Here is a 62,830-nt window from a genome sequence, read left to right as displayed (position 1 = left end):
CTTATAAGATTTGGGAAACGAGGAAAGCTGAGTCCAAGGTTTATTGGACCGTTCAAAGTTCTTCAAAAGATTGGGAACCAAGCTTACAAGCTCGAATTTCCCGAAGAACTAGACGGTATTCATAACACCTTCCATGTGTGTTATTTGAGGAAATTCACGGGAGAAGTTCCCGACATAATTCCAATCTCAGAGTTAAGAATGGATGAGAATAAGAGGCTAATTGAAGAGGCCGAGGCAATTGTTGACCACAAGACTAATAAGTTACGACGCAAGATGGTCGACCTAGTGCTAGTCCGTTGGAAACATACGAATGGGCCGAATCTCACTTGGGAAACAGAAAGTGACATGATGAGTCGCTATTCGTATCTGTTTGTTAACGCATGATTCCGGGACGGAATCATCCTAAGGGGGAGAGAATTGTAACGCCCGTGTTTCGGGGCTAAGTATTATTAGATGATGTAATAGTATAGGTCAACTATTGTAAATCTTTTTGAAGTAATAAAGATGAAGTATTTGAGTATTATGTGATTTATGTGCTTATATATTTGATTATAAAGAAATAATAAAGGATAAAAATAAGCGTCAAAATTAAAGCGTGAGATAAACCCAATATCTATACATAAAGTTGTAGTGATCGAAACAAGGATTCTGGGTATATAAAGAGCGCCGAAATCCGAGTTATAACGAATAATTTATGACCCGTCGAAGTTTTACGACAAAACCGGCACGACACCGGGAAACGTAAATAGTGAATTTACGATAGAAGACTTTTTAGCCTTAGAAATCAAAACAAAAGTTGTAGTATACGTTAAACCAAGAGTATCCATAAAAAGAACACCCAAATCTGACTTCGTATGATGAAGTTATGATTTTTCGAAGTTTCGGATCAACAGTGCATAGCCCGAAACTCGAATTTTAGATCGAGCGATTTTTGGTCAACGCGACCTAAATGAGAATTGAAGATCTCATTAATAGGATTTCAACGATAAAAAGACAGTCGAAAACGGAGTCTGTATGTAGAAGTTATGAATTCTACACGGTCGTTTAGCAGTGTAATCTTATCATACTGTTAAATTTAAAATTGGTGGATAATTAACCGATGGAGTCTAAACAAACGTTGTAGAGCATGTTCCCACCTACGCGTGGATATAAAGAACGTCAAAAACGGAGCTCGTATGCGAGAGTTACAGGGTTTAGAAGTCGGCAGGGTGCTGCATCGAAATGGGCGAGGTGGCACAATGTAGGCCACCCACGTTCTGCCACCAGAATGGTGACACCTGGCCTGAACTTGAGGAGTAGAAGTACCAACTCGTCGAGTAGATCTGTTTCACAGCCTATAAATGGAGTGTCGGGGGAAGCTCATCTCTCACACCTTCAACCTTCACTTTCTCTCTCTAAACTCTCTGTCTAACTCCCCAAACCCCCCAAAAGCCTAGGAAACTTCCCTAGCACTTGAAGAAAGTCTCGGAGATCCCGGATTCTCCCAGAAAAAGATTTTTTCGGTTTGAAACTCTGCCCGCGTGGAGCCCGGTTTTCAAGCAAACTTCCCGGTTTCGTCAAAGAAGATTATTTTTAGAAGCGAGGTTAAAAAGGAGAAGTAGATACAAGATAGGAGTGAAGGTATTACAAGATAGGATTTGGGTACCTAAGACGGGAGGAGTAAGAGACCTTCTGATGGAAGAAGCTCACAAGACCATGTACTCAATTCATCCCGGTAGTACAAAAATGTATAGGGATCTAAAACCCTATTACTGGTGGCCGACGATGAAGCTCGATGTTGCTAAGTATGTGGCCGAGTGTGTAACATGTGCTAGGGTTAAGGCACAACATCAAAAACCGTATGGGAGTTTAGAACCTTTACCTGTACCCATGGGTAAATGGTAAGACATCATCATGGATTTTGTGACTAAACTGCCCAGAACAAGGAACAGTCACGACATGATTTGGGTGGTTGTTGATCGCTTCACTAATAGTGCGCATTTCATAGCAGCCAACGAGAAATGGTCTATGGATAAACTTATGAATTCTTGCGTGAAGGAAATTGTGAGGCTTCACGGTGTTCCGTTAACGATTGTATCAGACCGTGACAGCCGTTTTACCTCAAGGTTTTGGAGGAGTCTACAAGAGGAATTGGGTACCAAGTTGTGTTTGAGTACAACTTACCATCCGTAAACTGATGGTCAGAGCGAACGAACAATTCAAACGTTGGAGGATATGCTGAGAGCATGTACCCTGGAATTCCAAGGTAACTGGGATGAACACTTACCTCTAGTAGAATTTTCCTATAATAATAGTTTCCACTCGAGCATCAAGATGGCACCTTATCACGCTTTGTATGGAGAAAAGTGTCGAACGCCGTCATGTTGGCTGGAAGCTGGGGAAAAGCAGTTTATGGGGCCTGAAATAGTCTGTCGGACTGCTGAAAAGTTGAAAGTGATTAGGGAAAGGATGTTAGCAGCTCAAGATCGACAAAAGAGTTATGCTGACAAGAAAAGACAACCGATATCATTCGAAGTTGGAGATTCGGTTTTACTTAAAGTCTCGCTGTGGAAGGGACTTATAAGATTTGGTAAAAGGAGAAAATTGAGTCCAAGGTTTATTGGACCGTTTAAAGTTCTTCAGGGGATTGGGAATCAAGCTTACAAGCTAGAATTACCAGAAGAACTAGAAGGTATTCATAACACCTTTCATGTGTGTTATTTGAGAAAGTTCATGGGAGATGTATCCGACATAATTCCAATTTCTGAATTAAGGTTGGATGAAAACAAGAGGTTAATTGAAGAACCAGAGGCAATCGTTGACCGTAAGACTAAGAAGTTGCGATGCAAGATGGTCAATTTAGTGCTTGTGCTATGGAAACATACGAATGGGCCAAATCTCACCTGGGAAACGGAGAGTGACATGATGAGTCACTACCCGCATTTGTTTACTGATGTGTGATTCCGGGGACGGAATTATCCTAAGGGGGAGAGAATTGTAACGCCCGTGTTTCCAGGATAGGCATTAATGATGATGAAATAGTCTAGGTCAACCATTCTAACTCATTTTGAAGAAATGAAAATGAATTATGTGAATATTATGTGAATTATGTGTTTTATGCTTAATTATTAGGATTTAATTAATTAAAAGTAAAAATGAGCGTCGAAAATAAATATTAGATAAAGCCGATATCTATTAAGAAAGTTGTAGTGGTCGTGACAAGGATTCCGGATATATAAAGAATACCGAAATCCGATTTATAACGAAGAAGTTATGACATGTCGAAGTTTCGCGACAAAACCGGCACGGTGCCGAATGACGTAAAAAGTGAGTTTTTGATAAACTACTTTTTAGCCTTAGTGATCTAAACGAAAGTCGTAGTGTTCGTTAAACCGAGAGTATGTATAAAAAGAACGTCCAAATCTGACTTCGTATGAGGAAGTTATGATTTTTCTAAGTTTCAGCTTAGCAGTAGACAGCTAAAAACTCGAATTTTAGATCAAATGATTTTTAGCCGACACAACCTAAACGAGAATCGAAGGTCTCGTCAATAGTAGTACAACGGTAAAAAGACAGACGAAAACGGACGTCAGATGAAGAAGTTATGAATTTTTAACGGATTTCCTGTCCCGGTCTGTTAAAAATAATAATATTAAAATTAAAGTCAAAATTAGCCGACGAAGTCTAAACGAAAGTTGTAGAGCGTAATTTTACCTACGCGTGCATATAAAGAACGTCAAAAACGGAGCCCGTATGCGAAAGTTATGGATTTTAGAAGTTTTGGCTCAAAAATCGAGAAAATCCCAAAATCCGAGAAATTTCGCATGGTGAGACTTCGGCCACGTCACCCTCGTTCATAGCATGCCACGTGTCAGAAATTGCTGAGTCATCCGAGGCCAGCTGGCGAGGCGTGTCGCAACCCTCGCATCCAAAGCGCAGGTCCAATCTGAAGTTGTCGCGTGTCTTCGCGTGTCCGAGCCTCGCACGGGCCACCTGGAGCCTCGCATACGAGCCACCTGGAGCCACCTGCCCTTTGCTGCTGCTGCCACCTGCCTTCGCTGACTCACCCTTCTCGACCGACCCTCGCAATCTCGCCCTATAAATAGGAAGGCTGCGAGCCTTCCCGGGTAAAATGAGATTTTTGCCACTTTTTCATCCAAATTCAATATTTTCAGTATTTCGACTTCCCCCAGAGCCCCGAGATCATTTCCAACACCCGAAACCCGTTCCGAAGTACCCGAAGACCCGAAAAAATTTATCTTTTCGGTTTTGAAGCCCAACCCTCGCAGAGCCCGGTTTCTTAATAAAACTCTCGGTTTTATTAGAAACGATCGTTTTAGGAAACGAAGTGCTGCCCGATTATCATTAAATCAAGTGAGTGTATAGTCACTTTCATCTTACACATAGATATGAAGTATTTTATATAAAATATGTGCTATGTGAATATATATTGCTTAGCTATTTGAGATGGATGATGAATGAATGATTTATACAGGTTTTAAAACTGTATATGTATTTTTATCTACAAATATGTTGGGTAAAACATGGGTAGATGAATTAGATGATGTGTGATGAAATAAAAATTGATGAGAGGTATCGATGTTTAAGATGATCTAGTCATCTATCAGAGTATAGACAATGACCACAGACTACTCTAGATAGTCTAGTGGAACGTTAGCAGACTCGTAATCGGTAGGTATGTTTGAACTACATGTTCATAAGGTGTTCTCGAACTATATGTTCATTAGGTGTTTTTGAACTATGTGTTCATCCGATAGTTCTTCTTTTTGACACTATTACGTGTCGGCGTACGGGAGCGTACGAGAGTACTTTATTAGTATTTTCCCTATACTTTTTATTTTGAAGAGCTTTGGAGTCTTCGTTTCTTTTATGAAGTGATCGGACGAGCTTCATGAGTCAGCGTTTCCGTTTACGATACCGGATAGGGTGAGTCTGGGGGTAACATACCTCACGATATTCAGATCACTGCTAGGCAAAGTTCGATGCTGGATAGGGTGAGTCTGGGGGTAAAATACCTCACGATATTCGGACCACGGCTAGGCATTGATAACTACCCTTGACTTAATTGTCTTGTGGTTCTTTCTTTTACGAACGAAGGTTCGTGGTGAAACTTATTCCATTCCTCTCATTTGATGTCTTTATCGATCCTCATTTGCTGCTAGGGAATTTCCGAAGCAGTTTCGTCAGTTGGTTGTTCATATCGATCCTTTAGGCTAGATCTAGTAAGATCACTGTATAGGATCAATATGTGGGGATCGACGTTTGTTAGTGCTTGTAGTATAAACCTCGGGCAGCGATGGACTTCGTGCCTATTCCTTAGGAATGAGTGATAGATGATTCTTAGGGTAATTCCTTAAGAAATAAAGAAGATAATGGGGTTGGGTAATTGAGTTGATTGTTTGATGTTTAAACATAATAAATTTATTTATTGTGGGTTGAAAACCCTATATGCTCACCAGGATCCCAAGCCTGACCCACTCAGTTTATTTGTATCACAGGTATCGATACGATGTTGCTTTACACTGAGAGATTAAAAAGGAGAATGTAAGTTTTGTTTATGCTTATGTTTTTGTATTGACAATGACATCCCAGTGGTTTAAATTAATAAAATACATTTCTTCAGAAATGATTTGATAACATATTTATCATGTTTTTCTGGGAACAAATTCCGCAACATTTTCAATCAAATGATTACTCTGGTTTTATTTTAAAAAGCATAAACGAAATCGGTCTTTTCTGGCCGTGAAATTGGGAATGTCACAGACATCGTGGGAGCACGCCTTGCCCCCTTTTTTTTCCATCCTTTTCCCCTCCATGTTCCCTTATTTGGCCCTATAAAAGAGGTCATTCTCCACCTATTTGAATGAAAGATCAAAGACTTCAATATTGGACTCTTCTTCTTACATGGATGGTTCTCTCCAATCTAGAGAAACCATCTTCATCTATATATTATGTGACTTGGTCATCGAAGCCTGCTCTTGGGGCAGTTAGGATGATAGTTCCCTAACGATATTTTTCTATGATGGTAGTTAGGAACCAAGTCGGAAACCAACCTACAACTCACATATCCAACCAAGCCATTTTATCTAAATACAACAATAAAACTCAATGATGACTTTTATGTTGCATAAGTTATTTATTTGATTAAAACAATTGTATGGAGGGTTTGCACTTGGTGTCCTTGATATTTGTTTATATTTAAATTCATGTGAATTCTCTTAGTATGTAAGTTCATTGATCATTAATAGATTTGTTGGATCAATTTCTAGATGTTGGAATGCAAAAAGCTGCTAGTATATATATATATATATATATATATATATATATATATATATATATATATATATATATATATATATATATATATATAAAAGAGATTGTTTGTTAGGGCTCATCTTCAAATATTTTTTTTCATCTTCACAGATTAGATTTTTAGATTGGGTATGGATTTGACGGGGTTTAGTGTGCAAACTTATGACTACCAAAGAATATTTTTTTGATGAAAAAAATGGTTATCACTGGTTTTATAAAACTAATTACTCAAGTTGTGTTCAAGTTTAACGCTCGTGTTTCGGGGCTAAGTATTATTAGATGATGTAATAGTCTAGGTCAACTATTGTAAATCTTTTTGAAATAATAAAGATGAAGTTTTGAGTATTATGTGATTTATGTGCTTATATATTTGATTATAAAGAAATAATAAAAGATAAAAATAAGCGTCAAAATTAAAGTGTGAGATAAACCCAATATCTATACATAAAGTTGTAGTGGTCGAAACAAGGACTCTGGGTATATAAAGAGCGCTGAAATCCGAGTTATAACAAATAATTTATGACCCGTCGAAGTTTTACGGCAAAACCGGCACGACACCGGGAAACGTAAATAGTGAATTTACGATAGAAGACTTTTTAGCCTTAGCAATCAAAACAAAAGTTGTAGTATACGTTAAACCAAGAGTATCCATAAAAAAACACCCAAATCTGACTTCGTATGAGGAAGTTATGATTTTTCGAAGTTTCAGATCAACAGTGCACAACCCGAAACTCAAATTTTAGATCGAGCGATTTTTGGTCAACGCGACCTAAATGAGAATTTAAAATCTCATTAATAGTAGTTCAAAAATAAAAAGACAGTCAAAAACGGAGTCCGTATGTAGAAGTTATGAATTCTACACGGTCGTTTAGCAGTGTAATCTTATCATACTGTTAAATTTAAAATTGGTCGATAATTAGCCGATGGATTCTAAATAAAAGTTGTAGAGCATGTTCCCACCTACGCGTGGATATAAAGAACGTCGAAAATGGAGCTCGTATGCAAAAGTTACGAGGTTTAGAAGTCGGCAGGGTGCTGCATCGAAATGGGCGACGTGGCACAATGTAGGCCACCCACGTTCTGCCACCAGAATGGTGACACCTGGCCTGAACTTGACGAGTAGAAGTACCAACTCATCGAGTAGAGCTGTTTCACAGCCTATAAATGGAGTGTCGGGGGAAGCTCATCTCTCACACCTTCAACCTTCACTTTCTCTCTCTAAACGCTCTCTCTAACTCCCCAAACCCCCCAAAAGCCTAGGAAACTTCCCTAGCACTTGAAGAAAGCCTCGGAGATCCCCGAGTCTCCCAGAAAAAAAGTTTTTCAGTTTGAAACTCTGCCCGCATGGAGCCCGGTTTTCAAGCAAACTTCCCGGTTTCGTCAAAGAAGATTATTTTTAGAAGCGAGGTGCTGTCCGGATCACTCTGTATCAGGTGAGTGTATAGTCACTTTCATCTTACACATAGATATGAAGTATTTTATATAAATTATGTGCTATGTGTATATATATGTTATCTGTTTACCTGAGATGTTTGCTGGATGAAAGATCTATACTTCTTTCTTTTAGATCTGCAACTTTTTCCTTAAGATCTACACTTTCTCATCTCAGATCTAAACTTTTTCTTCAGATCTAAACTGTATACTTTGAGATCTATGTTGGATGAAAGATCTGAACTTCTTTCTTTCAGATCTGAAACTTTTTCCTTCAGATCTACACTTTCTCATCTCAGATCTAAATTTTTTCTTCAGATCTAGACCGTATATATATATATATATATATATATATATATATATATATATATATATATATATATATATATATATATATATATATATATATTATGCTTTGAAAGTTATGCTGGATGAAAGATGTAAACATTATTTCTCAGATCTAGACTGTATAAATATTTTATGCTTTGAAAGTTATGTTGGATGAAGGATGTAAATATTGTTTTTCATATCTGGACTGTATATGTATTTATATCTACAAATATGTTGGGTAGAACAATGGGGAGATGAAATAGATGATGTGTGATAAAATGATGAGAGGCCTCGATGTTTACGATGTGTAACACCCGGAAAATTCAAACCAATTTAAACTTTTAAAAACATTTCAAACCATTAAAATCATTACAACTTTGTTTTCAAAATGTATAATATCAGAGTTTTCCCAAAAACATAAACAAATCATGAGGAGTTGTACGATCACGCCTTCGCCTTGCCGCGATCCCTTGATGTACCTGAAACAATAAACTGAAACTGTAAGCCCGAGAGCTTAGTGAGTTCCCCCAAAATACCGATACATTGCACATAACACATATACAAACAACATCATGTACTGGATCCACAGCTTTACAGACTGGATTACCCCCCCTGGGCCCACAGTGTGAGTTTGGTTTGCCTTACGAGCCCACAGCTCACATCCGACTTGCCATCGAGCCCACAGTACGAGTCTCCCTTAGCCCGTAACTGGATTGCTCCCGAGCCCACAGTATGAGTCTCCCTTAGCCCGTAACTGGAATGCTCCTAGGGTTTGTTGGCTACCGCACGGAGCGGTACAACCTCAACCCACCCCACATAACATGTAACATACAATATCACCACTGAGCATGCAACAATCATATAACATAACAGGTAGTCCTACAGGTCTACCTAACTGGCATAACCACTAGCATGCAACACTAACTCATACTCAACATCTAACTCTGCTAGAATAACATATCCAATGGGTCGGCCTTGGTGCCTTAGACCCCTTAGTATAGTGAGGATAACTCACCTCGCAACTGTCTTCTGAAACTAGAAGCTTGACTCCCGGATCACCAACACGAACTCCCCCACCTATAGCGACCATAAAACCCTTTTTCATAAGTTTCCAAATTACCAATATACCCTCAGAAGTTAACTGGTCAACTCTTGGTTAAAGTCAAATTCCACAGTCAGAGTCAACAGTCCATGTTGACCCGACTCGTCGAGTGTAGTTCACTGACTCGTCGAGTCCTTCCTGAACTCGAGAAGTCGTGAAATCCCTGGTTGGCTCGTCGAGTTCCCTATAACTCGCCGAGTCCATGCGTGTCCAAAGGTTCGGGAGAAACCCTAACCGACTCACCGAGTCATTCGACTGACTCGCCGAGTCCAAGGCAATCTTCATCTGACTCGCCGAGTTGTTCATCCAACTCGTCGAGTACATGGCTATCTTCATATGACTCACCAAGTCGTTCATACAACTCGCCGAGTCTCTTCAGTCCTTTATCCATACAGACGATTTTTAAGCCATGCAGCGGCTCCATATTGCAGATCCAAGCTTCTAAGGCATGTTTATCATGTAAAGTTGCAAACTTTACGTGCATACATGGATCTACAGGCTCTTAATGACAAATCCAAGATTATAATGGGGCTTCACACTCAAGGGAGGCTTCATACATGACCAAGCTCGAAACTTTATGAACCTAGAACCCAAGAAGGGTCCAGATCTGAAGTTGCAACTTCAGATCTAGCCCATACACCAAAATAACATCACAGCCAAGCCAAAATAACCCTAAACTTGACCCACATGAGATCTAGAAAGAAATGAGGTAAAGGTGGCGACTTGATACCTTCAAATGATGCTAACTGAGGTAGATTTCTGATCCCTACAAGTTCCTTGCTTCTAGCCACTTGTTTCTCCAAGCTTTCCTCACTAAGATTCACCTTCCAAAACTTAGAACACACAAGATGAAGCACACACACAAATTAGGGTTGGTTTGGTTCTCAAAAGACTGCAAGGGGGATAAAGGGAGGCTGTTGATTCTTTAAATAGGGTGCAAAACCCTGGGATTTAGGGTTTCATCTGCCAACTCCTACTCGTCGAGTCCCTTCTTGGACTCGGCGAGTAGGTCACTAAAACATGCGGACCAACCCGCTGCTACTCGACGAGTAGGGCAACCAACTCGTCGAGTAGACCTTGAAATAAAAGAACTTTATATTAAATCAATACCTGAGAATCGGGGCGTTATAATTCTCCCCCACTTGAACTAGACTTCGTCCTCGAAGTCTGCCACGGTGAACAATTCCGGATAATGCTCCCGCATCTCTACCTCTGGCTCCCACGTCCACTCGGACCCCCTACGATGTTCCCAATGTACCTTCACCAAAGGTATCTCCTTGTTCCTCAGAATCTTCATCTTTCTTTCCAGTATGGCCACAGGCCTCTCAACATAATTCAAGCGCTCATCGACCTGAATATCATCCGATGACACCACTGCCCCCGATCCATAATGCACTTCCGCAACTGTGAAACGTGGAAAGTGTTGTGGATCAGACTAAGCTCCTCCGGTAGCTCTAGCCTGTAAGACACCTTGCCAACCCCGGCCATGATCCTGAATGACCCAATATATCGGGGACCCAATTTTCCCCTCTTCCTGAAGCGGATCACACCCTTCTAGGGCGAGACCTTCAGGAGTACCATATCACCGGCCTGAAACTCTAACTCGGATCTGCACCGGTCGACGTAACTCTTATGCCGACTCTGAGCGGTCTGCAGCTGCTGCCTAATCTACTGAATCTTCTCGGTAGTCTGCAAGACCACCTCCGTCCGACCCATCACCTTGTGTCCGACCTCACCCCAACAAACCGGGGTGCGACATCTCCGCCCGTACAACAGCTCGAAAGGCGGGGCGCCAATGCTGGAATGATAGTTGTTGTTGTAGGGCAAACTCTGCAAGAGGTGGGTGGGAATCCCAGCTCCCACCGAAGTCAATGACACATGCCCTCAACATATCCTCGAGGGTCTGAATGGTCCGCTCGCTCTGGGCGTCTGTCTGGGGGTGAAATGATGTGCTGAAGTGCAACCGTGTGCCCAGTTCCTCATGCAACTTCTGCCAGAAGCGAGAGGTAAATCTAACATCCCGGTCGGAGACAATGGAGACCGAAACCCCATGGCGAGCAATGATCTCGCGGACATATATGTCGGCCAACTTCTCGGCCGACGAACTCTCCCGAATCGCCAAGAAGTGGGCACTCTTGGTCAATCGATCCACGGTGACCCATATAACATCAAATCCCTTCGCCGTCCTCGGCAACTTGGTAATAAAATCCATCGTGATCTGTTCCCATTTCCACATGAGAATCTCTAGAGGCTGCAGCTTACCATGCGGCCTCTGGTGTTCGGCCTTGACCATCCTGCAGGTCAAGCACCTCTCGACATACCAAGCGATTTCTCGCTTCATACATGGCCACCAGTAACTCAAACTCATGTCTCTATACATCTTGGTGGCCCCCGGGTAAATAGAAAAATGAGACTTATGAGCCTCCTCCATGACCGTCTGCCTGACCCCACCAGACATCAGAACCCAGACCCGACCGCATCGGGTCAATAATCCCCGACTATCCTGCACAAACCGGGTATTATCACCCTTGATCCTCTCCAGCTTCCAATTCTCCGGTCGCATGCCCTCGACCTGGGCATCTCTGATCAAACTCACAAGCGGAGAATCCACCGCTATCCTCATGCATACCGCTGGGGTGGAAGGCCCAGCTGACTTGCGGCTCAAAGCATCCACAACCACATTCGCTTTACCAGGATGGTAAATGATCTCGCAGTCGTAGTCCTTGACTACATCCAGCCACCTGCGCTGCCTCATGTTCAGGTTCAACTGATCCATGATATGTCTCAAGCTCTTGTGGTCCGTGTAAATGGTACATCGGACCCCATAAAGGTAATGTCTCCATATCTTGAGGGCGAACACCACCGCCCCCAGCTCCAAGTCATGCGTAGGGTATCTCGCCTCATGCGGCTTCAACTGTCGCGACGCATAAGCTATCACTCGCCCTCTCTGCATGAGGATCGCCCCTAGACTTGTGATGGGTGCATCACAGAACACCACAAAATCCTCAACTCCCTCCGGGAGTGTCAAGACTGGGGCCTCGCACAACCGCTGTCGGAGGGTCTCAAACGCCCTCTGCTGCTTAGGGCCCCACCGGAAATCCACCCCCTTCCTCGTCAGACGAGTGAGGGGTACCGCAATCTTGGAGAAGTCTTGTATGAATCTCTGGTAGTACCCTGCCAATCCCAAAAAGCTCCTGATGACTGAGGGAGATTTCGGAACCTCCCACTGCATAACCGCCTCGATTTTGGCCGGATCAACCAAAATCCCTTTCTGGTTAACTAGATGTCCGAGGAACTGGACCTCTCATAGCCAAAACTCACACTTCGAGAACTTGGCATACAACCGCTCTCGTCTCAGAACCCCCAACAACTCCCGTAGATGCTCCTCATGCTGCTCTCGGGTCTTGGAATACACCAAGATATCGTCTATAAACACTATGACCGAGCGGTCAAGCATCGGTCTGCAGAGCCGATTCATCAGGTCCATGAACACTGCTGGCGTGTTGGTGAGTCCAAACGGCATCACCACGAACTCTTAATGTCCGTAACGAGTTCAGAACACGGTCTTCTCCACGTCCTCCTCTCTGACCCTGACCTGATGATACCCAAACCTCAAGTCTATCTTGGAAAACCAAGATGCGCCCTGCAACTGATCAAAGAGATCGTCTATCCTCAGGAGTGGGTAACGGTTCTTCACCGTTAACTTATTCAACTCCCGGTAATCAATGCACATCCGATGCGAACTGTCCTTCTTCCGGACAAAAAGAATCGGTGCTCCCCATGGAGAACTGCTAGGTCGAATGAACTGCTTGCCCAACAGTTCCTGTAGCTGTGACGACAGCTCCTGCATCTCTGGTGGTGCCAATCGGTACGACGCCTTAGCGATAGGAGCCACACCTGGCACCAGGTCGATCCTGAACTCGACCTGCCTCTCCGGAGGTATCCCTGGCAACTCCTCCGGAAACACATCTGCAAACTCCCTAACCACCGGAACATCGGAAACCGAAATCTGATCCCTGGCTCGCGTATCCAATACGTACGCTAGGTAACCCGCACCCTCGTGCTGAATATATTGTCGAGCCCTGGAGGCTGAACAAAACCCTGATCCCACTCGGGTGCCCTCGCCATATATAATCAACTCTCCCCCACTTGGGGTTCGAACCACTACCCGCTGACCCTCGCAATCAATCATGGCACCGAAACGACTGAGCCAGTCCATCCCCACAATCACGCACACATCCCCCATGGGTATCGGAATCAAGTCTATCGGAAAAGGTACCCCGAAGATCTCCATCTCGCACCCTCGATAGATCGAAGAAGCAGAAACCCCGTGTTCGTTGGCGATAGAAACTCGCAACGGACACTCAAGCTCGCCCACTGGCACTCTGAACTCCCTACTAAATGTCTGAGATACAAAAGACCGACTTGCCCCCGAGTCAAATAAAACCAATACAGGTAAGGAGTTCACTAGGAACGTACCTAATCACAAGTATAACGGATAAGCATACAACAGATATAACCAATGGGAGTAAGGATAGAAACATACCAGCAACCACATCTGGTGCTGCCCTGGCCTCCTCGGCTGTAAGCTGGAAAGCACGACCCTGAGCTTTTGGAGGCTCTGCCCTGACTGGTCTCCCATCCGTGATCCTCAAAGTAGTCGGCGCTGGATCCTGCGCTGGCTTGGCGGCTAGCAACGGACATTTGGCCTTAACGTGGCCAACCTGATCGCAGTGATAACATAACCTCATACCCTGAATTGGGACTGCCTGGCGACAGCCCTTCACGTAATGCCCCTCATTTCCACACCTGTGGCACCCACTACCAGCTCGAAACACACCAGAATGACCCTTGCCACACTTCCCACAAGTGCGGCTCTGCTGACCCCCGGTCCTAGTATCAGCGGTCTTAGACCGCTTCAGCGCCGGCTGAGACTGTGCCGGGGCCTGCCGCTGCTCTCTCAACTGCAGCTCAATATCCAACTCACGCCGTCTGGCAGCCTCCTGCAACTCTAGAAGAGTATCACATCGTTGGGTAGACACAAACTGACGGATATCCGTCTTGAGCATGCTCAGATAACGGGTCATCTGAGCCTGCTCTGAAGCAAACTCCGGGCAAAACATCGCCCTCTCAGTGAACATATGGGTGATCTCCGTCACCGACTCCCCATCCTGTCTCAAACTCAGAAACTCTTGTGCCAAACGTTCCCGCTCAACCCGCAGAATGTAACGGGCGCGGAACATGTCCCTGAACTGCTCCCAAGTAACAACAGCTCTCTGATCATCAGTGTACGACCCAGTTGCAAGTCTCCACCAGTCCTTGGTCCCAGACCTAAGCAGGTTCAGAGCACACCTGACCTTCTGGTCAGTAGGACATGAGCAGGTGAAGAAACACCCCTCCGCATCTGAAATCCATCTCATAGCCTTGATGGGATCCTGCGTCCCATCAAAAGTAGGGGGCTTCGTGTTATCGAAGTCCCTGTATTGAAAGCCTCTACCAACTCCTCCCCCTGTCGCTGATACAGTTGATGCAGCTGCTGTGGCAGCTGTCTCTACAAGGGCTGCATAGCGCTCATCAAAGTACTCCACCATGGCGGTCTTAATCGACACCGAACATCTCCGGCAACTGTGCCCAGAACGCAGCAGCAACCTCATCATGCAGGATCTCTCGAATCCTGGCATCCAACTCCTCTGTACCCATCTGCACCACCGGCTCAGGTGCTGTCGGCCCCTCCTGGCATCTGTCCCCTGATCCTGATCCCGAACCGGATCCAACCACAAAGCGCCTCTTCATCACCATTTTGAAACATACCACAAGATATCAGATAATCCATATAAATAACCGGGAGCCAACTCCCTACTAAACCTAGGGATTGTGACTTACTTGACACGCGTATGGGTCATGTGCTTTCAGTAGTACGGGCCCATACTACCTTCCACACCTACCCATATTTGTCTCAAGCATCACCACAATTCCCTAACTGAATACACAACATGGCGAGCGCTCAATCCTCACTCCTAGAGGAATGCTAAATATCTCATAACTGGCCTCCTGTCCTCACACAACCCACCCATCCATAAAACTTCCACCAACCCTGCAGCACTAGTGTATGCTAGCCATACATAACGCTGGACCCTATAGACTTTCGAATATCCAATCCTAACCTAAGCTCCCAATCAAACAAGAACATAACATAAGGCAAAATCAAACATTCTCAGGCTATAAGATCTTAATTATGTATAACCGTGATGCATACACTAAGCAACTACAGTAATGATGTCAATCTCATATAATGGAAACCCTAGGCTAGCAGGCATCATGTAATCAGGCAATTCTATCATGCAATTCCTGAAGATCCCTAGCCTAGTACTAACATGCTGTTATACATATCTCATAATCAAATAACTTGTATGGTATTTTGGGGTCTACTTACTGGCTTCTGCTGATCGTACACCCTACATCCTCCTTTACTTATTTTGAAAACCTTTTTGAAAAAATCATTATGAAAATCCTTTCCTCGATTTGAGACTGGAGTTACATGAGTGTTCCTCCAATTCCCTCAAACCAAAGCTCTGATACCAACTTGTAACACCCAGAAAATTCAAACCAATTTAAACTTTTAAAAACATTTAAAACCATTAAAATCATTACAACTTTGTTTTCAAAATGTATAATATCAGATTTTTCCCAGAAACATAAACAAATCATGAGGAGCTGTACGATCACGCCTTCGCCTTGCCGCGATCCCCTGATGTACCTGAAACAATAAACTGAAACTGTAAGCCCGAGAGCTTAGTGAGTTCCTCCAAAATACCGATACATTGCACATAACACATATATAAACAACAGCATGTACTGGGTCCACAGCTTTACAGACTGGATTACCCCCTGGGCCTACAGTGTGAGTCTGGTTTGCCTTACGGGCCCACAGCTCACATCTGGCTTGCCATCGAGCCCACAGTACGAGTCTCCCTTAGCCCGTAACTGGATTGCTCCCGAGCCCACAGTACGAGTCTCCCTTAGCCCGTAACTGGAATGCTCCTAGGGTTTGTTGACTACCGCACGGAGCGGTACAACCTCAACCCACCCCACATAACATGTAACATATAATATCACCACTGAGCATGCAACAATCATATAACATAACAGGTAGTCCTACAGATCTACCTAACTGGCATAACCACTAGCATGCAACACTAACTCATACTCAACATCTAACTCTGCTAGAATAACATATCCAATGGGCCGGCCTTGGTGCCTTAGACCCCTTAGTATAGTGAGGATAACTCACCTCGCAACTGTCGTCTGAAACTAAAAGCTCGACTCCCGGATCACCAACACAAACTCCCCCACCTATAGCGACCATAAAACCCTTTTTCATAAGTTTCCAAATTACCAATATACCCTCAGAAGTTAACTGGTCAACTCTTGGTCAAAGTCAAAGTCCACAGTCAGAGTCAACAGTCCATGTTGACCCGACTCGTCGAGTGTAGTTCACCGACTCGTCGAGTCCTTCCTGAACTCGAGAAGTCGTGAAATCCCTGGTTGGCTCGTCGAGTTCCCTATAACTCGCCGAGTCCATACGTGTCCAAAGGTTCGAGAGAAACCCTATCCGACTCACCGAGTCATTCGACTGACTCGCCGAGTCCAAGGCAATCTTCATCTGACTCGCCGAGTTGTTCATCCAACTCGTCGAGTACATGGCTATCTTCATATGACTCGCCGAGTCGTTCATACAACTCGCCGAGTCTCTTCGGTCCTTTATCCATACAGACGATTTTTAAGCCATGTAAGGGCTCCATATTGCAGATCCAAGCTTCTAAGGCATGTTTATCACGTAAAGTTGCAAACTTTACGTGCATACATGGCTCTAAAGGCTCTTAATGACAAATCCAAGATTATAATGGGGCTTCACACTCAAGGGAGGCTTCATACATGACCAAGCTCGAAACTTTATGAACCTAGAACCCAAGAAGGGTCCAGATCTGAAGTTGCAACTTTAGATCTAGCCCATACACCACAATAACATCATATCCAAGCCAAAATAACCCTAAACTTCACCCAAATGAGATCTAGAAAGAAATGAGGTAAAGGTGGCGACTTGATACCTTCAAATGATGCTAACTGAGGTAGATTTCTTATCCCCACAAGTTCCTTGCTTGTAGCCACTTGTTTCTCCAAGCTTTCCTCACTAAGATTCACCTTCCAAAACTTAGAACACACAAGATGAAGCACACACACGAATTAGGGTTGGTTTGGTTCTCAAAACTCTGCAAGGGGGATAAAGGGAGGCTGTTGATCCTTTAAATAGGGTTTAAAACCCTGGGATTTAGGGTTTCATCTGCCAACTCCTACTCGTCGAGTCCCTTCTTGGACTCGGCGAGTAGGTCACTAAAACATGCGGACCAACCCGCTGCTACTCAACGAGTAGGGCAACCAACTCGTCGAGTAGACCTTGAAATAAAAGAACTTTATATTAAATCAATACCTGAGAATCGGGGCGTTACACGATGATTAAGATGATCGAGTCGTCTAGCGGAGTATAGATAACGACCACAGACTTTTCTAGGCAGTCCAGTGGAACGCAAGCAGGCTTGCAACCTGTAGGTGTTTTTTTTGAAGATGTACTCCATCCCCCCATGGTTGCCTTACGGACACATATGGCTGAGGAATCCCCTTAGCAGTAGTGCCCATCCCGATGAAATTCCTTAGGATATGTCCCTTATAATAGATGCTTTAGGGACGTAAAGTGAGGATAACGGGAATGGGTAATCGGGTTAGTGATTTGATGAAAATAAATAATGAACTTATTATTGTGGGTTAAAAACCCTATATGCTCACCAGGCTCCCCAGCCTGACCCACTCAGTTTTCTTGTATTACAAGTAGTGGCAAAATCATAGTTGGATGACTTGACGAGAGATTATGGATTTGAGGCCAGATTGTGTTTTGTGGACTAAGATGTTTATTTCTTTTGGTTTATGCTTATGGTCTGTATCGATGATTGACATCCCGAGTTTTTGTAATATAATGAAAATGCATTTCTCTAAGAAATGCTTTGATAAATTTATATCATATTTTGTTTTGGGAAAAATTCCGCAATACTTTTCTTAAGAAGTTACTCTGATTTTTATTAAAAAACATAAACGAAATCGGTCTTTTCTGGCCGTAAAAATAGGGATGTCACATCAAGTTGCCAACAAACCAAATTTATTGTGTAAAAAGATTACAAACTTAGAATTTATGTACTTTGACATGCTATTACAAGTTTACCAAGTCATTAATATATTAATATGAGAGAAAGAGAATATATATATATATATATATATATATATATATATATATATATATATATATATATATATCACATAATAAGGGGCGAGGAGGCTTAGACTACCCCTATTGGGGGTTTCTAGCGAGCCGCTCGTGACAAAAAATATTAAAAAAATAAGAATTGGACAATCCTTTGTGAACTAGCTCGTGGCCACGCTTCCACTCGTTTGAGGTTGTATAGCAAGTTCATGTGTATGTGTCCAACTTTATTAGAGGGAAATCAATTAATTTTAGACCAAAAGCTAACAAAACTTTATCTTTAATAAAAAATAAAATAAAATATACCAAAATACTTAATTTATTTTTCTTTACAAAATAAGACCAATATATTGATATAGTTTTATAAATATAAAATTTTAATATAAAATAGGTTGGGTTGAGTTGCTAATGGGTGTAAAAAATTAAATTGGATTGGATTGTATAGGTGGAAGACAAATACATTATTTTTTTATAAAAAAAAATTGAATTGAGTTGGGTTGCTAACGGAGATAAACTTATAGATGCCATGAGATTGATTAATGGGTGGTGGGTGGGACCCACATCTATTAAACAATTTCTTTTAATAAGTAAAAATAACAAAATAATTAAAAATAATAAAAAAGGATATATTGGTTTATTTTAAAAAGACTAACGATGCAAGAAAATCAAACAACTGACTCCAAATTAATAATAATAATAATAATAATAAAAATAAAAATAAAATTAAGAACCATGCATACAAACTAACCAAACCACATGACCATTCATGTAATTTACTCAAAATTCTAAACTACATGATTCATGTAATTTACTCAAATTTCTAATTATGTAAAACTTAAATAAAAGTACATGTTAAACTGGAAATAAATTATTGCAAATTAGTAAAAATGCCTATTACGTTGAGTGTTTGAAACTTAAAATTATTTAAAAGACTAACACATAACTTAAATAGAAGTAGATTTACGTGGGAAGTTAACACGTGTAAAATTGGAAAAAAGATTCTAGCAAATTAGAGAGAGAATTAATTATTTGAGTGTATGAAATTTCTAATAATTAAAAAGACTAATAAACAACTTCAATAAAAGTATATTTTCGTGAGAAACTAAGACATCATGAATTGGAAAAGAAATCCTACCAAATTAGTTAAAGAATCAATAATTAATTGAGTGTTGGAAACTTTTAATTAATAAATTACTTATCATAGAATGTTGATGGCTTGGAAGCAAAAAGTGCATTTAAAATTTTGAACAGGTTTAGTTTAGTTTTCATCATTTTAATAAATGATAATAAATTGTTTATAAGAAAATTTAGATTCTCAAATTTATCTTGAATCAAAATTTTTTAAATATAACCTTCATTGAATTGCATTGAATTCTATCTAGCTTGCCAACCATTCATGTCACCAAAAAAAGCTCTCATCCTACAAACTAGATTTGTCATTAGAGCATTTTCAATAAAACATTTTTAAGTGGTTATTATATAGAATCAAATAATCAATCTCATGAAAAAAAAGTATTATCATAGATAATAGGAAGTTTTTGGTCAATATTATCAACTAATTACATATTTATCAATAAGTTTTTGAGTGTTAAGTTTTATAGAGTATCAATCTTCATCTAACAACGTTTTATTTTACTTCTTTACTTATATTGAAACCCTAAACTTTATTATGATTATTATTTTTTAATATTTCCTTTTATTTTAATCAATAAGGTATTATTTTTACTACTGATATTATAATATATAAATGCCAAACATGAATATATCCATCTAACTGCAATATAATACTATGAAAAGACACATCATAAAGTTTAAGGTCAATATAGTAATTTAACACACCCGAGGTGGTTCACCCTTGTAACAAGTTATATATCAGTCCAAATCCCTCTTCTCCGCCATGGAATTGAAATTTAGCGATTTTGTGAATAACTCTTCATGCAAGTGGTGTCTTAATGATTCCATGATCTTCTCTAGGTTTTTCCTTTTTTCTTTTTTCTTTCTTTTTGCATTTCTTACACGATTTTTTAGGAATAAATTTGGATTCTGGATTGTTGGATTCTATATGGTTTTACTGATTTTGCTCTAATTTTATCCCCGTTTAAAGTCATTTGCGATTTGATTGACAAGATTGTTATATGTAGAGTTTATCATGTATAGTTGAGAGATTAATTATGTCAATTTGGAATACTATTGTACTGATGCATGCAACTGATTTGGGTAGTTTTTTTTTTTTTTTTTAATTATTATTATTATTTTTTTAAATTCTGCAGATCGCCTCATAGAAGGATTCGGAGGTTAGAATTTTTTTCGACCGTGATTTCCCTGTTTAAATTGTTGAGGTAAATCCATTACAATTCCACAATCTGTGTCGTGCTGGTGCTGCATGATGGAACCTTGATAGTCCTAAACATAAAAAGGATTCGATCCATGAAGGACTGTTATATACTTTTCATGGTGTAGTCAAAATCATATTTATGTAGATATATTCCTTTTATCTTTTTCTTTTAAGTTTTTTTTTTATCTTTTTTTTTAATTTAATGTACATTGTTAATTGAAGTTTATGTATCTCGCTTTTTTTAGAACTATAGAAAAGTAAATTTGTAATCGGTTGAAGAAGAAGGATTGTATCATCTTCTTGAGTCATTCATGTTTGTAAGACACTTAGTTTCGCATGATTGTATCAACGAATGTTCATCAATTGTCTCTATTTTGTAATCATGCTACTAAACAAGCTAAGGCCCCGTTTGATACGCATCTTTCCAGGTCCAAACAGATCTTTCTGGCTGAATGGACCGGAAAAACTGTTTGATTTGCACAAAAAAAGGGTATTCCCGGTAAGATATGTCTTTCCCAGAAAGCTCCAAAATCATATCTTTCTGACTGAATTGGCTGGAAAGACAATTATGCACCAAACCCGACCTCTTTCTTTCTTTCTTGGATTATTAATTTTGTTTAAATAACTTTTTTTAAATTTATTTTTTATTGAATTATTACTTTTTTTTCATCATTCAGCATAGTCAATCAGATGTACAATCAAACAGCATGGTTTCTTTCCCAGTCAGAAAACTTCCCAGACAGCACTTTACCAGACAGCACTTTCCCAGACAGAAACTATCAAACGGGACCTAAATCCCGATTATTGCGCAATAGTCGCAAAGGCTAATTCAACAAACATTGAATCTTGAGTCTCCATGTTTGTGTTTCCACGTAACTAACTTATGTTGAGTTATTGTTTTTACAAGAATTTATAAAATTAAAACTTGTCATAGTGAAATAATTATAAAAGGGATTTTAATATTTTATGATCAAAATGATGGAATAAGAGAAATATTTATTTTTAAAAGAGTTTATAAAAGCAAAAACATGATAAAGGGTAAAGTAATTATAACTAGCAAAGAACTCGCGGCTACGCCGCTTTTGGGGTAATATGGGGAAAATCGGCAAACTTTAAAAAATACGTGTTGAAAGTGTAAATCACCGCAAATAGGAGAGAAAATCGACAACCCCTAAAATTAGATGTCCAAAGTGTACGACAACCAAAAGAAGGGACACTGGGGGAGAAAATCCTAAAATGTTGTGGCAATAATGTGAAAGTTGCCAAAGTTGAGAAAATATGGTGGCAAAATTCTAAAGGAGGATTTTTGTGTTTTTTATGTCAAAATGTAAAAGTTTTGACTATAAGGACGAAAAGTGTCAATTTCATTAAAGATTTGTGGCAAAAACACCAAAATATAAAACTTTTCACTGCAAGGACGAAAAGTGTCAAAGTTACTAAAGATTTGTGGCAAAACCCTAAAAGCACAAAAACTTAATCAAAACACAAAATTGGAAAAGTTTTCACTTTAAGGACTAAAAGTGTCAAATTCACTAAACATTTGTGGCATAAACCTAAAGACATAAAAGTTACTATTGCTAACTTCCTTTAGATTTAATATATATATAAAATAACATGCATTAACTTTTTTTTATTTTTTTTTTAATTATACAACGAATTGTATAATCAAAATGTGAGATGGAGGTAACAATAAAAGCAAGACTCTCTTCAAAGTCAACGTGTCTTAAATAGGTCAAATATGGTATTTTTAATGGTTAATTAAACATTATAAGTATGCAACTCTCTAATGCTCTTTGTGTTAGGGGTGCATGCTAATTCTTTATTATCCCCTCGACATGTTTTTTAATTATGATTTTGATGTGGAGGTGTGGAAATGCTTTTTGTTGGTTATTTTAGTGTTATAAGATATTTTGTATAATGAGAACTGATATGTGAGTCAAGAGAGTTTATAATATGTGTTATATATAATATGTTCGGTGGGTGCGAAATGAACTCATGATTCTTCTAGTAAATTGGCCTGCGTTTCTGTGCCTAGATTCGTAAGTGTCTATTTGGATTATCTTAGACCGGATTTCTTGTAACCCGAACATAAGGTAAAAATATCAGTTTGGAAAGCGAACCTATGCGGTCCATAGGGAATCTGGATTAATTTCCACTCTAAATCCTTCTAAACCTTAACAAAAAATTGTGCTTGGTTGAGGCTTAAAGGTGTTGCCCCTGTGAGCTTTTTCTTCATTGATTTCGTTTGTATTTGATATGAAGGCTGACAAAAGGAGATGTAAAATCTTTCTTTCTTTAGCTTATGTAGTCTTTGTGGAAAGCTAGGAATGATGTCATTTTCAAAAGGCGTAGTTGCAAAATGAGAATGGAGGATGATATTCAACTTTTGTCTTTCAATATTGGATTAATTATAGAGCTAAATATTTGAGGTTATGTTGGTTTGATTGGTATATTACTCATATTATACTTTGTATTATGTAATTTTCTAACGTCTTGCTAGTTCTCTTTCTGCTAGTTTTAAGTTATTGCCACCATTCAAGGAAAAAAAACTAAAAATGCTAAAAATGATGTATAAATGGTGCAAAACTGCAAATAACAATTTATTTGAATCTAACATCATTTTTCACATCAAAAGAATAGTTTAAATCCTAACTGATTTCACAAATGCTAAAAATGATGTACAATTTATTTGAATCTAACGTTGTTCTCCAGGTCCATCGTATTTGTTGTAGGATTCATTACCGCGATCAGATTTCACAACCTTAATAGTCTTGTCTAAATCCTAACTGATTTTCAGCTCCGGTCTTACAAGAGTTAAACAAGTGTCATGCCTTAGATTTCTCATTTATTAAATAGAGATAACTATATATCAAGAGAAGTCATCCATAAAGGAGAGTAAATATCGTTGACCATTCAATATTAAATCAATACCAATGTGTGTTATAACTCTTGCCAAATTGTTGTCCTCCTTTGGAGCGATTAATATTTGCATGAAATTATTCCACAAGCAACTTATTAATTCAATAAGAAAAATTGTCTATGGTAGAGGCCAATTTGGTGACATTTCTATATTATTGAATCAACTAAGAATAACAATTTTCAAATGACAACATTCAAATTCATTTGATTTTGATAGTTTCATCTTAAAATAAACCCACAAATTTTAACAACATATACATATACGGTGCATTGATGGGTCTCTTTGCCCTTTATGCAAACCATCAGGTTCTAACATTTTTTAAAAGTTTAGAAATGATTTCTTACATTCTAAATCAAAATTGTCTCAGATACCACTCGTTATAACCAGAATTCGAATACATATATTCAAGTTCGTGTTTGTTCTATAAAGTCCTTTTAGTCTTTTGTATACTATAGCATCCTAGTTTCAATCTTTTCGATAAAAATATTGACCCTTATTTTGACATTGTACTTTCAAAATCTATGATTTATCCAATCATAATTAAAATTTATGTATTATTTTGGATGACATTTTTACCATTGGCTAGAATTATTCATAGTAAAATGATGTATTTTTCGGTTGTGGTAAACATTATAATGTTCATTTTGGTTTTTGACTAAAATCGAAAATGAACCAAAAAGTTTGATTATTGATGTTGGAAAAACAAAAGTGTTGTTTTTTCGGTTTCGATTTCCAGTTTTTTAATATTGTATTTAATCTTTTATGTTTCTTTATTTACCATGATGAAATTTAACAAAAAAGAAGTAATATATATAATAAAGTGTAATACAAGATGACATAAATGCATGCCTAGTATTTTTAGTTTTCAATAGAAATCGAAAATACATGTTAATTATTGCAATTTTTAACGTATTTAATCGGTTAAACCCATATATAAAACGATATCGTTTTAGGTATTTTGGTTTGATTCAGTTTTTCCAGACCAAATTGAACCTAAAAATCTAGTTTTCTATAAACCAAAGGTTTTTCATGATAATTCGGAGTATTTAATTTATCGTAGTAGACTTAGATGTTGTTTCTTATTGACTTCATGTATTCAGTACAGATAATAATCAATTCTTATAATAATATCTTCCCCGGATGCTCTATATACCATTTTTTGTCTTATTATACTTTGAATCTTTGATAATAATCAAGAGAATTTCATAATGAAAGTTTTAGAATATGAAATTTGAAAAGATGGTTTTCAACTTCACCAAACAACACAATCAAATTTTAATGTTTGAAAAAAATGATATTTCCTTCGTTTCAAACTTATAGTCCATATTTTTTTTGAGTTGTCCCAAAATAATAATCTACTTCTTAAAATAATTTTTTTTACCAAAATACTCCTCATTATTATTTAACCAACCAAAACATTTAATAATATATTTAATGTAAGACAAATCAAAATATCCTTTTTTTTAAATACTTCCGTGCTTTTCTCAAAAAGTTGAATGTTTGTTTGTTTGCTTTTTTTTCCATATCACAAAATACACTTACATCTCTTGAGGACATCATAAAAGTTGAAGAGTAACCTCATTGCAGACCTACGTGCTCAAAGGTGTTGTTTGTTTTTTCTGAGGCAAAATGTCTGCAGTCTGCGGACCATATCTGTAGACCTCTGTAGTAGAAGATGTGAACCAAACGTCTGCAGTCTGAAAAAAGAAGACTGTTTGTTTTTTAACATCTGCGGGATACTAAAATAAACTGAAATCTAAATAAACTGATTTTTTTAAACTTCAAAGTGTTTTTAATATTTTTATGACTTTGTTATAAATAATTAACAAATCTATATCAATTTTTATGTATTATTGTATAAAAAATAAAAATAAAAATGGTATGAATTAACGTATATATTTGATAAAAACCAACAACTTTGGTTGCAAAGTTATAACTAAACATTATAATTAAGGATCAAAGAATTTGATACATAAATGGATGGAAATAAACTTCGATTTTTTCAATTAAATCTATTAAAAACGTAGCATAAATATTTTCTCGAGAAATTGACGATAGTGTATTAAATAATATTTTACAAAATTTAGCAAAAAAATATAAGAATATATTATGATTTTTTTTCGTATTTATATAAACAACTTCAACGACTATTATTGTAATAAATATTTATTTATAAATTTGTCAAAAATATAATGTTTGTATCGTCGAACGTTTTTTTTTTTTTAAGTTTTGTAATTTTTTTTTCAAATTTTTTATCATTAATAAAGTTGAAAAAAATATAAATTAAAAAAAATGAAAAAAATATAGATATATGTGTTTTTTTAGTCTAGAAGATGTCTGAAGATGTTAGAAGACTCTGGTCCACATCTGCGCCAAGAAGAGGGCGCCCAGACATTTTTAGGTCTGCAGTCTTCAAAAAAACAAACAGTCTGCGAAGGCTAATGTCTGTGCGTGGTCTGCGTGACGCAGACAGAAGAGGCCACGCAGATCTGCAGACAAAAAACAAACACCACCTTTGTTTTTATGTAAACAAAAAGACCATGGCTCTTGACTTTTTTTAACTGTATCTTTTGTTTGTTCCTTCGTTGCATTTCTTTAAACACTTAATGTTTGTTTGTTTTGTTTTGTTTTTTTTTTTTTTTTTGGGTTTTTATTTACTTTCCATATCACAAAAACAAAAGTACAACACTTACAAAGACACCATAACAAAAATACAAATCCTTAATTCCATTGTTTTTTCATAACAAAAATACAAGTAGTTAATTTCATTCAAAAAAACCAAACATCTATCAAATTTTGATCACTATCCTTGTTTCTAAATTAACTAGGCATCCAAATGCAATAGAGTTTCGTCTATCAAATTTGGGACGGAGAAAGTATGATATAAGAGTTTTTATCGAACAAAAGATAGAAACCATGAGAAGGAATAGAAGATTTTTTATATGACTTCAAATCTTGAAACACGTGCATTCAAAAAGGTAAGCATATACCTCAATAAACTTACATCATAAAACACTTGGGAACAGGTTTGAATGACTTGAAATCTTGCTCAAAAACCCAGCAAAAAATTTCAATAGTATCAGTAAAATTCAAGTTCTTGAACAATCCTCCATTGCTAATCATTCCAGAATCATGAAAAAAACTATGTAATTGGTTCAAGTTACACGTATATTTTTGGCATAAAACCAAATTAGTACATTTGGATTTAAATCGATTGAGAGTAGGATTCATGTGCGTAAGAATTGCTATCGCATTCGGGCACATCCTGGAACATACCAGCTGGGAACATCTTCACCTTACCCAAAACATTAAGCAGGAGCGTATCAGAACCCGCATTCATATCTATACGTGAAACACTCATCCACAACAAAAATTCTTCTTCTAGAATACCCGAGATGTCAGAGACCGATCCATAACTCATCTTGCCTTTGATGGGCTTTTTGTATGAGATTTTCTGAAAGCCGAAAGTAACTTGGCAGGGACCTGTGAGCTCAATGGTGAAGGTGCCATCAGTGGAGAGATATAAAAGGATTCAACGGCGTTGGGGAGGATGCCCTTTGGTAGGCCGTATTCCGGGATGATATCATGGATTTCAGTGGCGATGGTGGTGGCGCTGAGGTAGATTGAGATTAGAGTGATGAGTAGTGATCGGTTGATGGACGCCATTGATGAATTGTTGGAGATTAGTTTACAGTCTAGTGAGGATCAGAAGGAGTTTATAAGGAGTCGTCGTTGTTATTTGTATAATAAAAAACCAAAAGGTGATAATTATTAAAATGTAAAAGGAATTGTATAATCATTTGTATAATAAAAAACCAAACCGTGATAGTTATTAAAATGTAAAGGAATAATTGTCTAATCAAAGTGTGAGATGTAGGTTATACAAAAAGGAAAAAGGAAGAATCTTTCCAAAGCCAAAAGTCCAAAACATGGTTTGTTAAGATGGGTAACACATGGTGATCGGTCGGTTTAGGTTTAAGTTAATGGTTAATTAAACACCATTGTAAATCTCTACAACCATCTACCACCACCTAACACCATTTTCATTTACTCTAAAATGATGCAAATAGCAATTCATTTCAATCCTAACACCATTTTTCACATCAAAAGAATACTTGAAATATATTTCTTTCTAATTTAATTATAAATATCTTTTATATTAGGTTTTTTTTTATCACATATTCATGTTACATCTTTGGCAAAAGGTCATGAAAGTTGTTTCAGATCCATCATAGTTGTAGTGGTATTCACCACCACGATCAGATCTTATGATCTTGATAGTCTTGTCTTATTGATTTTCAACTTCGGTCTTAAAAGACTTGAATAAATCTTGTATCTTTGATTTCTTTTTTAACAAATAAAGATAACCATATCAAGAGAAGTCATGTTTAAAATAGATAAAATATCATTCACCATTACCAAATTGTTGTCTTCCTTTGGACCAATTAATATTTACATGAAATTATTCCACAAATTAACACGTTATAGATTCACTAACAAATTTGTCTTATGGAAGAGGTCACTTCGTTGACATTTCTATATCAATTAATCACATAACCAATGAATCATGTAACATCCAAAATTTTCAACCAATTTTTTTCATTTTTTAAAATAAGAGTTATCAGCCAAAAACCATTTTTCAAAAGTAAGATAAAATATTCATTTGTTCAAAACATATCACATCATGTTCAAAAATCAAAGTAACAACAAATCAAAGTCATCATGTAAAATCATACCGATGGAAGTCTCAAGAAATAAATCTCATGATGCAGCCTAGTCAGACCGTGTTCTCCCCCTTCTCAGTAGAACAACTTGAAAAACATTTAAATTTACAGGTAAACACAAAGCTTAGCGAGTTCCCCAATATATCATATATTTTACCATACTCATGTGAATGTTATACTCCAACCATACCCACATCTGATTGATATAATCCAACTATAGTCTTAACTGCTATAGTCCAACCATAGTCTTGTCTGCTCTAGTCCAACTATAGTATTCCATACAACTGTTATAGTCTAACTATATAGTCCTTATACAATTGCTATAGTCCAACTATAGTCTTTCATACAACTGCTACAATCTAACTATAATCTTTCATACAAATGCTATAGTCAAACTATAGTCTTTCATAAAAAATACATCATGTACAAGAAGACATACAATGTCACACATAATATAATGAGAAAACTCACATGATGCTAGCAAGCACAGTCTCACAGGTCTCAAAGGAATAACAGCTAGCACGAACCACTTAAAACCATATATAGGTTGAACCTCAATCAATAACTCATATCCAACAATGTTTGACCAAAATTCTAACTGCTCAAAAGTCAACAGTCAAGGACCTATGCGCGACCCAACACCTGCTCGCGTTGTGATCACTAGGCGACAAAATAGTCGTGATCCAACTCAAATCTCGTAATACGACCTTTCTTTGGTCGTGTCGTTCTCTTCAAGGCAGAACCTTCTTTCTATTGATCACTTAATCCCTTAAGACCAAGACTCATACTCTTAGATCTTAATCAAACAAAGGTCTTAATGGATAAAGTTTTCAACTTTATCCAGATCTTTGGCTCAATCAACCAGAATACTAAACCCTAAATCAAAAGGAGTCTAAAACGGCCAAAACCTTGTGCATGGCTCGAAGAGAGTCCAAACATGCACTCACATGACCCCAAAAATGTCTAGTAACCATCCATAAATAAGTACAATATTCTGGAGTTCTCCAAACTCCAAAACATCAAGAAAAGGACACTAAATGACCAAAAATACATTCAACCCATGGATCTATGCATAAAACAACATAAATCAGGAAACTTTAAACATCGCAAAGCTTGTAATAGGTCTAGAAGGCGAAATCTTCTACTAGAATGACCTTTGCAATGCACCAAAGGCTCACTTCTTCACCGAGAATCACTCAAAATCTCAAGAATACAAGTAAAGAGTGGTGAGAGACTATGATTCCTCATCTGAGAGTGGAGGTTGATGGAGAAAGCAACCCTAGATGTTAGCTCCTTTAGATAGGGTCCAAATCTCGAAAGCAAGGTTTTTGTGCAAATAGCGGTGTTGCCCTGCGACTATCACTTAAGTCGCATCGTGCTTAACAGTTTACCTTCGTGTTGTGAACAAGGCTTGAATGTGTCACGAAGTTGCTTCCCATAAAAACTGTCCTTTCTAGATTACTTGAAATTAAACACCTGCAAATAAAATATAATAAAAAAGTAGGCATTACAAATCAACTACAAGATAAAAATTTCAAATGCAAACATTCAAATTCATTCGATTTTGATAAATTCATCTCAAAAATAAAACCTATGAATTTGAACTTCATGTAATGAAACATCATATACATATATGATGCATTGATGGGTCTCGTCCGCCGTTTATGAAAAACATCAAGTTTAATATTTTTTTAATAATTTAAAAATCATTTCTTACGATCTAAATAAAAATTGATTTTTATTACCATTTGTTATAATCATAATTCAGATACATAGATTCAAGTTTGTGATCATTCTATAAGAACGTCCTTTCATTTTTTGTGTACCATATCATCCTAGTTCCAATCTTTTCTATTAATGAACTGCGCTTTCAATTTTTATCTTATTATGATATTATACTTTAAAAATCAATCCAATCATGGTAAAAATTTGTTTATTATTTAGGGGGTGTTTGGGGTTGCTTTTAGAATGACTTTTGGCTTCTAACTTTTCTAAAAAGTCAAAAAATAAACAAAAGGTGTTTGGGTAATAGAAAAGTCCTTTTGAAAATGACTTTTGCATAGAGGAAAATAAGGGCTTTAAAAAGTCACAAAAACCCGACTTTTTGTGACTTTACATGTAAAAGTTAACACAAAAGTCATTTTGCTAATCCAAACACATTTTAAAGAGCTTCTTTTGCAAAAAGTCATTTTATAAAAAGTTATTCTAAAAAAATGACTTTTGATGTTCAAAAGTAATCTCAAACACCCCTTAGATGTCATTGTCATCATTGGATAGAATTTTTAAGAGTAAAATGATGTATTTCTCATTTATTGTGAACATGATCTCACATCGTTAATAATCATGCCGCAGTGTATCATAACTCTTTGACAAATTGTTGTTTTCCTTTGGACCAATTAATATTTAATCAATTAAACTTATATATAAAACGTAGCTTTAGGCATTTTGATTTAGTTTTTTTCCAGACCAAACTAAACCTAAAAATCCGGTTTTCTAAAAACCAAAGTTTTTTCATAACAATTTGGGTTTTATGTTACAGTCTTTTTCGGTTATATAAAACAGTATTGTTTTAGGCATTTTGGTTTAGTTTTTTTCCAGACCAAACTAAACCTAAAAATCTAGTTTTCTAAAAACCAAAGTTTTTTCATAACAATTTGGGTTTTATGTTACAGTCTTTTTCGATTACGGTTTGGTTACAGTTTTTGTGCACATCCAGTGTAATAATATAATATGAAGAAACAAAAATAGGATGCGATACTGAACAAATCAATGAATCTCCTTCATGCTTAATCATCTGGTAGTAGTTTACGTTGATAGATGATAGAACAAAACATGTATTATAACATCCTACTTTCAATTCTTTTAAATTTAAATAAAATCCTTATTTTTTATTTCATTATTTTTTTGCCTTGAAGGAACACCAGTAGGCTTCAAGATTATTCAAAAGTGGTAATACACCGTTTTGAAACATATTTGCATTGTTTTTTTGAATGGCTGGTTAGTGATTAGAAGTTAGTATCACCAAATTAGTTACATTCGTAAATTCTCATAGTAGAACCCGAGACCTTCGATATGTGTTTCATACCATATTTTGTATTATTATACTTTAATAATTGTTGGTGATTTGTTATCATCAATATTATTTAAGTGTAATGGGATTACTTTGTTGACCAAAAGTGGTCTTGATAAATATTAAACAAGTAAGGAAGGTGTGGAGTACACACTTGTTTAAGTTTGATCAAGTTTCAAAGTACACTGTCATTTAGGGGCGAAGCCCCTAAATGAACGGGGGTCTGGGGCAGTGCCCCTGGGAGCGGGGTCCAAAGGGCGGCAGCCCCTGGCGGGGTCCAAGGGGCAGAACCCCTGGCTGGGGTCGAGCTTCGGTTTGACCCGTGTTAGAAATTGGGGTATTGACCATTGTTTGACCCGTATCCAAACTTCCGTTTTTATGTCAGTTTTTATAATTTTATGACAGTTTTTAACTGTCATATGACACTTTTTAGACAAAGATCATAAAGTTGGTTTTGGTCTCATTTCTGGTACATACGAAACTATCATAAAAACATTCTAAGTTCTTGTCTCGTTTCTCTGAGTCTTATCCGATTAAAGAATATTGGGAGTACCACCCAAATGCTTTAATCTGAAAGTGTTTAACACAATTCACAGAATTCCAAGCCTTTCTATACCCCAATTTCTAACAATAATAATCAAGAATTTCATAATGAAAGTTTTAGAATATGAAATTTGAAAAGAGAGTTTTCAACTTTAACAAATAACATAATCAAATTTCTATGTTTGTAAAAATGATATTATATAATACTTTTTATTGAACAAAAGATAAAACCGTGAGAAGGAATAGAGGATTTTTATCAACCCAAAAGGGAATTTACATAGAAACTAGACATATGAATTGCATCATAAAAACACATAATACTTGTTTGACCAATCTTTTTCAATCAAATCGAAACTTTCAACTCAGATCCACTTCACGTAAAATAGAAAATTACCTTTCGATTTAAATCGATTGAGAGTGGGAGTCTGATTCATGTGCGTAAGCTTCGCTATCACAATCGGGGACATCCTTGAACAAAGCAGTAGGGAATCTCTTCCGCAAACCACCCGTAACATTAAACACGAGCATATCAGAACCCGATTCCATATCCATACCCGAAACACTCATCCACGACAAAGATTCTTTTTCTTCAATGCCAGAGACGACAGAGACTGATCCATTACTCAATCTGCCTCCGATGTTCATGTTGTAGAAGACGATCTGAACGCCGAATGTAACGAAGCAGGGACGTGTGAGCTGAACGGAAAACGTGCCGTCGGTGGGGATGATATAGTAGGGATTGGACGGCGTTGGGGAGGATCCCCTTTGGTAGGCCGTATATGGGCAGGATATCGTGGAATTTCAAGGCGATGGTTGTGGCGCTGAGGTAGATTGAGATCAGAGTGATGAGTAGTGATCGGTTGATGGACGCCATTGATGAATTGTTATTTGTTGGAGTTTAGTTTACAGAGCTTAGAGTCAACTCGAAGGATAATGATGATTAGAACGAGTTTTGGAGTTGCTCTTTTAAATCTAGATGTCACATTTGTATAATCAGAAACCAAAACGTGATAAATTGTAAAGGAATTGTATAATCGATTTGTATAGTAAAAACCAAAACGTGAAAAAGGTAGGAATTGTATAATCTAAGTGTGATTCATAATAAAAAATTGAAACGTGAAAAGTGTACAGGAATTGTATAATCAAAAGTGTGATTCATAATACAAAATTAAAAGGAAAAAGGAAGACTCTTTCCAAAGTCAAAATGTCTTAAATAGGTTAAACATGGTTTTAATTGTTAATTAAAGGGAAAATGATATCATAGCCTTATAAACTTTTGGTTTTTGTTTAAAATGATTATTTAAATTTTTTAGTAGTTTAGGGGCATACAATTCAAGTTTACCCGTTAAAAAAGTCATTTAACCCGTTACGATAGGTATTATGACATGTGAATACTTATTGTTGATAACACTCTGATGATGATGGTTACTGTGTATTTACTATTAGTACTCTTGAATGAAGAAATATATTTTGTATGTGTGTATTCTGGTTTATTTTGTACCAAATTTTTGGTTTATTTGAGTAAACGATTGTGTTGGATTAAGCACGGAATTGTACAAAATGTTAATTGATCAACTAAACGAGTTGGATAAGTTAAGTTAGATTGATGGGATCAGTTAACTTAGGTTAGACATAATATAAAATAACCTAACGTGTCATACTAAGATTATAAATGTATGTCTGAAAATATGTTTATGTTTATTTCATAATGCACAATATGTAAACCGCCACATCCTTATTGTAAATGTCATCCGATTCATACGTTTATATGAAGGTGGAATTGTCCAAAATGTTAATGTGATCCAATTCATATGCACAAAATGTTAAGGTACATGAGTTCACCAACATACATATGATTTGATATAGAAAATTTTCCTAACTGTCGCATCATATTGTAAAGTAAAAACATGATATAAATACACACAAACATACATAAAACTTACTTAATTAAACTAAAGGAGTTAAAAAAAATTGAAACATGTTCATGGGACGATAACAAGTAAAAATACACACAAAGAAATTTAGTTGAGAATTAAACACAAACCATCAAACCTAATCCAACTCCAATGATTTTGTTGAACTATTACATTTCCCATTTTTTCCTTCTACTTTTTTCGGCAACTTCTTAAATATCATTTCTAATCTTTTTTGCATCTTTTGCTTTCCATTCCCTTGATCCTCATTTAACCTACTTGTTTCCTCTTGTGACATTGACTCGACACATTCTTGTTGAGCTTTTTTATATTGTCCCACCTTTTTTCTTTTTGTTAATTTTAATTTGGGGTCTTTCCACTTGATTACAAATCGACTTGTTGTGTCCAACATATTTACATAAACCACAAAGAATTCTTTTGCCTGCTTTTGAGACCCGTCTTCCGATTCTCTATGAAGCATCACTTTTCTTCTTAAGGTCATCTGTTATACCCACCACATACCACATATGTTGTGGGTGTCACATCAGCACCACATTCCCCTACCACTAACATGAGATACCTACCACTAACACACCACTCCACATTATGCATTATAATACATGTTAGGACCATTCGTTTAATTCTTTCTTTATCCCAGAGTCGTGTAGCATATTTCACTACATGTCATGTCTACTTAAGGACTCCAAATGCCCTCTCGATATCCTTTCTCGCTGGTTCCTGTTTTTTTATAAACAACTTTGCCTTTTCACTTCGAGGAACCGAGTATGCCTTCATCAATGTAGAATAATCCGGGTATATCCCATTACCAAGGTAGTAACCATATTTGTACGCGTGCTCGTTCACCGTGAACGTGCCTCTCTTCATGAGCCACATATAATCTCTCAAGCCACATGCGTACAATCTAGACTACTAAGCATACCCGAAAATTCATGCCTCTCTTCATGAGCCACATATAATCTCTCAATATCACGATGAGTAGGTTTGCACAAATATTATTCGTGAAAAACCTCATACACACATGCAGAAAACCAATCTACACATTCAACTACGGTCCTCTCGGATACTTTCAAGTATTCGTCAGATGCATCAAATGCTATACCGTATCCCAAATACCTAAGAGCAGCCGCACATTTTTGTATACTACTAAAACTCATTTCTTCCTCTAGCGTCGGGTTTTTGTTTGAAAAAATCATAACGAGATTCTAAAGCATTACTAATACGTAAAAATATAGCCTTATTCAGATGGAAACGACGTTCGAACGAGTCGTCATTATAAAGACAATTATCGGCAAAGTAATCACGTACCAATAAGTCGTATGTGGCTTGGCGATCACGATTGACGACCGCCCTTGTACGAGCAGCATTCGAACTTTCTTCGTCGTAAATGTGTTGCACAACGTTGAAGAATGTCTCGACGAATTCTACGTCGTCATCCGAGTCAAAAATTTTTAAAAATTACATATGTTTTGTGGAATCCATGTGTATGTGTTTTGTGGTTTTAGAGAATGAAGGTTTTGCGAGAGAATGAAGGTGTGTTTTGGTGAAAATAGAAGGTTTATTTATTTGTGTATTGAATTGAGTTTGAAAAAAAAAGGCCAAATGACCGTTCAACGGTCACAAATCAATAACCAATCGTCGATTCCGTTTACATTCGTCGTCGGGAACACGAAGAACAACGACCATGCCCGACAACGGAATGTCGGGGTGGTGTGCACGAAGTTTTCTCGTGGTATGTATACCGCAAGGCCTAATTGTGGTATGTATACCACAAGGCCTAATTGTGAGCCTTCCTGACATTCTCCTTTTATTGGGCGCAATAGAAGAAAAAAGTTTGTTGTGGGTCATATTGAGCTTCGAATCATACCGCATATAAAATATTTTAAAGAATTCATGTAGAAGGTAGCAAGAAAAAATGGATCCACAGATGCCTTAACATTTCTAGTTGATTTCAACTTTGGTCTTAAAAGACTTGAACAAGTCGCATGACTTTGATAACTCATTTATCAAGTAAATATGAGAGAAGTCATCTTTAAAAGAGATAAAACATGATTGACCATTCCAAGATTAAATAAATGTCACCGTGTATCATAACTCTTGCCAAATTGTTGTCTTCCTTTGGAGCAATTGGTATTGGGATTCCATTAATATTTGCATGAAATTATTCCATAAACACCTTATAAATTCAATAAGAAAAATTGTCTTACGGTAGAGACCGTGACATTTCTATATCAATGAATCAACTACACGATAACAAATTTCAAATGAAAACAATCAAATTCATTTCATTTTGATGTATTCATCTCAAAATAAAAACTCATACTTTTTAACATCATATATATGAAACATCATATACTTATATGATGTATTGATGGGTCTCGTCCACTCTTTATGAAAAAATGAAATCCATCAAGTTTAACATTTATTAAAAATTTCGTAATCGTTTCTTACAATCATCAAAATTGGCTCTAATACCATGATTCAAATGCATTCAAATACATAGATTCAACTTTGTTCTTTTATAACGTCCTTTTTCGTTTTTTTTTTCCTTTTTTTTTTGTGTACCATAACATCCGAGTTCCATTATTTTCTATTAAAGTATTCTACTTTCAATTTTTCCCTTATTATGACATTGTATTTTAAAAATAGATTGAGAAAAAATTATCGTTATCATCGAATAGAATTTTATATAGTAAAATGATGTATTTTCTCAATTGTTGTGAACAGGATTATGTTCGGTTTGGTTTTTGACTAAAAACGAAAATGAACCAAAAACATTTGACTTTTGATGTTGTTAAAAGAAATTATTGATTTTTCGGTTTTGATTTTCCAGTTTTCTAGTTTTTTAATATTATACTAGGTGTGAATCCCGTGTACTACACGGGTTGTTTAAAAAAAATAATATATAAAGATATAAACTTTAAATATTTTTTTAAAGAAAACATTAAATATCAATAAAAAACAACAAAGTATGATTATTTTTTTTTATATAGACCATTTTGCCTAAATTACAATGAACTTAGAAAAAACATGTCAATTTTGAATTTTATATATTGAAGGAAACATATTTAAATTTGAAAATATAGGGAAACAAATTAATGACATATTAATTACTTTCTATAACCTAAAAATTAGATAGTTAATTAAGAAAATCAAAAATTACCACAAAATGACAAGTGAAAATTAATTTCTAAGAATTAACCACAAAATTACATGTGTCCAAATGCATAAGAAATTGACAAGTGGCAAAAAGTTCTTTATTTATTAGGGAGAATTTAATCTTTTGTGTTTTTTCATTTACCATGATAAAATATAACAAAAAAACAAGTAATATACTAAAAAGTAATACAAGATGACGTAAATCCATGTTTATTATTTTAATTTTCAATAAAAACCGAAGATAAATATTAATTATTTCAATTATTTAATTTATTTAATCAATTAAACTCATATAAAACGATATCATTTTAGGTATTTTGGTTGGTTCGGGTTTTTCAGACCAGACAGAACCTAAAAATCCAATTTTCTAAAAACCAAAGGTTTTTAATCACAATTCGGAGCATTTAATTTATTGGAGTACTCTTAGATGTTGTTTCCTATTGACTTGATGAATCAATTAGATCCTTATAATTGTATCTTCTTCCTTTGATGCTTCATACCATTTTGTGTCTTATTATACTTTGATAATAATAATAATAATAAAAATTCATTATGAAAGTTTTAGAATATAAAATTTGAAAAGAGTGTTTTCATCTTTAACTAATAAGACAATCAAAATTTTATGTTTGGAAAAATGAATTGAACAAAAGATAGAACTAGAAACATGAAAAGGAATAGAAGATTTTTATTAATCCAATTGAGAATTTACATAGAAACTAGACATTCAAAAGGAAAATATTTACTATTTAGAACTTACATCATAAAACACTTGGTAACAGATTTGTTTGACTCGAAATCTTGCTCAAAATCCCTGCAAAAAAATTCAATAGTATGAATGAAAATTCAAGTTCTTGAAGAATCCTCCATTGCCAATGTTCATTCATAATCCTTGATAACTGGAGATACGATCAATCATGGGGTCAAGAATAGAGAGGGTGTCTTAAATGCAGTTATTAAAACAACTAAAATCATTAATTAAGTATATTAATCAATGAATTCGTTCAAGTTGCAACATTTAAAATCGTGTCGATGATCTGTATGATTATCGTATAATCAGATAACTAAATCAATATACATCTATATACCAATTAAGTTTAGAATCTGTCATAATTGAAGTCGATCATCTTATGTACAGAAGTAAGAGTATCTTTTTAATCTAGACTAGAGATCCACTTGGCATACAACAGAATTACCTTTGGATTTAAATCGATTGAGAGTAGGATTCGTCATCATCTGCGTAAGCTTTGCTCTTACAATCGGGCACATCCTGGAACATATCAGCTGGCAATTTCTTCGACAAAGCCCCAACATGAAACTCGAGCATATCAGAACCCGAATCCATATCCATACCAGTAACACTTAGCCACAAGAACAATTCTTTGGCTTGAATACCGGAAACATCGGAGACCGATCCGTAGCTCAACTTGCCTTCGATGTTCTTGCTGTAGTAGACAGTTTGATCTTCGAATTTAACGTAGCAGGGACGTTTAAGCTGAACGGTGAAGGCGCCGTCGGTGGGGGAGATATTGTAGGAATCGACGGCGTTAGGTAGGATGCCCTTTGGCAGGCCGTATTCCGGGAGGAGATCGTGGATTTCGGTGGCGATGGCGGTGGCTGTGAGGTGGATTGAGATTAAAGCGATGAGTAGTGATCGGTTGATGGACGCCATTGATGGATTGTTGGAGATTAGTTTACAGAACTCAGAGTCAACTCGAAGGCTAATAATGATTAAAACGAGTTTAGGAATTGCCCTTTTATATCTAGGGTGCTCCTATGTACACGAATAAAATCGTGTAATTGAGCCCTATGTACACGAATAAAATCGTGTAATTGAGCAACAAAGTCTCCGTCCCATCATCTTCCGTCACTTTGAATGAGGATTTTCAATTTCCTTTATGTTTTTTTATTTTACTCCTTTCAACTTAGATGTAAGTTTGAAAAGATATCTTTTTTCTAATTTTTATATTATACTCTAATAGTTAATTATTGATTTGAAATATATATATATATATATATATATATATGTTCTTAATAATGAACTCCTCGTTAAGATCTCGTTAAAATTCCAAATAAAAAGATATATATATATATATATATATATATATATATATATATATATATATATATATATACACGAATTTAGATCTTGGTAGTCGAGTATTCCGTAACGTAATATTCCTGTTTTTCCGGTTGCTGAGCACCACCATCATGTTAGTCGAATTTAGATCTTGTTAGTCGAGTATTCCGTAACGATGGCTACGAATCTAGATCTTGTTAGTCGAGTTTCCGTTAATATTATCTAAATTCGTATATCCATGTCGGAAACCACAGAAACTGGTACACCGTAACGTAAAACTACCTCCTTGATATATATATATATATATATATATATATATATATATATATATATATATATATATATATATATATATATATACCTTTCTAAAATATTTTGTCGTATTAGCAACGCACATTAATCTGTCATTAAAACACCACCATAAATCTTGTTTTATCTGTTAGGCTTTGTTAAAATTGATGAAAAAAAATCCATTCATATTCATTAATATACAGTTTCTATCATCCATAAAGAATTTTTAGCATTATCATATTTTACTTTTTAGGCTTAGTTAAAATTAATATAAAAAAAATAGAATTCATATTCTTTAATTTTATAAATGGACAAATATAAACAATATATATTTGTGAAAAAAAGCTCATTGTGTACAGCTTCATTTAGACGATAAATTTTAGAAAAAACTTGATTTATTAGAATGTAAAGATGACGATTTGGGTTGTAATGTTGAGGTAAATATGTTTAATGCTCATTACGAAAAAAAGTTAAGTTTAGCAAGAATGTTACTAAACTTAATCACGCCGTCAACAACTTCGGTTTGTGAACCTGCTACTCACAAAACTGCTCGTAGGCGCCGCTCCTTACAGAAGAAACTTTTCTGAAAAACTCATATCGGATAGGCATATCATGTACTCATTCCGAGAATTACCAAGACATCTCAAGCAAAGATGGTTCAACATGTTTTCCACTTTGGCTTGGTCTCCAAAACATCTCAACTCATAGAGCGGTTATTATTGCTTTTGTTGGAGGTGATCATTATGTGATAATATATATATATATATATATATATATATATATATATATATATATATATATATATATATATATATAGGTTCAGGTGTTTTAACTAAGTATTGTGTTATTGTATGCATCAATGTGGGCCAATCAAAATTAAATAATAAAATAAATAAATAAGGGTAAGTTAGTCATTTGTTCAATAACTTCCAAAAATAATCCATATAATCATGGTATCTCTCCAGTTTAAATCTCGTTCCCCTCTTTATCTAAAAACCGATTCTGAAAACCCTAAATTGAACAAACCCCTCGTTCCACCGATTCCGAACTAAAAACCTTATAATTTGTAAAATCGGATTTTTAAAATTAATAGAATCTTTGATCCTTTAAAATATGCAAATTTCCTTTATTAAATCTAGGTTAACTGACTAAAATACCCTTCTAGTTAAATTAGATGGTATTTTTCAATTATATTTAATTAAATAATATGTATTAATCACTTTCTTAAAATAAGTAAAATGATTGGCCCACATTTATGCATACAATAACACAATAATTACTTTGAATAGAATAACCTAGGCCAATATATAAATATATATATATATATATATATATATATATATATATATATATATATATATATATATAGGGTGAGGTTCAATAAAGAACCATAATTAACCAAGGAACCAAGGAACCAATCTTTTTTTCAACTTTTACAACTTATTTTTTATCAAAAAAAAAACTAAAAATACAGAAATTCATAACTTTTTATCATTTTTCCAATGATATGAAATTCGATTTTTTTTTTATTTTTTTACGTCAAATTCACAATGTGAATCTTTGAAAATTCACAACGTGAATCCGGATTCACACGGTGAATTCGAAAAATATTTTTCACATTCACAATGTTAATATATGAATTTAGATATTTTTAGATTTTTTTTCGATAAAGAATAAGCTCTAGAAATTGAAAAAAAGATTTGGTTCCTTGAAGAACCAATAATTATGGTTCTCTATTGAATTTTTTCATATATATATATATATATATATATATATATATATATATATATATATATATATATATAAACTAAAGTTTTAAAAAGTATAAGGTTTGATTTGAAAATCAAATATAAATGTAAGGATATTTAATGTAAATTGAAGAGTAACATTTCATGAATTTGCATAACCACGTGACAAATTTAATATAAGACAAATTTAATATAATATACTTAAAAATGGCTAAGTTTAGTAAATGACATTTATCATTCAATCAACTCATTCGTGTATTTGGAATTCAATCAACTCATTCGTGTATTTGGAATTCAATCAACTCATTCGTGTATTTGGAATTGAGTTCGTGCCTTTAGAATTACCCTATATCTAGCTGTCACATTTGAATTTGATAAGGTGGTTATAATGTGACATCTAGCGTAACATTTTTGTATTCTATTTTTTTTTTCTTAATAATTTAATGAGTAAATTACAATTTTGGTCTTTCTGATTGGTACTAGTTTTGTTCAATTTTTTAAAAATTGATATGGATGATTATCCGTGTTTCAAAGAAAACCTTAGCTCCCGTTTGATAGTTTCTGTCTGGAAAAGTGTTGTCTGGTAAAGTGCTGTCTGAGAAAGTTTTCTGATTGGGAAAGAAACCATGCTGTTTGATTGTATATCTGATTGACTGTGCTGAATGATGAAAAAAAATAATAATTCAATAAAAAATAAATTTTAAAAAAGTTATTCAAAAAAAAATTAATAATCCAAGAAAGAAAGAAAGAGACGGGGTTTGGTGCATAATTGTCTTTCCAGCCCATTCAGCCAGAAAGATATGATTTTGGGGCTTTCTAGGAAAGACATATCTTACCGGGAAAGACCATTTTTTTTTTTTGTGCAAATCAAACAGTCTTTCCGGTCCATTTAGCCAGAAAGATCTGTTTGGACCTGGAAAGATGCGTATCAAACGGGGCCTAATTATCCTGTTTTAAAAATGCCTTATCATTATATATGTATTGTAGAGAAGTTTTTCTAATATATATTTATATGATTACACACTCAAATTGTATCATCAAACCATAATACTATAGAACAAACTCTTACATGGGATTACACACATTCATAGAGATTGTATCGTCAAACAATAATATTACAGAACAAACCGTGACTCTTTTTTGCAATAGATTAAACATTAATGATGATTAGTAGGCATTCTTTGCAAAATTACGGATTTTCTTAGGATAACTTCTCCTTCACGATCGGAGATAATTATAAGCTGCTTGCTTTCCTTTTTGTACATTGTCGTTTATCTTAAATACATGGAGTAATGGCAAAAAAATTGGTCTGTTGGAGAATAACCACTACTCGAAATCAACTTAGGGAAATGACTTACTTATGTGTTGATGTATGGAAACACAATCAAACATTGGCGGTTTTAGGGTGGGTCCATGGTGGCACCGGCAACCCCTGACTGTTCCGTACGCAGTGGAAAAAATTTAGAAAATTTTCGCAATTTTTACTTTTTCTACTGTCGTGCAACCTCTGACTTTCCTGTGACACCCTACTGTGAAATCATTCGTCTGCCTCTGCAATCGAATCAAGATAAAAACGATTGACCTACAATCTGAAGGGTCCCAAAAACTAAATAGCAATAACCAAACAAAAACCTAAAGTTATGATCTTCAAACCCTTAAGTAAAGAAAAATACAGGCCCTCACTAGTAATTAACGAGTAGAAATTATGACTCTAGTATGCATGGTTGAAGCTTATAATTAAGGACCCCAACAACTACATAGTAACAACCACACAAAAACTTAAAGTTATGATCTCCATACCCTTAAGTAGACGGAAATAAAGGCCCGCACGAGTAATTAGCGAATAGAATTTATGAATCTAGTGGGCATGGTTGAAGCTTACGTCGGAAACGAGTGAAACATCAACACTGTAGATGAAAATAGTCGCTTGCGAACAAGTATTGAGTTTTGTTTGGTGGGGCCGATGACTTATTTATTAATATAACCCGCGGAGAACAAAATATAATCGTGAAAGTTTAACGGGATGCCATTTATGTCCGAATCAGCATAGTGCGAGTTTGCAAGTTTTTTTCGCAAGATTTTGGTTATTTTCATAGAGTTCAAAAAATTATGGTTGTGTAATGATATTAAAGTTTCCAATATGATATTTTTATAAATAACTCTTTGTTTATTTGTTTATTTTTTTTCTATTTTTTATTTTGAAATTTTAGATTATTTGTCACACTTAAAACTGTGTGCACACCAAATTGAAACCGGTAACCTAAATTCAAAAGCAAATTAAAATCCCGAACTTAAAAATCAAATCAAAATCAATGTGAATTTCATTAAAACAAAGAAAACTATTGTGCACCACTAAATTCAACTAAGTCTTGAAGTTTTTAATAACGACATATGGGTTTCACTAAACCAAAGAAAAAAGGCCGGTTATGGCACAGAAACAATGTACAATATGACTGAGAAGCCAAATACTCCAAAAAAAAAAAGTAATAACACCCGGATTGAGTATCTAAATTACACAAAGAAAACAAGCTATAATATGAATTTGAGAGATGGATTGGGACTTGTGATCCAACCAACTCAACACCAGCAGCATTGAAACCACTAGTATCTGACAGAAGGATCACACAAGATGAGAATAGCATCAACCTAAGTTTTTTTTTTTTTTTTTTTTTTTTTTTTTTTTTTTTTTTTCCGAGAAAGAATATCAGTTAGTGACAAAAATCAAGTAGACGGGGAAAGTTGAAGTTAGGGGCTATGAGAGATAACTAGGACCAAAAATAAGAGGGCCCAAACATTTTTGGGGCCTAGGCAAAAATAAAAATAAATCCCCCTCAAGATAAGATATGAGGTTTTTAATTTTTTTTACTAAGTAGACTATAAAACTATTTCTTTCTATTAAAAATACAATTATATATAAATAACTTCCAACAAATTCAACTTAAACATTCTTATTTTTTTTATTAATGCTTGACATTCAGCCAAGTGAACTAAATGATATTTGTTGTCTTATATATATATATATATATATATATATATATATATATATATATATATATATATATATATATATATACTGTTGATTTTTTTTATAAAAGACAATTATTTCAAGGTAATATACTTTTTCTAAATATATTTATAAAAATGTATACAAAATTTGATTTATGAAATTTTGTTGCCGGTATACTTCATAGAAAGAAAGATTATCAAACGTATGAATTTAGTTATTAAAACATGTGGAAATATATATTACAAAAGCAAAATTCAGTTAAGGAACACACAAAAGCAAATCACAGTGTGGATCGAGCCTGGCTTCTTTACATGGTTATAATTATAAAGCACGCCTACCAACAAGTCTAAAATCTACTTCTACAACCTATTTGTTCATTATAATATATTAATATATATACAATAGTAGTAGACTTAAAATTGGGCCGTAAGCAAACACGGGGTCCTAGGCCGTCCCCCAACTTACATTTCCTATTGGGTCGGGCCTGACAATAGGGTTGAAGTTATAGCTCCACAAACAAATCAAGATTTATGTAGCTCGTTTGATAGCTAACAATAACGGAGGAACATAAGAGCAGACGCACCGACATGAAAGTAACAACATAGCTCGGAGTTTGTGGTTTTTGAGATGAACTTTGGTTATTGTAGGGATGTCGGTTGTGGCAATTAAAGAGGGGACACTACAAGAACACTATCTATGGTGATGATAACCGTATGCCGATGACATGTCGTCGGAATAGGTCATACTAACGACAAGTCATTGGCTCAGAGTGGTCGGCATAGCTTCGTCGCAATAGGTGGAAAATGTGGCCGGGATAGGTACCCCTGTACCGACGATAGGTCGTTGGCACAAATTTCGTCGGGAATGATTTTCGCAAAAAAATAAAGTTTTATTAATAACTTTTACCGACAACATATCGTCCGGAAGGCTAAACCTATATCGACGACATGTCGTCGAGATAGGTTGGCTCTACAGCGGCGATATGTCATTTCCAATGGGTTGTAACCATTTTCAATCAAAAAAGCTATACCGACGACATGTCGTCGGGATAGATCAAAAACATTATTATATTTAAGACATATACCGACGACATTTCTCTGGAGACGAGGATGAGACATAGTAAGGTTTAGACTAACAGAACCGATAAAGATAGTGATGGTGCTTCTTAATGTTTTAAAATCGGTTCGAACAGGCCGATTGAACCGGTCGGACGGAAATCGGGGACGAGTGCGGTTCAAAAACAACCAGTTTTATGCAAATTTCTAGATCGGATCGAACCGAACGGGTTCTTAAAAAACCTAGTTGAATCAGTGTGTTAGAACTAGAACTGGTAAAAAACCGTTTGAATCAGTTTATTGAATTTGGATAGTTGGATTTCACTTAGCCCGTTAAAAAAACAACTCATTAACAGATCAAACTGAAGACTTTGAGCGATCAAGTTATCCAGAGTGTACAAAACTCAAAGGCCAACGCACACCACTGTTAGATGTCAGTTGAACTAGGAACTGGTCATCAAACCGGTTCAACTAAAAAACGGTTTCTAAAACATTTGTGCTACTTTGTCGGGCTTTATTTCAAGTTGTTTTTTTATGAAAATTGTCTATGAAGCTTCTAAATGACAATATATATTATAAAATATATATAAAAAATAATAATAAGGTTAAAATGACCTTCCTATCGGTGGTTAACGAAGAAAACAATCAAAAAGACCAACATGATGGATTTTGAAACGATGGGGACTACTGTATCATTTTTTAAAACTTCGACCAAAAATATTAAAATACATATAAGGGTCAACCATAGAGACCAAAACTGTAACTTATAAGTAATTTTCAAGGCTCTAAAAAGCTCGTCATGACTCCGCCATGGCGCGCCAAAGGCTTGTGTCTGCCGTCAAGCTTTACCAAAACAGCGTCTTAACTCATGTATGTGTATAAAATAGAATATTAGTTGAAAATACATATAAAAATATTAATTATATAAAAAATTGTCATCTTAAGTCACGCCTTACAAACGACGTGGCTCGCCAATGCTCGGAAAAGTTTGTGGCATGACATTGCCGCCAAGTCACGTCTTACGTTATTTGGAACCTTGGTAATTTTTTGAGCAAAATGTAAATATAGTGCAGAAAAAATAAGGTTTAAAATTTTCACAATGATCATTTTTATGAGTTATAAGTTATAACCATGTTTCATCTGTAACGTTCCCGGTTATTTATTCAATTAAATCAGAGTATAATTAAATTATATGGAAAACATGATATCGATGCCTATGTACAGCTAAGCCTAACCCTTCTCACGATTCGAAGAAATACCTGAAATCATTTGTACACAACTGAGTAAACACGAAGCTTACTGAGTTCCCCAATATATTATATATCACAATACATATACATGCATACAAACAATGGTTCACGACCTTTCGACGATCCACTGATTGGCTCATGACTTTTCGTCGATCCAACAATAATATGTGTATCTAGGCTAACGACCCGTCTGCCCTTTTGTAACATCCTGATTTCCTGGTATGAGATTTATTCTTTAAAAAGGCAAGTTTTCATTGGAACTCGTCGAGTTGATGGCCTCAACTTGACGTGTTGGAAAGTTTTGGGCCACACGTCTTTTTTTGGACCAACTCAACGAGTTGGTGAGGAAAACTCGACGAGTTGGTGGCTGGATGAGAAACCCTAAATTTTAGGGTTTGCACCCTATATAACCTCCTTAAGTCTTTGAGGCTGCTTTTTTATCATCCTCTAAACCCTAATATAGGCCTCGTGAACCCTAATCTTCATTCCAACTCTTATTGTGAGCTAGTGTGGCTTTTTGGAGCAAAAGAAGGAGAAGGTTGAGAGAATGAAGCAAGGATCTAGCAAGCAAAGCTCTTATCTACAGTTTGGCACTCTTTTTGGACCATTGTAAGTGTTCAAGATCCGATTTTTATCTATCTATGTAACTAGATCTTGAGTTTTGTCCCTTTTCTCCTTATTCTTGGATGTTGCAATGGATGGACTTCATAAAGTTTGCAACTTTATGAATATCCAGGTCAAGGTGACCTTATAGTGAGCTAGATCTGGTCTCTAGCCAAGCTTTGATGCCATGCATGGAGTTTCAGGGATATTTCCCCTTTTTGACCCATTTTGGGTTCAAGACATGCATTAGACATGCATGTCTAAAAAACACCAACCTTTTGGTCGTTTTTTAGGCTAGAATCTCTTCTGGAAAAGTTGGGTTCCAGATCTCAAGGATTTTGTGCTTAATGGTTAAGCCTTTAAGTTTTCAAGCCTTATGGGAGGGTTTTTGAGCATTTGGAGTAGCCCCAAAGGATAAAGTTGGAAACTTTATCCTTTAAGACACATTTGGAGTTCAGATCTGAGCCTTAGAGTCCCTGGAATCGAAGAATCATCCGAATGTGTTAAATTGGGGGAAACTCGGCGAGTTTTCCAGCCAACTCGGCGAGTTGGCTAGGGTTTTCCCCGACTTTCTGAGTACTATAGAACTCGACGAGTTCAAGAGGTGCACTCGACGAGTTGGGTCAACATGGACTGTTGACCTTGACCGATGACTTTGACTTTGACCATGGTTGACCAAGTTGGAATTTTGAGGGTATTTTGGTATTTCGAGATTTTGATGGGTTTGGTCACGATGGTTGTAGGCATCGATTCAAGAGCTGAGATTCGGAGTCAGACCTTCTCAGTTATGCACTACTTGTGAGGCGAGTTTTCCCTGTCTGTACATATGGGTCGAAGGCACCAATGTCGGCCCTTTGGATTGTTATCCTGATTATCGTATGATTGACTACTGTAGTGATCTGTTAGATCTGAATCCTGGTAGGTAGATAGGATGATATTATGCTTATTGATTTGTATGATCTGTGCTTAGCTGTGGATTGATTATATGTTTATGATTTATGTATATGTCGACATGTGTGTGTGGTTGGTTTGAGGCGGTCCTGCTTTGTGTTGAAGGTCAATAGACCCAGGGCGGCCCAGATAGACTGAAGGCCTGCGAGGCGGACCAGTCAGGCCGAAGGCCCGGAGAACGGTCCAGACAGGCTGAAGGCCCTGTGTAGCGGTCCAGACATGCTGAAGGTTCTGTATGCGTGTTGTTGTGTGATAGTTATGATTTGTATTGTGGTGGTATTTTGGGGAAGACTCACTAAGCTTTGGGTTTACAGTTTTTTGATTATGTTTCAGGTACCTCAGATGATCGCGGGAAGGCGAAGGCTTGATCGTGCACCTCCTCGTGTTTTGTGTTTTGTGTTATGATTTCTGGGAAAACTCTGATGTGAAACTTATTTTGAAAACAAATTGTAATGGATAATGGTTTTGTGGTTATTTAAAAAGTTCAAAATTTTCAAGAATTTTTCGAATGTTACAAGTTAGTATCAGAGCCTTGGTTTGAGTGAATTGGAGGAACACTAATGTGAATCCAGTCTCAAACTAAGGAAAGATTTTCAAAATGATTTTTCAAATGGTTTTCAAAATACTCAAGGAGGATGCGATGTGTACGATCAGCCGGAGCCAATAAGTAGACCCCAAAATACCATACTATTATTTGATATTGTGATATGTTAGAACAACATGCTAGTGATGGGCTAGGGATCTTTAGGAATTGCATGATAGAATTTCCTTATTATATGATGTCTGATAGCCTAAGACCTTTCTTTTATGGAATTGACATCATTACTGTAGTTGCTTAGTGTATGCATCATTGTTATATATAACTAAGATATTATAGCTTGAGAATGTTTGGTTTGGCCTTATTTCCTATTCTTATTTGATGAAGGGCTTAGGGTAGGATCAGATATTCAAAAGTCTATATGGTCCAGTGTTATATACGGCTAGCATACACGAATGTTGCAGGGTTGGTGGAAGTTTCATGGTTGAGTCGTGTGGGGTCAGCCAGCCAGTCATGAGATGTTTAGCCTTTCCTCTAGTGAAACATCCCAAAAATACAGACCGAAAATTTCTTTTTAAATCATTTATATCAAAACCATAAGTCATCCATCATCATATAGAAACCATAAATCGTGTATCTCAAAACATCGTGTCAAAATACTTGTAACATCCGGATTCCCAGGTATAATATTTTAATTATTTATTTTTGAGGATCATTGACCTACTCGATGAGTTGGTGCTATAACTCGCCAAGTAGAGTCAGGATGGCCACGTGGATTTAATGATCTACTCGACGAGTCCGGGAGCAGACTCGTCGAGTAGGCGCTGGGAGTGAAAACCCTAGATCCCCGGGTTTGAGACCTATTTAAAGGCACTTATAGCCTCCATTTGCGGCCACCTTCCCCAGAGAGAAACCCTAACCTGCCCTTTTCGTGCATAGAGAGAGAGAGAGAGGCCATTTGGTGCATTCTTGAGCTTTTTGGAGGAAAGATTGGAAGAGTTGGTGAATCTAATCAAGAGGAGGTTGTGGATCTTGCATTCTTATGTCATTTGCTGCTATCCATAGGTATAAAGCTTTCATCTTAACCTCTTGTTTGTTAGATCCCATTTTGGGAGCTTTTAGGGTTTTCTTCCAATCATCTTGTGTCCTTGAGTTATTTGAGCATGGTTTGAGGTTAGGACCTCAGATCTGGTGTAACATCCAAAAATTTTACGCCAAATTTAAACTTTTCAAGAATAAATAAAACCCAATAGTATTGTTTACAAAAATGTTTTCAATTCATTATTCAATCAGAGTGTCCCAAAAGCCAGATCATAAGGATAAGGAGCGGTACGGTCACGCCTTCGCCTTGCCATGATCTCCTGAAGTACCTGAAACAATAAACTGAAAACTGTAAGCCCGAGGGCTTAGTGAGCTACCCCCAAAATACCAATACCACACTGATAATACCATATCCGTAATAATCAATCAATAAACATGCATACTGGGCCATCGGCCTGACTGGACCGCCCTACAGGGCCTACAGTCTAACTGAATCTATACCGAGCCTTCGGCATGACTGGACCGCCACGTGGGCCTACAATCTCCCCGGACCGCTCATAGGGTGTGTTGGCCTTCAGCACAAAGCAGGACCGCCTCAACCCAAGCAACAAGCAATTAACCATGTGCGCATAACTAACATATACTGGCATATACAAACATCAAACATATCTATCTCACTGATCACCAAACATAGCAATCTCTCATAACTAGAGCACTGACCTAGCAGGTCACTAACATATTAATCCCTACGGATCATAAGAGCATAACATACTGTCTATTCTGATTCCGATCTAACAGATCATATCCACATGTAACATACCATAACGATAACAACTAAAGGGCCGGCCTTGGTGCCTTAGACCCTATCGATATAGTGAGGATAACTCACCTTGCAGATGTCGACTCGGTAGATAAACTTCAACCCTCGGATCACTGCCACAAACTCCACCACCTATAACCATAGTATAATCATACCCATAAGCCAACTAATAAATCCTCGTCAAAGTCAAAGTCATCAGTCAAGGTCAACAGTCCATGTTGACCTCGACTCACCGAGTACCCCCGGCTACTCGCCGAGTTCCTTGAAGTACTAACCCACTCACCGAGTCACCCGAGTGACTCGTCGAGTTCCTTTGGTTTACGATCGAGACCCTAAGGCCACTCGTCGAGCTTCCTTCTTACAACTCGACAGTTACCCGCGCATACATAAGTTGGGGCAACCTCATCCGACTCGCCGAGTTGTTCATACACTCGTCGAGTCTACGACAATCTCCATTGGACTCGCCGTGTTGTTCTTCCAACTCGCCGAGTTCATGCCTATCTTCATATGACTCGCCGAGTCGACCATGCGACTCGCCGAGTCCCTTCAGTCCTTTTTGCCATACAGACTCATTTGATCCATGCAGCGGCTCCAAACTACAGATCCAAGCTTCTAACGCATGCTTTTCACGTAAAGTTGCAAACTTTACGTGCATGCATAGCTACAAAGGCTCTTAATGTCAAATCCAAGCTTACAATGGGGTTTCATACTCAAAGAGGTTTCATTCATGCCTAAACCAGAAACTTTATGACTCTAGGACTTAAGAAGGGTCCAGATCTGAAGTTACAACTTCAGATCTAGCCCATAGTCCACCTTATCAACTCCAAGATCCATAAAAGCCCCAAACTCAACCAAAAAGAGATCTAGAAGGGAAAAGAAGTAAAGGTGGCGACTTGATACCTCTGGAAGATGCTAAATGAGGTAGATTCTGATTCCCACACTTTCCTTGCTCCAATTCCCTTGCCTTCCAAGTTCCTTTTCTCCAAAGATCTTCCTCCCAAGCTTAATACACACACAATAGAGCACCACACGAATTAGGGTTTCTCAAGAGCTCTCTAGAACTGCAAAGAGGCCAAAGGACGCTTATGCTTCCTTAAATAGGGTGCAAAACCCCGGGATTTAGGGTTTCCTCTGCCAGCTCCTACTCGTTGAGTCCCTTCATGGACTCGGCAAGTAGGTCACTAAACACGCGTACCAAACCCGTTGCTACTCGACGAGTAGGGCAACCAACTCGTCGAGTAGGCCTTGAAACCAATTAAATTCTTATTTAAACAATACCTGGGAATCGGGGCGTTACATCTGGACTATAGGAGGCCTTGAGAGCCCAAAGGGTCAAGCTTTATTAAGCTAGAAGCAAATTCATGTGCTTTCTGTTGGGTTTTAGTATACTACAACATCCTATGGTGCACATACAACCCTAAATACCTTGGATCTATGTTTTATCTATTATACATGCAAATATGAAGTTTCCAAGATATTACCCTATACTAGCATACAAATATCATATACTTGGGTAATAAAATAGATAGAATACATACCTTTTTTTGATGTAACTTGTCTTCATGAAGCTTGAGTGCCTAGTGCCCCAAGTGTGACACCTCAAATGGTTCACACTACACCATGAACACTTAGAATAACCTTGAGAATAAGGATACTTTGGTTCTCTCTAGTGAAATCGGCCTTGCCCTTTTGTGTACACACACTAGTGCCCATTTCACCAACCAAGGACATCTTTATATAGTGTGGAGATTAGGGTTAAACCCTAATACCCATGACCTTTCATTTCATATGATCCATGGGTTAAACACTCCATGGACTATCCATGAAAGCTTAGCCCAACCTAAATGAACTTGGCCCATCACACACATATATCTTAGAGTCCATATTTAACTAGTTCCTTTTGATCACTTAATTAATTATGAATTAATTATTGATCAATACTAATTAAATAATATGATTATATATTAATATATTAGAACTTATAATATATTAATATAAATCACTAGTATCCTTTTTCCTCATCTTGTTTATCCAATTGTCCCGATGCCATGCAATCCAAATGGACCATGTCGGGTCGGGTCAAGTCTTACCAATTATAGTTATGGACTTAGACATTAATCCAACAGTCTCCCACTTGGATAAGTCTAAAACTATTATTGAGTATGACTTCAAACCCTGACTAGCAATCGTAGCTCTCAAAAGCTTATGTCGAACTCTGACCTTGCCGATGAACTCTGACCTTTGTCAATGACTTGTCCATTAGATAAGGGATCATATATTCCTCCATTCTAGATATCATATGGACTGAGACATGGATTATCAATCATTCTCTCTGTCCATTTGTTGTTTCCCGATTTCCGATTCATGACGACTGACTGATTGAACAGATCAAATCAGTCTTGGCTTAGCCAAGCACTCACATGTGTCATCATTAAATCATCGAGGGGCCCACAGATATCGCTTTTATCCCGAAGGTAAAAGGAATGGATAAACTTCGACTCATATGGCTTGTTCTACTACTTGTTGAATCATTCACAAAGGCACGTTTTATAACATCGAGTTACCAATGCGGTTTCGTGCAATCAATGTACAACCAACTCATAGTAACAACTCATATCTCTAGGTTTGAAGAATATAAGATATTATCGTCTCATGATCACTCGTGATAAAATCCATGAAGTGATTCCAATGAGCGTGGGTTGAATCCAATACTCAGAACTTATGAGCACTCATGAGTGTTGTAGCACAACTTTGTCCACCAAGTTGGACCTCTACAAGACAACCCATGACAGTCTTGATTCATATCTACTTCCAACATATGACCGACTGTGGATGGTTTGAATAACTTAGTCATTCCGGAAGAATAACCTGTTGGATTAATGTCTAAGTCCATAACTATAATTGGTAAGACTTGACCCGACCCGGCATGGTCCATTTGGGTTGCATGGCATCATGCATTTGGATAGACTATAATGAGAGAAATAACACTTAAGGTTGGTTAATATATTATAAGTTCTAATATATTAATAAGGTTATTTAATTAGTATTGATCAAGAATTAATTTGGAATTAATTAAGTGATCAAAAGGAGACTAATTAAATATATGAGTTGATTGTGTAAATCATTCATTCTTATATATGTGGGCTTGTGATCCAAGATTCCTTATGTTGGACTAAGTCCATGGGATGACCCATGGATACTCCATGGAGGTTAAAATCCATGGAGCATAAGGAATGGGTAAAGTTATGAGTTACATGGTGTAACCCTAATAGCCACCATATAAAAGAATCCCATGGCTGAAGAAATCGTGCACGAATGTGTGAGTGTGAGGGCTAGACGATTTCAAGGAGTGTTCAAGTTTCTCTCAAGTTATTCCAAGTGTATTTGGTGTTGTGTGAACCATTTGAGGTGTCACACTTGGGGCACTAGGCACTCAAGCTTCATGAAGACATTCTACATCAAAGAGGTATGTATTCTATCTTGTTATATTTATTATTTTGTATGCTAGATTAGGATAATACCTTGGATGTTCATAATTGTATGTATAATAGAGAAAACATAGATCCAAGGTATTTAGGGTTGCATGTACACTTAGGAGTGTTAGAATGTTCATAACCCAACAGTGGTATCAGAGCCTAGGCTTGTTTTCTTGTTATACTTGCAAAAGTAGCTGAAAAATCGAGTTGGATGCATATATTCGATTGTTTTGGCTGGAATTGGACTAGGAACATTACCCTAAGATGTTTTTGGACTTATAAACTTGTTTTTGATGTGGTAATGTTCATGCTAATCCAATTTCTAAGATAATTGTCATAATTTCAAGATTTGTATTAGTTTGTATGTTCATGCTAATTTCTTGAAGATTGATGTTTTGAATTATCTTGTTCTTATGAGGTTCTTAGATTAATAGAAAAGTTGTGTGAAATAGTTGTTTTCAATCCATTTTAATCTAAGAGTTGATTCCAAAGTGTGTTTTTGTAACTTGTCCTCAAGTTATATGAAAAGTCACATTTAAGAATCATAAAACTCATAAAAGTTGGCAAAGGTTACAAAATGAAGAGTCTAGTTCTAATTAAATGGTTTTATGACTCCATAACTTGTCCTCAAGTTATGGAGGTTCAAGAGTCTCTTCATTAAATTAAAAAAAAAGTCTAACCTTAATTAGTTCCATAAGTTACAATAAAAAAAGTTATTTTTTTTATTAATTAGTTTAAAGTCTTCCATAACTTGTCCTCAAGTTATGGAACTTGAAGGGGTTTTTTTTTTTTTTTTTTAATTAAAACTACTTTAAACTCATAAGTTATGGAATTAATTAGTTTTGAATAGTTTCAAAACTTGCCCTCAAGTTTTGGAATTTGAAAAGTTTTCACTTATGAATACTTTAATTCCAAGTTAGCCCTTAGAATTTTAAAAGTTAAAATTCAACCCTTATACTTTATAATATTATAAGTTAATAACATTTATATATATGTATAAGAGTAAAGTCAGTCTTACCGTTAGTAGGCCTCATTCACGAAGCCGGTCTATAAGGGGGGTATAAGGTTACTGCCTATAAAATGGCAGTTTAATGGGTGTCCACTCTCACCCACCGCTTCCTTGACTGGTGGAGGGTCGTTAGCCGAAAGGGGAGGACAAGGACTATAATTCTCCTTTCATTAAAAGTATTAATGATAAATACTAAGTAACTAAACTCTTATTAATACCCAATCTTAGTTACTTAGGAAAATGTGAATTTGGTGCTAACCCATGAAATTACACTTTGCACTTTGCTTAAGTCGTTAGTGGAGCGTGTGTGGTTAACCGGCACACTAACCTCACGAATTGAAACTTTTGTTTTCTATAATTAACATTGCTAACTTGCAACACTAACAATAATTATCATGCTCCCATTAACATAATGATTATTAGCATAACACTTATGCTCCCACTAGCTTTGACATGTACTCAGAAATTAGTTGGACTTCTAGAAATCAATACTTTATTGACTTTCTTACCAAAGTTCAGATTTCTGATACGAGATGCTTTTATAAAACTTTATCAAAATCATACACGTTTCCTTAGATAGCATGCATGTGTGTCTAAACAATTTCAGAACTATGAAAAGGGATGCCGTAATCATAGTCTCAATTATTTAGACCTTTTGCCATCTGCTTCAAATCTACTTGGTGGAAGTGTTTCCTCACCATCATTTTCATGAATCGGAGAGAAACCTTATGACCCTTAGATTTTATGGTGTATGTGTTCTTATCCATGTGAATCGTCAAAACCATAGTCACAAGACAAAGATAATGACAAATCCAAACTCATATGGACTGAACTTATGCAATCTTAACTTCTTGCCACCCGGCAGTACAGGGCCTGCCATTGATTCCAAGTTGTTATGCAACCAATTGAAAACTTTTAGAACTCCTATGCAAAGCCAACTTTAACTGGAATGGGCACAGAATATGTCAACACGATAAGTTATAAACCTCAAGTCGTGTGCTAGTGAAGAACCTGAGGTTTTATTCTTGATTAGTTCTTGAAATTCTTTTTAGGATCTTTAAGACTCCCACTGTCCTCTTGACATATAAGACTATCTTGCCAAATATTCAAGAGATAGTGCGGATTCTTTATCAAGACAAACACTTCACACAATTGGCCTTAGTTGGTCTTTGTTTTATCCAAAACATCACAACTTACCAATTTCAAATGTACAAGAGTAGGATACTTTTACTCTTACATTTGACAAGTGTTTTAAACCTTTCTTTAAGATATGTCACTCAAGTTACAATCTTGGAGTATGACTCTAAGAATTGTTTTGGAACGAAGTATGACTCATCTTCCTGATCTAACCATTTCAACAATTCATGACTCCTCTTCTTAGTCATAAGAATGCACTAAGATGACCTTTAGAGGACTAATTGTGATATGATTTCTAAATCATTAAGATGATCACAAACATGATACTAAAGTACTCTCCCATCTTTTCAGATTTAGGAAACTTTTATCTTTCTGCCTAATTTGATTCTTCCCATTCGTTCTGCCATACATTGAGACTTTTCCAATGGTTCATAATTATACTTAAACTTGTAAGTATAACCATATTTACTAAAATTTAGTAAATCAAATAGTCTTAACGAGCTTTGTGGTGGACATGACCAGTACACAAGAATGTGTACTCGATCCCTTTAGTCCTTCACTTGACTCACACATCCATGTGAACAAGTAATTAGTCTTGATTTTCCAATGCTTGAAAGTTCTCATTCATCATACTATTCAACTTGCATGATTCCAAGTTTCGGTCCAATTGAAACTTGGGTGATGAGGAACTTTCCTGATTTGGTAAATTTAGACACTACCACAAATGAAAGAATCAAATCCATTTTCCAATATTGCTGTCAGTGGAATCATATAAGCAACAATTTTCCACAAATGCCATTGTAAGGATACTTCAAATAAATAAAATTAAACAATTTTCTTTTATTTTATAACTTTACGGAAAAACTTATCCTTACAATCCACATAGAAAATTGTTGTTATCTATTCCTTAGCAATATATCATAACTTCTTAAGCAACTGCTCAAAATTCTGATGCGATCGAAATCCACCTTCGCGATCAGAATCAGCATATACTTCCTTTAAGATTTCTCTCTATTCTTTTATTCTTAAAACATCAACATGTGACCCAGTCACATCATGTAATGAGGATCTCAGAATAGAACTTAACAGAGTTAGATAATGGGCTCTACCTGATGTAGAGTCAAACTTATTGACTTTAACATCCTTATGTAAATTTGGCAGCTTTGCAATCAACGCCCCTTCCTTTGGCAAAATAAACATATGGACCCTTTGGTAATGGGACTATCTCAGACTTAGCCTTTATCTTTACCATTTGGTCAACCGGGTTGACTATGGCCAATCCCTTTCCATTGGGAAGAGAATGCTTTTTCTGTATTTCCAGTGTCACCATTGTCACTGTCCATAAAGTTTTTGGGAAGTTGATCTTCTAATCAAATGTGCTTTACTATCGTTCCAAATCATTGTTGATTCAGCAGCACCAAGCAAATAGATATGATCATTAAGGTTTATGTCATAGTCTGTTTCATAGTAGTCCCAAAGGAACTCATTATGTGACTTAGAAAGTGATTGAACATCCAACTTTCTCAAGACTTTGACACCCAACTCTCCCGGCTTGTCAATATGTGACTTCATCTCTAAGATGTGATCACACATAGACCTTGCTTGCCATTAGGGCTTGAGTGACCTTGAACTTGTGGGTTAGGGAGAATAATTGGAGGAGGTGGAGGAAGTAAAGTTCCAATAGATTTGGGAAGATCATAGATGTCTGAACTAGACATCTTTTGGGAGATATTCAAGATAGTTGATCTAAAGTCCTTAATATAACACCCAATATGAAATATTAAGGCTAGGATCCAACAACCTATTTATAACTGGAAGAGGGATGCCGTAATCCGAGTTATAAAATAGTTGAAGGTTGGTAAATGACGATTTACCAATTTCCACCATGAAAAACGAAATAATTCAATTACTTGGATTTGAAACTCCTAGATTCTTTTGAGATTCATTGAACTTTTCAATGGCATGTTTCAATCTCGAGTGTGCCCTTCAGGTTTTGTGACTGGGATGTCGAGGATCACAAAACAAGGTGTGAAGTAACCATGCAAATATACTTGGTACCCTTAATATTTACCCTTCAATCGATGTGCCGGTTAACCACACGAGCTCTACCGATACTATGATAAATATTAAGTTACCCTTTTCCTACTTTGTTAAATCCAGGTTAGTGTGCCGGTTAACCACACACGCTCCACTAACGGTTTAAACAAAGTGCAAAGTGTAATTTCATGGATTAGCACCTTATTCACATTTTCCTAAGTAACTAAGATTGGGAATTAATAAAAGGTTTAGTTACGTAGTATTTATCATGAATACTTTTAATGAAGGGAGAATTATAGTCCTTGTCCTACCTGTTCGGCTAACGACCCTCCACCAGTCAAGGAAGCGATGGGTGAGAGTGGACACCCATTAAGCTGCCATTTTATAGGCAACAACCTTATACCTCCCTTATAGACCGGCTTCGTGAATGAGGCCTACTAATGGTAAGACTGACTTGCTCTTATACACACACACACATATATATATATATATATATATATATATATATATATATATATTATTAACTTATAATATTATAAAGTATAAGGGTTGAATTTTAACTTTTAAAATTCTAAGGGCTTAACTTGGAATTAAAGTATTCATTAGAGAAAACTTTTCAAATTCCAAAACTTGAGGGCAAGTTTTGAAACTATTCAAAACTCTTGGATTTTCATAACTTATGAGTTTTAAGTAAAGCTTTAAAACTTTTAATGAAGAGACTCTTGGACATCCATAACTTGAGGACAAGTTATGGAGCCATAAAAACTATTTATAAGAAAAGACTCTTCATTTTTTTGTAACCTAAGGCATATTTATGAGTTTTTAAGATTCATAAATGTGACTTTTCATATAACTTGAGGACAAGTTACAAAAAAACACATTTTATGAACAACTTTTAGATTAATTAGGATTGAAAACAACTAAAACACAAAAAAAAAATTCCATTAATCTAAACTAACTCATAAATCAAGGAAACATAGAACTTTTGAAAATCCATAATTTATGGAGTTAAATGCTTGTTTTATGATGAAACTGTTCGTGTTCAATAACTTAAGAATAAGTTATGGAATTCTTTAAAACATTAACACCAAATTTTTTAACTCCATAAACTTTGAATCAATTTTTTTTAAAACCTTTTCATATCCATAACTTATGGAGGTTTCAAAACACATAAGATCACAACTTTAAAAAAACTTTTTGAGCTCCAAAATTTTATGACAAAATTTATAACTCCTTAAAACATTTAGATCAAACTTTTAAAACTAATAAAATAATCATATCATTTTATCTTTTATTAAATTTGACCTAATTCAACTCATATAGCAAATGATTCAAATTTTACAAATAATTAGTTTTTCACAAAACAAGTAATTATCTTAAAATTTGACAAACTTCATGTTTTTTTTCTTTTTTTTTCAACTTTGAAAATCAAACATTTGCATGAATATAACAGAAAACAACCCATGGCTCTGATACCACTGTTGGGTTTTAGTATACTACAACATCCTATGGTGCACATACAACCCTAAATACCTTGGATCTATGTTTTCTCTATTATACATGCAAATATGAAGTTTCCAAGATATTACCCTATACTAGCATACAAATATCATATACTTGGGTAATAAAATAGATAGAATACATACCTTCTTTTGATGTAACTTGTCTTCATGAAGCTTGAGTGCCTAGTGCCCCAAGTGTGACACCTCAAATGGTTCACACTACACCATGAACACTTGGAATAACCTTGAGAATAAGGATACTTTGGTTCTCTCTAGTGAAATCGGCCTTGCCCTTTTGTGTACACACACTAGTGCCCATTTCACCAACCAAGGACATCTTTATATAGTGTGGAGATTAGGGTTAAACCCTAATACCCATGACCTTTCATTTCATATGATCCGTGGGTTAAACACTCCATGGACTATCCATGAAAGCTTAGCCCAACCTAAATGAACTTGGCCCATCACACACATATATTTTAGAGTCCATATTTAACTAGTTCCTTTTGATCACTTAATTAATTATAAATTAATTCTTGATCAATATTAATTAAATAATATGATTATATATTAATATATTAGAACTTATAATATATTAATATAAATCACTAGTATCCTTTTTCCTCATCTTGTCTATCCAATTGTCCCGATGCCATGCAACCCAAATGGACCATGCCGGGTCGGGTCAAGTCTTACCAATTATAGTTATGGACTTAGACATTAATCCAACACTTTCAACCTTCTTTGGAGCTTGTAATGGCATATTGGAGCAAATATGCCATGCATGAACGTAAAGATCGAAGCTTTACGTGACATTCGAGCCTAGGGAGCCTAGATCTAGAGTTTGGAGTGATAGATCTGCCCTAAAACGTCTGAATGAGAATATAGACTGGATGCACTCGCCGAGTCCATGAGCTGACTCGACGAGTCGCTTGGGGTTTGTCCCGATAATTCTGACCATGATGTGACTCGACGAGTAGTCGGGCCTACTCGACGTGTAGAATGGATCTTCATAGGGTCCCTGAAGGAACCAGGGAACTCGACGAGTCTCCCTAGTGCACTCGACGAGTTTGGTCAAAGTTGGACCGTTGACTGGAGTTGACTTCTGTTGACTTTAGGGTTTGGTCAAATGAGTAAAAGAGGTCAGGAAGGGTAGAATGGTCTTCTACCCACTTTTCAGAGATAAGAGTAGAATATTAATTGGAATATTAATTCGTGATAGGCGGAGGCTAGACCGAGGATTTCGGGCACGAGACTTTTACTAGCTATCTTACCAGGTGAGTCTTCTCACAATACATACCTCGAGTGGTAACTTATGTGACATCCCCATTTCATGGCCAGAAAAGACCGGTTTGTTTATGCTTTATTTTAAATTCAGAGTAATCATTTAAAGAAAACTATTGCGGAATTTGTTCCCAAAACGAAATATGATAAGAATTTATCAAAAGCATTTCTTAAAGAAATGTATTTTCATTATATAACAAAATCTCGGGATGTCATGTTCCGATACAGACCAAAAGCATAAACAGATCAAAATAGACCTTACAACAGTTATTTATAACTACTGGCCTATAATCCATTATATCTCGTCATGTCAACCAACTTATGCTCTTGAGCCACTTCCTGTAATACAAAGAAAACTGAGTGGGTCAGGCTTGGGAGCCTGGTGAGCATATAGGGTTTTCAACCCACAATAATACAATTATTATATTCAATCATCAAACAATGAACCCAATTACCCATCCCCATTATCTTCTTTATTTGTTAAGATTTTACCCTAAGAATCAACTATCCTTCATTCATTCATTCCTAAGGATTGACCTAAGGAATTGGCACAAAATCCATTGCTACATAAGGCGCATCTGCCAACTTTATCCTTTAAGCGCCTCTGCCAGGATTACGACATTCACTATTAGGCGCATCTGCCAACATTATCCTTTAAGCGCATCTGCCAGGATTACGACATTCACTATTAGGCGCATCTGCCAACATTATCCTTTAACCGCATCTGCCAGGATTACGACATTCACTATTTGGTGCATATGCCAATATTATTCTTAATCATCTTTCATACCTCATCATTTATCTACCCATTTTTTCCCCATCATATTCGTAGATATAAAATACATATACAGTTTAACTTATTTAAAACTTTTACCAAACATTGCATTCAACACCCATCTCAAATAAACAAACAACTTATTAACACATATCACGTATTTTATAGCCAAAACTTCATATTCAACACCCATCTCAGATAATCAAACAATTTATTAACACATAGTACGTATTTCATAGCAAATACTTCATATTTATGTGTTGGAAGAAAGTGACTACACACTCACTAATAAGACGATGATCGGACAGCACCTCGTCTATTAAAATAATCTTTTCCGATAAAACCGGGACGTTTTCTCCAAAACCGGGCTTCACGCGGGCATAGTTTTGGCTCGAAAACTATATTTCTCGGGGTTTTCGGGGCTTCGGGACTTGCTTCGGGTCTCGGGAATGATACCGGGGCTTCGGGGGTAAAGCTTGCACGTAAAACGAGTGAGAGAGAAAGAAATGAGCAACCAAATTCGGCAGCCCATGACTTCTATTTATAGGGGCTGAACCCCCGATTTACGTTGGGCGTAAATCCTAATTACGCTGGGCGTAATGCCTCTACAAGCAGTACACTGGGCGTACTCTTCGGATAAGCTTTGGTATGCGTGCCTCGAACTTCAAAAATTCATAACTTTCGGATACGAGCTCCGTTTTTTAACGTTCTTTATATCCACGCGTAGGTGAGACTATGCTCTACAACATTCATTTAGACTCCGTCGGCTAATTTTGACTTTATTTTTATTATATTATTTTTAATAGGTCGGGACAGGAAAACTCCGTTATAAAATCATAACTTCTTCATCCGACGTTCGTTTTCGCCTGTCTTTTTACCGTTGGACTACTAACGACGAGATCTTCGATTCTCGTTTAGATTGTTTCGGCCAAATATCACTCGATCTCAATTTCGAGATTTGGGATGTATACCGCTAAGTCGAAACTTCGAAAAATCATAACTTCCTCATACGAAGTCAGATTTAGACGTTCTTTTTACGCACGCTCTCGGTTTAAAAAACTC

General features: G+C 36.3%; 1 protein-coding gene and 1 long non-coding RNA gene across 3 annotated transcripts; one reads left to right on the top strand and one right to left on the bottom strand.

The window, feature by feature from the left end:
* The first annotated feature begins 20,362 nt into the window (after nucleotides 1-20,362).
* LOC145106473 (uncharacterized) lies at nucleotides 20,363-21,693 on the top strand. The gene is made up of 3 exons (XR_013707565.1): nucleotides 20,363-20,459; nucleotides 20,756-21,319; nucleotides 21,498-21,693. It is a non-coding gene; the product is annotated as an uncharacterized LOC145106473 (long non-coding RNA).
* Nucleotides 21,694-37,832: 16,139 nt separating this feature from the next.
* Nucleotides 37,833-38,934, bottom strand: LOC145157845 (DUF538 family protein, putative (Protein of unknown function, DUF538)). Of its 2 annotated transcripts, none has more exons than XM_079076831.1 (2): nucleotides 38,361-38,934; nucleotides 37,833-38,063 (listed from the first exon to the last, which is right to left on the bottom strand). In XM_079076831.1, exon 1 carries the CDS (start codon nucleotides 38,834-38,836, stop codon nucleotides 38,369-38,371), a length of 468 nt encoding a protein of 155 aa, XP_078932957.1. In that variant the 5' UTR covers nucleotides 38,837-38,934; the 3' UTR covers nucleotides 37,833-38,063; nucleotides 38,361-38,368. The 2 variants fall into 2 exon arrangements, with proteins under 2 accessions (XP_078932957.1, XP_078932953.1); XM_079076827.1 differs by having other exon boundaries at nucleotides 37,833-37,978; nucleotides 38,361-38,931.
* Between the last annotated feature and the right edge of the window lie 23,896 nt (nucleotides 38,935-62,830).

This window comes from Lactuca virosa, chromosome 1, assembly GCF_052849685.1.
Source record: "Lactuca virosa cultivar CGN04683 chromosome 1, Lactuca_virosa_CGN04683_v6, whole genome shotgun sequence".
Taxonomy (NCBI): domain Eukaryota; kingdom Viridiplantae; phylum Streptophyta; class Magnoliopsida; order Asterales; family Asteraceae; genus Lactuca; species Lactuca virosa.
The sequence above is the reverse complement of the archived record's forward strand: the minus strand, read 5'-3'. Positions and strand labels throughout refer to the sequence as shown.

Bases quoted from the DNA above. Each gene is read 5' to 3' on its own strand.
- LOC145157845 (XM_079076831.1), bottom strand. From the start codon at position 38,836: ATGGCGTCCATCAACCGATCACTACTCATCGCTTTAATCTCAATCCAC.